Source organism: Corylus avellana, chromosome 2 (assembly GCF_965113065.1).
Source record: "Corylus avellana chromosome 2, dhCorAvel1.hap1.2, whole genome shotgun sequence".
Taxonomy (NCBI): Eukaryota; Viridiplantae; Streptophyta; class Magnoliopsida; order Fagales; family Betulaceae; genus Corylus; species Corylus avellana.
Window position 1 is genome coordinate 750,753 of NC_142491.1, and position 60,948 is coordinate 811,700.

At 34.2% G+C, this 60,948-nt stretch overlaps 2 protein-coding genes, 1 long non-coding RNA gene and 1 pseudogene across 3 annotated transcripts in view; 2 read left to right on the forward strand and 2 right to left on the reverse strand.

Annotated features, from left to right (window-relative positions):
* The window catches only part of LOC132167669 (UDP-glycosyltransferase 74F2-like), a 2,109-nt gene extending 615 nt beyond the window's left edge, over positions 1 to 1,494 (forward strand). Inside the window, exons 1-3 of the mRNA XM_059578680.2 lie at positions 1 to 60; positions 693 to 1,055; positions 1,138 to 1,494. The exon at positions 1 to 60 is cut by the window's left edge and continues 615 nt beyond it. Coding sequence (XP_059434663.1) covers positions 1 to 60; positions 693 to 1,055; positions 1,138 to 1,494 — 780 coding nt within the window. The remainder of the gene's footprint in view (positions 61 to 692; positions 1,056 to 1,137) is intronic.
* An 8,061-nt stretch (positions 1,495 to 9,555) lies between these two features.
* On the reverse strand, positions 9,556 to 15,043 carry LOC148587155 (uncharacterized). Its single transcript, XR_015911549.1, has 3 exons — positions 14,878 to 15,043; positions 13,169 to 13,215; positions 9,556 to 9,831 (listed from the first exon to the last, which is right to left on the reverse strand). It is a non-coding gene; the product is annotated as an uncharacterized LOC148587155 (long non-coding RNA).
* A 25,768-nt stretch (positions 15,044 to 40,811) lies between these two features.
* On the forward strand, positions 40,812 to 42,910 carry LOC148587156 (uncharacterized; annotated as a pseudogene).
* Positions 42,911 to 46,975: 4,065 nt separating this feature from the next.
* BIR1 (BAK1-interacting receptor-like kinase 1) lies at positions 46,976 to 49,958 on the reverse strand. Its single transcript, XM_059571853.2, has 3 exons — positions 49,623 to 49,958; positions 48,380 to 49,348; positions 46,976 to 48,197 (listed from the first exon to the last, which is right to left on the reverse strand). The coding sequence occupies exons 2-3, from the start codon at positions 49,220 to 49,222 to the stop codon at positions 47,181 to 47,183; spliced, it is 1,860 nt and encodes a 619-aa protein (XP_059427836.2). The 5' UTR covers positions 49,223 to 49,348; positions 49,623 to 49,958; the 3' UTR covers positions 46,976 to 47,180.
* Between the last annotated feature and the right edge of the window lie 10,990 nt (positions 49,959 to 60,948).

A 60,948-nucleotide genomic window follows, 5' to 3' on the forward strand; every position in this document is an offset into this window, starting at 1 on the left:
TCCAACATTGACAAAGCTGATTGGGTCCTTTGCAACACGTTTTATGAGCTAGAGCAAGAGGTAAGCAAGCAACCTGCGGCTTGTAAGCTATTGATTTCAACTTTTGTTTTATTAACTTGACTTATTACTCTTGATGTTTTCGTATTTTTTTAATCGTATCCCTCAACTTTAAAAAATTGTAACATCATATTGTCATATTTTAAAAGTTTGTAATATTACTCATATCATTAAAATTTAGGGTTAAGTCAAACGAGTAGTAGGTGAAATGTCATCTCTGACAGTCAAAACTTATAAAACTACAAAATTATCCTAATTAAAAAAAAAAAAAAAAACCAGATCCACGATTGGTTGTGGTCAACCGTAGAGCAAGGATGTGCATGGTGAAGATTTTATTTATTTTTTTTTTTTTTTTGAAAAAAAGAAAAGAGTGTTTGGAGGTTTTCGGGTAGGATTTAACAAAAAAAAAATCCTAGTGAATAGATGACATTGCAAAATTTTAAAACATGACAACAAGACATTGTAACTTTTTAAACTTTATGGTTACGATTACAAAACTGCCAAACATAAGGGGTAAATAAGTTTTTTTTAAGGGGAAGGGAGGGGGAGGGGAGTGGATTAATTAGCTCTGAGTGATCTTGTCTGATTTGGAATTTACATGATTTTTACGATTGGTTTGATAAATTTCTTTGTAGGTGGTGGATTGGATGGCAAAGATATGGCCGTTGAGGACAATAGGACCAACTATACCATCTATGTTCTTAGATGGGCGAATTAAAGATGACAAAGTCTATGGCTTCAGCATCTTCAACCCAAGCACCGATGCTTGCATGAAATGGCTAGATGATCGTCCAAAAGGGTCGGTTGTTTATGTTTCCTTTGGGAGTATGGCAGTTCTTGAAGTTGAGCAAATGGAAGAACTAGCTTGGGGATTGAGAATGAGCAACAACTACTTCTTGTGGGTGGTCAGGGCATCAGAAGAGGTGAAGCTCCCCAAAAACTTCATGGAGGAGACGGCTGAGAAGGGATTGGTAGTTCATTGGTGTCCTCAGCTGGAGGTCTTGTTAAATCACTATTTATCTCAAAAGTTTAAATTAATATAAATAAATGAATTTAATAATTTAATTTATATTTTAACAGGTCTTAACTCACAAGACAGTGGGATGCTTTGTAACACATTGTGGGTGGAACTCTACTTTAGAGGCCCTCAGCTTCGGTGTTCCAATGGTTGCAGTGCCACAATGGACAGACCAAAGTACGAATGCGAAGTATATTATGGATGTTTGGAAGATGGGACTAAAAGCTCCAGCGGATGAGAAAGGGTTCGTCCGGCGAGAAGCAGTAGAATATTGTCTCAAGGAAATAATGGAGGGAGAGAGAGGGAAAGAGATAAAGAAAAATGCTTTGAAATGGAAGAAATTGGCCGTAGAGGCTGTTGAAGAGGGTGGAAGTTCTGATATAAACATTGAAGAATTTGTAGCAAAGTTGGTTAGCTAGCCGGACCTTCACGTTCATTTCCTAAGTTGAATGGTTAATATTGGTTATGTAATAATTTCGGATTGTAAGAGATGCCGTTATGTAATGACTTTGAAATGATTCCAAACCTATCTTTACAGCATGTTTTAAAGCTCATAATTTCCAACATAATTATGTTTTATTGCCTGATTTCATGTTTGGGTCGGAAAATGCAAAATTCAAAAGTGACTATACAGTTTCTTTAAGAAAAATATTTATTTTACATCTTTTGTTGGTTTTCGTATAAGAGATGAACAAATTCATCACTGTATAGTTAGTATCAAACAAATCCATCATTAAATATGTACTATCACGTGTGAATTTCATAAATTCAATAATAAATTTTCTTTTTAAAAAAAAAATTGAATAAGAGATAAACAAAAAATTGAAGTGTGACGCTTCTCTGTTTTTTTTTTTTGTTTTTTTCAATCCATATCAATTTGTGCACAAAAACTTAGGAGAGACTCGTTTTCAAGGGATCGGGATCCCCAGCAATAGCTAGGAAATTTCCCATGAATTTTTGTTAGTCTCAACCGTCTAATGTTATCCAACGGCTACCAACATGCTACGTGTCTCACTGAAAAGAAAATAATAAAATATTATTTAAATTTAAAAAATAAATATAAACTAAAATAATAAACAAATAAAAATAATAAGTTATTAAAAGAGTTGGGGTGGTTCAACCACCTCATTAGGGGTGGCCTCCTAGGGCCAAACCCAAATTTTCTTTTTTGGGTTTGGCCCTAGGGGGTGGCCGAGCCACTTCCAGGACCAAACCCAAATTGTTTTTTTATAGGTATGGCCCTAGGAGGTGGCCAAAGCTACCCCCTAGGCTGAGATGGGGTGGCCGGCCACCCCTAATGGGTTGGTCAAAGCACTCCATCTTTTTTAATAATTTATTTATTATTTTAGTTTATATTTATTTTTTAAATTTAAATAATATTTTATTATTTTCTTTTTAGTGAGACACTTAACATATTAATAGCCGTTGGATAACATTGGACGGTTGAGATTAACAAAAAAACTCCTTGGCAATATCCCAACTATTGCTGGGGATTTGGATCCGTTTTCAAGTTGCATTCACACGAAAAATAAAAAATAAAAAAAATAAAACAAAAAATAAAAAATGTTGAGACAAATAAAACAGTCGTAATATTGCTGAGAGCAAATGACATGTAACAGCTCTATAGTCTTAATCCACATGGCAAAAATAAAAATAAAAATAAATAAAGGTAATTAAAAAAAAAAGAATAATAATAAAAAGTAATTAATAAAATATAAATAATAAGAATGTAAAAAATTAAAATTTTTTATAAATAATATTCAATAATTACCAAACTTGTCTACAGGCCAAGTCAGCGAGCAACAACAGCTTAACCTATCAAAAAGACAGCACAACCTTCCCAATAAATTCATATCGCATCAAGGCATCATGACCCCAAAAAAAAAAAAACATACTTTAAGCATTATTAATTACAAAACCAGTGGCCACATCACTCACATCAAAATCAACACTCACCATGTCATTAAGCAATAAAAGATCTCCAATACAACTTTTAAACTAACTTTTTAAGTTAAATTTAATAATTTTAGTCCTATAAGAGACTTTTTAGAATAATAATTTTTTAAAAATTTATTACAGTGAGTTTTTATATTTAAAAGTTCACTGTAGTAGCTTTTAAACATTTTTTAATCTTTTTTCCTTCTCTCTTTTCTCTCTCTCTCTTTCTCTTCTTTATCTATAATAAAAAATAAATTAAATAATAATATTTAAATAAAGTAAATTGTAAAATAGAGTCTGTTGAAGTTTATTGTGAAAAGTAATAGCTAAATTAAAAAAAAAAAAAAGTTAATTTTGAGTGATTAAAATAACTATTAACGGCTAGAGATGCTATGTAGATACCTATTATAAAGAATCCAATAATAGGATCATATCACATTTTATCATCAACAAAATTTAAAATATAAATAAATACAAAGATAAATTGAATATTTCAGTTAATAGAATATATTAAAATTACAATTTTTTTTTTTTTTTTGGGGTAAGTTGTTAAAATTACATTGAAAGAATGTAAAATAATATTTCTAAAATTATTGAGATACTTGAATATGATAGCAACCAATTAAACTACTATATAGTAACACGAGTTGACGGGTTGAAGAGAGTAATGTTAAAAAATTTAATTATGTGATTTTTAAAATTATTATTATATTAAAATTTAATAATAAATTATTATAAAATCAATAATAATATATTTTTTAAAAATATATATATATATATATTAGAAGATACTCATCAGCATACACTTTTGGTAGATTGCAACTTTTCAAGTACGAGTGTAAAAAGTTTGTGGTTTGTTTTATCATGATGATGACGTATTCAAATTGGTCCACACAATAATAATCACGTTTTATACTTGGTGGTCCAACTGGATGGAATAAGATTCCATTACTTGTGTGTATCAAAAACTCACATATATGTCTTTAATGGGTACTTTAATTGGCTGTAAATTTCACTTCATGAAATGGAGGTCACTAGTTCAAATTTTTTCTTCCTCTTTCTTTGTGTGGACATGTAAAAAAAAAAAAAAAAACTCATATATATATTGAAACGAAAATAACTATTTTTAAACAAAAACTTAAAATGTATTACATTTGAAAGTATATTTTAAAATGAAAAAATGATCAAACTTTAGAAAAAGAAATGTATTTTGAAAAATGCATAAGTTTAATTAAATGTTAAACTGCAATTTTATCAAACGCTAAGAATATGTTTGTAATTGTATTTGAAAAATATAGTTTTTAAGTTAAAAAATGTTTTTGAGCAAAAACTTTAAGCTTTTCTTAAAAGGGTTAAATACTCCAAACCCCCTTAGGGTTTTTTAACTTTATTTTTTTTCTCCTGGGGTTTTATTTTTATCACAGGAGGTCCCTGTGGTTTTGATAAGTGACCAAATTAGTCAATCCGTTAGTTAACCGTTAGGACTGACACGTGGACCAATCAGACGTCGACACGTGGCACATATATTAATTTTTTTTAATTTTTTTTTAAAATAAAAAAAAAATATATTTTTTTTAAATTAAAAAAAAATGTATTTAAAAAAAAAAAAAAAGAAACTGAAAACGTTGGGGGTGGCCGAGCCACCCCCGCCGAGGTTTTTCCTTTTTTTTTTTTTTTTTTTTAAAAAAAAAATACATTTTTTTTGTTAATTTTAAAAAAAAATTAAAAAAATTAAATAGGTGCCACGTGTCAACATCTGATTGGTCCACGTGTCAGTCTTAACGGTCAACTAACGGATGGACTAAATTGGTCTTTATCAAAACCGCAGGGAGGTCCTTTGATAAAAGTGAAATCCCAGAGGAAAAAAAATAAAATTGCTAAACCCTAAAGGGTTTTGAGGTATTTAACCATTCTTAAAAATATATTTTAGTTATTTTTCGACTTTTTTAAAGTCTTAAGAACGCTTTTTATACACCCATGCACAACACTCAAAGTGCCTCTTGACACCAACATTGTTGTAGATTTTCCTGGCAAGAGTTGTGTTTACGAGGAAATTAACAACATGGTCGGCCATATTTCCTTATAATATTCCCTCCCTTAAATCTGATAGAAATGTCGGAAAGCTGCTAATAAACTGTTTCTCTCTCTCTCTCTCTCTCACTGTATTTGGTCTTTACTTTTTTAATGCTTTTAATTTGATTTTTTTTTTTAATTAATCAATTATATGGACACGTATTAAACTGTGATTGGTACTAACTTGGCATTCCATCAAATTTAGGAAGAAATTTTGACGAAGGGACCATCTTTGTCTTCAAGCAAACAAGAGAGACCGCATGTAATAAAAAGTAAATCCTAAGAGTAAAAAATAAAAAAGTTTAACCATTGAGGTCAATCAGATATTTAACCTTTTTAATTTTGGTATGCAATCACATTGATAGATCTAATGGGCTTTCCAAGGATGGGTCTTGTCGATGGGCTAACCCAAGCTTGACCCACACACCCAAATTTGGATGTTGACCTCATTAATATAATGTAATTGTTGCTCCAAAACAATCCTGGATTTATTTTTCAAACCATCTTATGTCATTATGTCTTACTAATATTGCTTGACAACTTTATCCTCTCCGAGTTAAAAATTTCTTTTAGTTCTTACATGTCATTTTTATGATTGTGTACCTTGGGTTCCTATTAATTAGTATTTTAGTGTGTCATATTGTTAGCCTAAGAAGGTGGGTTGTTTTATGAGTTAAGTGACAGCATTGCATGGCTCATGGCCGAACAAAGTATATTTTGAGGGTTGTCCTTATAGGGGACGGATGATGGTTCTAGGAGTTGTTTATGTCTAGGCGTTGCGATTGTGTTAGGGTTTAGGATCCTTGATGGGGTTGTACTTGTACATGGTATTATTCTAACTAGGGTATTATGTGACGCTAAAGTAGGGTTTTTATATAAAGACTCCAAGAGGGTTTTCAAGGGATCGACCGCATTAATAGAACGCTACACATCGGTTTGTGTCGAAGGAGGATTTGAGGATCAAGGAAAGTGGGTTATCTTGTGTTAGTATTTTCATGAATAATGACCCGGTGCATTTTATACTTAATGCTTTCAAAGACAAACTTGGGTTATCTCTAGAACTAAATAAAAGATCATTTTATGCATGAAAAGTGTGACATGAGCTATTTTTATAACTATTGTCTCGAAAATATACATGAACTGTTTATTGAGCTACTTGATAATATTATATGTGATATGAAGCTATTTATGATGTGACAAATGTGGTGACATCGGTACCGTGTGTGTGTTATGTGTTTATGATTGCAGGCAGTGTAACACACCATTTGTTGGGTGTGGCCTCGTAAGCCGTTAACCCTAAGTAAAGGGAGTTAGGGTAATAGGGTTCTGTTGAAAGGGGATGAGCGGACCAGTCCTTGCCGAAAGGGGGTATGAAGGACAAGCACAACCTTACTCTGGGGGTTAATCAGAGCAAGCTATGTTATGGAAATCTGGTGTAACGACCTAGAGAAAAGCGCTAGCCACATCTGTGCTATCACCCCAAAAGGACTAGTCAATTTGGAGCTTCTCTATAATTCATTATAAAGCCCAGTTTCACCTAGTAACTAGGCAATGTGGGACTTATCACTCATGACTATCACCTAGTAATTAGGCAATGTGGGACTTAGCACTCATGACTATCTTTTATAAACCACACACTCTATGTAGGCTTCTTCTCATCTTCTCAATATGGGACCGGGGTGTTACAAACTCCCCCTCTTAAATTCTTAACGTTCTTGTCAGGGTCACGTCATGCAGTGCTTCAGTATCACATGACCTAACGTTACTAGTGGCTTTGATATCATTTGTAACGAAATAGAAAAAGTGCTAGCCACAATTGCGCTATCACCCCAAAAGGACTAGTCAATTTGGAGCTTCTTTAGAATTCATTATAAAGCCCAGTTTTACCTAGTAACTAAGCAATGTGGAACTTAGCACTTATGACTATATTTTATAAACCACCTACTCTATGTAGGCTTCTTCTCATCTTCCCAATATGGGACCGGGGTGTTACATCTCGTCTTACTCTGTAGATGGCACTAGTAGTTGCAAACAAAGTAAGGGCTTGGTTAATGTTGTTTAAAGTTATAATATTGTGAAAGCATCCCAATGAATATTTTGTGAATAATGATATCCATGCTAAACACATTTTATCTGGATATAAATTGTTCACTGTCACACACTAGCACGAGATTACCTGCTTACTAAGTCGTCAGACTTACCCTGTACTTTTCCACACCGAGGGAGCATGACGGCTTTTTATAGAGGGGATAGCTAGGGTTGAGTAGACTGGACCTGAAGATAGATGCAGCCAATCGATGTGAAGGTATTGATCGGGCTATGACTTGAAGATCCACTGTAGAATTACGAAGGTTATTTGTGGTAACTAGCATTTTGAGGTATATTTGTATAATTTAGGAAGGTGCAACTGTTCTTGTAGTATCATGTATAATTGATAACTCAACTTATACTAAGGTTTTAGTAATATACCTCAAAATGTACTCTATGTAGGCTTTTTCTCATCTTCACAATATGGGACCTGGGTGTTACATCTCGTCTTACTCTGTAGATGACACTAGTAGTTGCAAACAAAGTAAGGGCTTGGTTAATGTTGTTTAAAGTTATAATATTGTGAAGGCATCCCAATGAATATTTTGTGAATAATGATATCCATGCTAAACACATTTTATCTGGATATAAATTGTTCACTGTCACACACTAGCACGAGATTACCTGCTTACTAAGTCGTCAGACTTACCCTATACTTTTCCACACCGAGGGAGCATGACGGCTTTTTATAGAGGGGATAGCTAGGGTTGAGTAGACTGGACCTGAAGATAGATGCAGCCAATCGATGTGAAGGTATTGATCGGGCTATGACTTGAAGATCCACTGTAGAATTACGAAGGTTATTTGTGGTAACTAGCATTTTGAGGTATATTTGTATAATTTAGGAAGGTGCAGCTATTCTTGTAGTATCATGTATAATTGATGACACAACTTATACTAAGGTTTTAGTAATGCTCTGATTGTAACGATAAATGCTTACATATTGAAATAAATTTATGGATTTTCCCTGCTTAATTACTCTGATTGAGGAAAATATATCCCTGTGGAGTTACCAGTTTTGTGGTTAAGTATGGGAGGCACTTGATAATTTAATTACAAGTTAATTACATTCTTGGGGCATTACATTATAACCTGAAGATGAAGTTCCCGACAGACGAAGGAGTCGGGGAAGTCAAAGGAGACTAGGTTGCAGTAAGGAAGTGTTACAACACTTCGTTGAAAAAACCATTGGGATTAGCACCCCTACCAATCAGTAATGTGGGTAGCAAAAAAGAGGGTGAGCTGAAGGGTGAGCCAGCTGAGGAGCTGGTAGATGTCGCTATGGGGGAAGACAAAGTTGTGAAGATCGGCTCACAACTAACCCCATAAGTCCGAGAAGGCCTTGTTAGCTTTCTTCGGGAGAATGTAGAAGTGTTCGCTTCGACACTGTTGTGCCAAATACTACCTAAATTAATAGATAATATTTAGTATGTTTTACTCGCAAGTGTACAAGATCAAATGATAGTATAGTGTAGCAAGTAAGAGATCGATCTTACGGAGATTGTTGATTTTGTTTTAGAAGTAATTAAAATACCAAAATTGTCACGAGATTGATATTGATACTAAGGAAAAGAAATAAAGATAAAGATAAGGTAAAGGTAGAGCTTTGATATCCACCAATAATCATACTTAGATAACATAACAATATGCCAATGATCTAATCATATTATGAATACTTAATGTTTGCCAACCTAAGGGTATGGGTGTCTACTCCTTAAGTTATTGATTTTCCTAAGCAACGAATTAAGCATGGGTGTCTACACTAATTCTTTTCTTTCTTAAAGGATTTAACATGAGTATCTACTAAGTTGTTCCTTGAAAAAGCATAAATCTGTGGAAATCGACAAACACATGAAGCCTAGGGCATCGGTGTCTAGTCCCGGTTCCCTATGTTGATTAACCAAAGAACCCGGTGTGAATTTCTTTTCTTACTCTTATTAAACCCATGACTCGATCATCCAAATTGATTTAATTAACTAATCCATACTGCATGCATATAATGGCCAATCACATACATATGAGGAATTCAAGAAAACATGAATTAATCAAGTTAAGCAACACAATATGATTATCACAAATGCGCCAATATTGAAATATTAAATAAACATAATTAGGGCTTCAATCTTGCCCTCCTTAAGAGTTAGTACACATAATTAAAGTAAAACTAAAAAAGAAAAGGGAAAGAAAGAACCGAAAACCTCTCCTAGAAGTAGCCTCCAATTCCTCTCCCTAAAGTTGTGTCTATTCCAGGATGATTATTCTAAAGGTTTAGAGGTCTTATTTATAGGCTTAGGAATACTCTAGAAAACCTAGAAACCCTAGTAAAATCGTAGGGTTTAGTCCTAGTGCAACTAGGACTAGAAAAACCCTAATATGGAAAGCAAAAGGAGTCTGGCCGCAGCTTGTGGAATTCTCCAGTGCATGGATGCGCTCGATCACATCTCTGCGATGTATGTCTTCTATGCTCGATTGCAATGCGATCGAGTCTTCTCTTGTGCGTACGAGCGCACACCTCGCTCTTCATGTCTGGACCTCTCTAGAAGTGCACTCAATCACACTACCAGAATGCTTTTGCTTGCTTCAAGTCTTCTAGCTTTTCCCCAATTTTATCCTTTAAGTCCGATACTTCCAGGAATGCTTTATTTTCTTCCAAAAACCTATAAAACAAGAAAATATAAAAAGGAAGTAAAATAAAACAAACTAACAACACCAAGGAATTAACACATATAAGTTTAAGGGCTAAAATATGAATATTTTGGCACTTAATAGACACACGAGAACATGCCAGGGATCAGCCGCGAGGAGCTGAGTTCCATTTCCTAACCCTGGCCTTTCTCGCAATAGGGGGTAGATATAGTAGGACCGAGGAAAGAGGGGTGTTCGGTTCGCAGTGGTAGTTATCGATTACTTCGCAAAAGTGGAGACCCTAGTGAACATCACAGCCAAAAACATGGAGCGGTTCCTCCAGAAGAATGTCATATGTCGGTATGGCATTCCACAAGCATTCGTCACAAACTATGGAAAGCAATTTGATTGCGATTCATTCCAAGAATGGTGTGCCAAGCTCCACATAAAAAACTACTCCTCATCCCCGGGACATCCCCAAGCGAATAGGCAAGTAGAAGCCACCAACAAGACCATCTTCAAAAACTTGAAGAAGAAGCTGGGTGAGCGCAAGGGAGATTGGGCCAAGGATCTTCCAGAAGTTCTTTGGGTGTACCGAACTACGAAGAGGACGCCAACTGAGGAGACCACCTACGCTCTAGCCTTTGGGACCGAAGCAGTCATCCCAGCCGAGGTTGGATCGAGAAGCTTCCACGAGGAGAACTTTCGGCTAGAGACCAACGATGAAGGCCTCAAGCTACACCTCGACTTGCTGTAGGAGAAACGAGACTAGGCCCAAGTAACCATGGCCGCATACCAAGAGAAGGTAGCTTGGTACTTCAACCAAAAGGTCAAGCACTGAAGCTTCAAGATCGGAGACTTAGTTCTGCGAAAAGTCACTATCGCCACCAAGGACCAAGCCGAGGGAAAGTTAACTCCAAATTAGGAAGGACCACACAAGGTAATCGGATGCCGAAGAGCGGGAGCATATCACCTCGAGGATTCCGAGGCCAAACCATTCCCATGGCCATAGAATGCCGAACACCTTAAGAAGTATTTTGTTTAGTCATTGTAATTCCGTTAAGAAGATTCACCTTTATAATTTTCCATTGTAAAAGTACTTTGTCAATAAGAGTCTTCCGAAATTACACTATCAAACAATGCTTCAGTAAATACCGCCGACAAGGCACTTTACCTAAAAACAGTTATCAGGAAATATAGTCGTAAAGGCGCTTTCCCAAGCATAAAGGTTTGACAAATATAGCCGAGCAGATGCTTTCGAAACTTAGCCCAATTTAAGTATTTAAAACCTCCATGAAGGTTAATTTTAAGGATAAAAACATTGGTGAAATATAGCTGTAAAGGCGCTTTCCCGAGGGCGACGTTCATGAAATATAGTCGTAAATGCGCTTTCCGAACTTAACCCATTAAGAACATAAAGCCCCTGAAGTAGGATTGTTCAAAGGTTAAACTACCTCGAGAAATATAGTAGAGAACATAAAGTCTCTGAAGAAGGATTGTTCAAAGGCGCTTTCCCAGGGCAAACGTTCAGGAAATATAGTCATAAAGGCACTTTCAGAACTTAGCCCATTTTAAGAATGAAAAGCCTCAAAAAGAGGCTCATTCAAAGGCTAAACTGCCTCGGTGAAATACAACCGTAAATGTGCTTTCCCAAGGCCAAGCATTCGGCCAAGCAAGTCATAAAAATTAAACTTTTACAGTTTGTTTTTATTGATTGCCAAAAGAGAAGAGAAAACAAGCAAGACCAAATGTTAAGCAAAAACTCTCTTCTCATTAAATTTTTCAAAAGTTACATTCATAATTACAAATTACAGATCATTTGCCTCAGGGGTATTGGCATCCTTAGCCTCGGGAGTGCAGGCACTATCCGAAAAATCCTGTGACTTCGGAGTGTCAACACTACCCAAGTGTACGTCCTCCTTGGAGTCACTAAAAGGATTAAAGTCGAACTCCCTTATCCCCGGGGCGTCCGGCATTTGCTCCTGGTCGAGGCTAACAATCTCTGCAATGGCTTCTTCGGTGGTAGGACAGTCTTTAGGATCAACAGTGTTGAGGTCAATATAGCGGAAAGGGTCAGAAACCCAGCCTCGGGCCCAACCTAGGTCTCGGGTCCAGGATGCATAAGATAACTACTTGAGATAATTTCGAGCCCTGTCCTTAGCCTCGCATAGCTAATTCCACACACAACCAAGCTTGCCCTTGAAGAACTCAAACCTTGTCTCGGCTGAAACGCCCCAAGTTCTAGAGGTAGAGCGACTGAGAGCAATTGTAACATATTCTTAATAATAATAAAAATTCTCCTACCATATGATTACCACAAAAACATAACATCACTAGAATACTATAAACTCTCATTATGAAACCACAAACACATAATGTGCTAGTATTCAATAATCTCAAAAGCAATAAAGTTACACAAACTATGCTTGTCTCAAATGGTCTAGTCTATAGAATGGAGTCCCAAACACTTCTTCTGCTACTGCTCCTGCTAGTCCACAAAGCAATAAGCCCAAGTGCCCCAATCATTGGGCTAGATAATCGGGTCTTTAACAACTAAGAGGCCCACCAGTACCCCCTGTCCTCAGTACTACGATATATATAGTGCAATCCGAAAAAGATGTATAAGGAGAAGGGGTGAGTTCGACAACTCAGTAAGTAGCCACAACTCCAAGATGCTATAAAACATGCTATGCAGATTTTTATGCCATAATCTCAGTCATGCATAACAATAATTAGTAAAACAATTAACAATTTACGCAAGAATGGCAAGTAAGTTATAAAATGAGTAAGCACTTCCTTTTCCTTTTCTTTCAAATAATTGTTTTACCCTTTGACCCATAACCACAATTTTACCATGAGCGGCGCACGTTTAGCTTGTCCCGAAGTACCCATCAGCTCATCCTGTTGTCACAGGGGAGAGCTACTAGGTTGGGAACTTCCTTAGGTGAAGGCCACCTAGCCGATAGCACACACCTTCTCGTAACCGTTCTTCGGTGTGCTTGCCATGCTAGCCATGCGATCCGGTACCGATCGTTCCTTCAATGCCTCGGGGTTAAACATTTATTATCATGAATGCATATGTAACATTTCATATAACGTTACAAGCTCATTTGTAATTGTGTAATATACCATGAAACCTTTGTGAGCTCTTTCATTCATAATCGCATTCATGCATAACTTATAAAAATAAGGTAATTGTAATATATAAAATTCTTAAACATTGACATATGATTGAATAAAACTTAGCATTAAAATATGAAAGGAAGTGCAATTTCAAATCATGTAAATGGATGATTTATAAAATCCCCAACATTTTTTCAAAGGTTTATAATAAAATCTGTTGGGGCTTTTGGTGTTATGCCCCCTTACCTGGCATCGTATTTCCTTAATTTGATTCTGCATTCAACTCACAATTCCTACAACGAAGGTAAAAAGTACCTTAGTCATCAATTCGTTTATCCTTAGCCCAAAACATTACAGTGACATCAAACCCCACCATGCTTGATTTATATGCCTCCCATAAAATTCTAATAATCAACTCAATTAAGGGCTTATTTCAAGCAATTGCTTTACACTAAAACAGCCAAGGTTATAATATTCTTACTACTTTAAAATCATCCGACTACAATTAACAGCTTAAGAAGTCTATCTAGCCATAATATCTCTCTCTTCCTAAGCCATTTAATTTAGCAACTTACTCCCAATATCAAAAGCTTAGAAACATTTACAACAATCACTCTAATTATATGACATATTAGTAATAGAGATTCAGACCCATATAGCAATAATTCCCACACACCAGCTGCATGTCAAGCAACAGCTACACCACACAAAGGAAACCTACATGACAGCCACAAGTCAAGCAACGGCTACAACACACAAGGAAACCAAAATCAACCCATGCGCTCCCAAAATCAAATCAAGTCAAGCAACGGATAGATTATTCTAGAAAGGAAAACTTTCATTCACTATGTATTCTTTTACCTATTATGTAACCTCAAACACTTTGTATATATACCCAATCAATAACAATGGAACTGTAAGGTGAAATATTCACAAAACATATAGCCTTCTAACATGGTATCAGAGCCAAAGGTCATCGGATCGAACCTTGACTCTGTCAAATCAGCCCCACTTAAATTAAATATTCCACGTGTTGGATATCACCTATTAAAAGAGAGTTTGAGCCCACACGTGAGGAGGAGTGTTAAAGTGTTGATTAAGTGATTAAATTTACCTCTTCCTGTCAGCTTAAGCTTTAGAATGAATGATAGCCCGTACCAAGCATATTGAAATCAACTTTCATTTTGTTCGTGATAAAGTTGCAGCTAAAACACTGGCAATCTGCTTCATCTCAAGCAGGGATAACTTAGCTAACATCTTTACTAAACCCACTGCATCCTCTCATTTTTCCCTCATGTGCACCAAGCTCAACATAGTCTGCCACTTGTCTCGCTTGAGGGGGCATACTAGAGAATCAAACCCATATGGCAATAATTCCCACACACTAGCCGCATGTCAAGCAACGGCTATAGCACACAAAGGAAACCCACATGACAGCGACAAGTCAAGCAACGGCTACAACACACAAGGAAACCAAAATCAACCCATGCGCTCCCAAAATCAAATCAAGTCAAGCAACGGATAGATTATTCTAGAAAGGAAAAGTTTCATTCACTGTGTATTCTCTTACCTATTATGTAGCCTCAAACACTTTGTATATATACCCAATCAATAACAATGGAACTATAAGGTGAAATATTCACAAAACATATAGCCTTCTATAATTAGCACCGAAACCCAATAAGCACCAACTTCTATGGATCCCATAATAATTTATGGTTAGTTAACACTCTAAGTATAATTAACTCCTCCAAATAGCAATCCTAGTGTTCATACACTAAAAGCCCCAAATTATGCCCATATTTCCACAATTAGTAAAATTTGAGTTTTAATCCATTAATCTAACAACCTAGAGCTGAATAATGCATAACAATCCACTATACACGAAAGCCCCATGTTAATTTTAGGGATTTAGCTTCATACTAAAAATACCATAAAAGATATAAAAATATTACCTTGGAGAGTTCTCATTTTATTTTATTTATTTATTTCTTCTTCCTCCTCTTTCTTTCTCTCCTTTCTTTTCTTTCTTCTCTCTTTCCTTTCTTTTCTTTTCTCTTCTTTTCTTTCCTGGCAGCAAGCTGCTCTTTCCTCACGCAAACTCTCTCTCTCTCTCTCTCTCTCTCTCTCTCACGCATGAGAGTTTGTTCTCACACTTGTGAGAATTGAGGGGAATTGCTCCCCTTGAGAGCTTGCCACATGTGGGACATTTGTCCCACATGCACTCAACTTCTGCAACACACAAGTGTCCACCAAGAAAGCAAGGAAAACATGTAGAGTAACAGCTGTAACTTCAGGTGTCAATCAAATGGGTTTTTAGGCATGCAATGCTTACATCTTAGCACTTAGGTGTCTTGGCATGAACCTATCAAGATATAGTCATAAAAATTTATAATTAATCCTCAATAAATATAAATCTTTTGACTACGACATACCTAAAAATCGTGGCCTACTAAGATCATTAACCCATCCAATTAATTTCCCAAATCACAGGTACCTTAACTACTTGACAGTTTGACCTATTAAACTTGGAAAACTCGTAACTTTTTCAATTTAACTCTAAATGACAAGAAATTTGGCTTGAAATTTTCCTCATTCAAAGACTCACAACATATCCAAAAATCATAGCAACCCATAACTTTTTGGTACCTCAAAAGTCCCTCGAAATTCAGTTCCTCTGTTTGAGTGAAATTCCTGCTTTGACACTTGCATCTTCTAAAAATCATAACTCCTTCTACAAGCATCCAAAAATCATGAAACCACTTTTAAAATCTTTCTTTCTCATCATTATATAAGGTCATAAAACATATTTTTTTAAGCTCACTTATTGAATTTTAGGCATCGAAAACAATGTGACTTTTCTTTCAATAACCCACTAAATTTCTAACTAGCAATTTTCCATCATCTTTCACATTAAGTCTATTTACCTAACTCCATATAAATCTTAATAAAATTGCAAATCCTCCTTATCCTTGATATTAAGATCACCTTTATTCTAGGTATAAATTTCGGGATATTACATCCTTCCACCCTTATAAAAATTCCGTCCTCGGAATTTGCTACTAGCAAAACTTACTTGAAATTTCCCTCCTTGAAGTACAATGTTATCAGCATTGAGCTTTCATGATATAGTCCTAGTATTTGTTTGGCACATTCTACCATCTACATCCACCATTTAACTAAGGTCAAGTGTTGTGGGTAAAGCATAGCTCCTATGCAAAAAGAATGTTCAAACTTGATACCCATTCCAAAATCAAATAACACCATACGTAAAAAGACATGCACAAATCGCCTTAATTCTATATCATCAATTCCACTAATTTTACATTCACAACAACATGCCTTAACAACTTTTCAACATGTACTTTGACCCAACTAATTGTTTTCCTCAAGATCTTTCCATTGTAGGGTAGAGTTATCCCTTAAAATCCAACCAGCCATGGGTCATTCAAAAATTGTTACCCTTGTTTGAATTACCTCATAATTATCTTCATAACAAAAGGTTTGTAATAGCCAAGAAAGAAACTCACTCACCTTCAAGAGTATTAGCTACCTTAATTATGACAAACAGAAAATTCTTATGGACAACTTAGATGTGGTAAACTGTAAATAACCATATAATAAAACCAAAATCAATGCTCTAAATGAAGCAATCTTTCCACAAAAATTCAAGGTGGCTAAATACCATGTGACCATCTTTCCTTCCAAAATTCACGGTTGATTTTGCAAGTAAGCATAGTCTCTCTTAACTTAAAATCAAATAACAATTCTAATTACAATGGTTAGTCTAGAACACAAGTACACACACTAAAATCCACAAGGCTTTCAACATGCAGTCCATAAATCATAGACATACCTTATTTTCTTAATCATGCATAGGATGATTTGCACAAAATCCAATCATTCCATAGACTATCCCAAAAATACAAAAGTAGAACGCATCAACAATCTCGTCAATATCTCAAGACTAAATCCATCACTATTCCAAACCTTAACTTAGCGTAAGAGTGTTTCTTTAAGTGTCCTTAATCTTTTGGTGCTGCCAATGTATAAATTGTCTCATAACACTTATACCCCAACAATGGTATTTTAATCTTGTATTCAACCGAAACTCTTCCTCTCATTAATATACTTATTCAACAACAATGAGCTAGATCCCAACATTTCAGTATCCTGGAACTTTTCATTCTCAGAAAGCCATCGACTATGTTGCTATAACTCAATTAAACACATTAGTCCAAAACTTCAACACTTTTTATGTCAATAATCATAATCCCAAAATTATCTTGATCTAGAAACTCTAGATGTTTTAATGTTTATTTCTCATCACGAGAATTTAGAAAGCTTTTTGACACCAATGATAAACTCCGGCTATACTTCCAAGGTACTATAATCATACTTCAAAACCTCCAATGCGCATATACTATTATCAGTCTTTCAATCACAATCTTTTGACCAAGCATAAGTATTCTCTAATGACTATCTAAACTTGAACTGATCTTAAAAGAGTTGGTGGAATCTATTGTGCCAAATACCCACCTAAATTAATAGGCAAATACTTGGTACGTTTTACTCGTAAGTGCACAATATCAAACAATAGTATAGCAGGCAAATACGAGATCATTCTCACGAGGATTGGTAAATTATGTTTAAAAGTAATTTCCTATTTAATTAACAGATAAAACTCAATTGTCACGATTGAATTAAAATAAAAAAATAAAATAAAAGATAAACTAAAACTAAAAAGGATTAGGGTTTTGATATCGACCACTAACCAAACTATTTAAAATAACAATATGCCAATGCGCCAATCGTACCGGTATATTTAATCTTTGCTAACCTAAGGGTATGGGTGTATACTCCTTAAGCTATAGATTTCTCTAAGCAACAAATTAGGCATGGGTGTATACTCTAATTCTTTTCTTTCTTAAAGGATTTAGCATGGGTGTATACTAAGTTGTTCTTTAAGAAAGCATAAATCTGTGGAAATTGACAATTACATGATGCCTAGGGCATGAGTGTATACTCCCAGTTCCCCATGTTGATTAACCCAAGAACCCGGTATGGAATTCTTTTGTTACTTTATTAAACACAAGACTCGGTCTTAAGATATAAGATATAAGCAGCTATCCTTGATTTTGATTATGGAGTAAAGGTACTAAAGTTAATTGATGGTTCATATTTAATGGCGTTTTGAGGAATATATTACTTTGGGAAAATTTGGATTCATAAGGACTATAGGATTATTGTTATGCTGTGAATTAATGGATTTTAAGGATAATTTTTTGGGGAGGAAATTACATCAGAATTTTATTGCAATCCTTTGTTTGGAAGCTGTTTTCGCATAGGTATGATTCATGTTATGGTTTGAAGTAAATAGTAAGAAAAATTACTATTAGCTAGCAATGAAAATTTCAGTTTAAGTGTTTAATGGAACTAGCTGTGACCAGCTAGTATAGGTTTGATCAATCATTTATCAAAGGTCAAATTAGGTTTTAGAGAAGAGGATGGCCAAAGATTAAATTCATAAATTATTATATGGAAGCTGTCTTTCTTAAAGTTGCATGGAAGATTTGGCAAATGTGGATGAAGGTATGATTATAACGTAGTGGTTTGATTAACACCATGGCGATATGGTAGGATGCTCATTATCGTATCTGGGAATCAAACTTCTCGAGTAGTTCTGTGATAATTGAAATTGAAAAAGATAATTTAGTTGTTGACTGACTTGTGACCTTTTTATTTGTGGATGATTCTTTTGAATTGTGGTTGAGAAATTTATGGGGGCCGGATGGCTAAAGGTTGGGTTTATAATCCTTGTAATTTGTATAGGGATATTGATATTTAGCATCACAATTTGCAAAGTAAAAATGTTAGAGACCATTTTATGGAGCTTAATTCAGAGGACTAGAAATCATAAACGATTGTACTTGGGGTATAAGAGTTGTAAAGGTTAGATGGATTATTGATTTATGTTGGGCTTTGACAAAATTAAGCATAGATACATGATGACACCTTAAACTTTAGGTAATATATGTGGCAAAATTTTGAGGTTGAAGTTATATATGTATGACAATCCTACTATTTGCGATAGTTAATAAAAGAGATTATTGATCAGCATATACAATGGAATTTTAGCTTAAGTGTTTAATGAAATTGAGTATGACTAAATACTTGAGATTCTGTTATGAGTCAAAATATTCATATTTTAGCCCTTAACTTACATTTGTTAAATCCTTAGTTTTGTTAGTTTGTGCTATTTCATTTCTTTTTTGTATTTTCTTTGTTTTATAGGTTTTTGGAAGAAAAGAAAGCATTCCTAGAAGTATCAGACCATTGTTGGCACAAATCATACTTCTTGGTGTCAAAGTTATATTCACATGGACCATCAGTTTTAATCAGCCAAACACAAGCCCTGCAAATTTTACAATCCCTGTCTTGGTCGTAGATCTCAAACAAGTAAGTGTTAAGATCCCACTAAAAATTACACACGAATGATGTCGTCCCCAAAAAAGCTGGTCTAAATATGAAGCTGTAGTTGGCACCCGTGCTAATCTAGTGTTGATCAAGATTGTCATACGCTGACATACAATGAGTCTGAAGTTGTGTGGTGTTTCCTAGTGCATTATTTATTGTCACCCTTGCTCGCTTGCGTTGGAAAATTGAATCTGTCAATATTGTTGCAACATTATCAAACGTCCAACACATGGACAAATATATCATCAATACCATCATCATCATCGCTACCAACATCACATTTGTGCTGGAATATGATGTCACCATGTTGCTTGTTTCTTGTCTAATATATCAGGAATCTCAATGACATATATGACTTTCAAATCCTTCACACAACATATAAATAGTGGTTAAAACTATAGGGTAAAGATAGATAAGGTTAAAAATAAAAATAAAAAACACAAAAACAAACAAACAATTTGAAGTCGGTAATGTATATATTCTATTTGTTGTGCCAAACACTACCTAAATTAATAAATAATATTTAGTACGTTTTACTCGCAAGTGCACAAAATCAAACGATAGTATAGTGCAGGCAAATACGAGATCATTCCCACGATGATTGGTAAATTATGCTTAGAAGTAATTTCCTATCTAATTAAACAAATAAAGCAAAAGATAAACTAAAACAAAAAAGGATTAGGGTTTTGATACCCACCACTAATCAGATTAATTAAGATAACAATATAGCAATGCGCCAATCATACCGGTATATTTAATATGTGCCAACTTAAGGGTATGAGTGTCTACTCCTTAAGCTATTGATCTCCCTAAGCAACGAATTAGGCATGAGTGTCTACTCTATTCTTTTCTTTCTTAAAGGATTTAGCATGGTGTATACTAAGTTGTTTTTTTAAAAAAGCATAAATCTGTAGAAATCAACAAAAACATGAGGCCTAGGGCATGGGTGTCTACTCCCGTTTTCCCATGTTGATTAACCCAAGAACCCGGCGTGAATTTCTTTTTTTACTCTTATTAAACTCAGGACTCGATCATCTAAATTGATTTAATTAACTAGTTCATTACACATGCATATGTTGATCCGGCAAATACATATGAGGAATAAAAGATAACAGGAATTAATCAAGTTAAATACACCAAAATACAATTGTAGCAAAAGCGCCAATATTGCAATCCTAAAAAGACATGATTAGAGCTTCAATTTAGCCCTAATTAAAATATAAACTACATAACAAAATAAAAGGTTGAAGAGAAGAAAAACCTAAACTCCTATTGATCTAGCCTTCAGTTCCTTTCCAAAGCTTATGCCTCTTTCTCCACACTTATTCCTAGAAGCTAAGAGGTTTATTTATAGGCTTTAGAAGTCCTTGTTACACTAGTAAACCTAGAAAATTCGTAGCGTTTTAGCCCTATTACAAGTGGGACTTGGAAAACTCTAATATGGAAGGAAAAGGGAGTCTGGCCGCTTCTGATGTGTCACCAGCACACGGGTGCGCTCGATCGCAAGTCTGCGATCGAACTCTTTTGGTGTGAGCACGATCGCACCTGGCTGCTTCGCTGCTTGTCCTCTCTGGTAGGAACCTGCGATCGATCGCATTGTCAAGAACTCCAATTTTTCTCAAATTCTCTCTTTGAGCCCAATTCTTCCAGATTTACTTTCTTCTTTTTCCAAAAGCCTACAAAAGCATGGAAAATACATAAAAGAACTAAAATAGCATAAATTAACAACACTTAAGGAATTAACACATATAAGTTTAAGGGCTAAAATATGAATATTTCGGCACTTAACACACCCCAAACTTACATATTGCTAGTCCCTTAGCAATACAAAACTAAAAATAAAACAAAAAAGATAACTTCATCTTTCGTGGGATGTACGACTGCATTTAGCATGTGCAACAAGCCTTTTAAACTCCTAGGAATTCCCTAGAGGACGAGTGAAGTCTCGTGAAGGTTTTCCAAAAAATCATGTAAGAGTTCATGTTACCCAAAAATTAAGGTATCACTCAAAACCATGATTTTTATTCATTAGCATACTTAAAAAGATAAACTCCATCTTCACAATGAATTGAAATTTAAAAGTTTAATTACTTACAAAAGACATGCTAAGGCATCACAAGTTTGAAAACAGTGTAAAGTGAACTAGCACATAAATATGAATCTTCCAATTATTTCCAATGTGTAACATCTCAATATCTCAAAGTTCACTGAAATTCATATTAAAATGAACAACAATGGCATATTTTTCTTTGTTTTTTTTTTTTCTTTTTCTTTTTCTTTTTCTTTTTCTTTTTCTTCGTCAGGTTGTGCAATGCTTGGTTCCCTTAAGCTTTCTAATTGACCCATGTAACAAGTGTTAAGTCAATGACTCTCAAACCAGATGATTTTAGGGCATTAGGTGTAGAGACACCCCTAGGATTTACTAACTCGAGTCAAAAAGGCAATGAAACCAAACTAACCATGACATTCACCAAATCAAAATTTTTTACCTTTTGATGTGAACACTCAATGCTTTTAAGACAAGAGGTCCAGTTACTTAGTGAAAAACTTATCAATGATCAATTTTTATTTTTTTTATCACATATATATATGCCAAAGTATCCATTTAATAAATCATCTAGTTTCACCCAAGACAAAGAAACACACACATCAGACTTTGATGTCATACCCCACAAATTATGTGCTAATGTGCTTGTGTAAGATCAGATCAAACATGTGAATTCTCAACTGTCCTAAGCAAGTAACCAAACTGAAAAACTCAATTATCAAATCATGTGTTCAAAATTTTAAGCTCACCAATGAAATCAAATCACAATTTGGAAGATCATCCAAAATTTTAAGACAAACATGATTATGCATATTTTTTTAGTATTAAATTCAATCGTGACAATTGAATTATATATGTTTAATTAAATAGGAAATTACTTCTAAGCATAATCTACCAATCCTCGCAGGAATGATCTCATATTTGCCTGCATTATACTATCATTTGATCTTGTGCACTTGCGAGTAAAACGTACTAAATATTATTTATTAATTTAGGTAGTATTTGGCACAACAAGTTTTTGTTGATCAGGCAAACACATATGAGGAATACAAGATAACAGGAATTAATCAAGTTAAATACACCAAAATATAATTGTAGGAAAGGCGCCAATATTGCAATCCTAAAAAGACATTGATTAAGGCTTCAATCTAGCTCTAATTCAAATATAAAGTACATAACAAAATAAAAGGTGGAAGAGAAGAAAAACCCAAACTCCTTTTGATCTAGCCTTCAGTTCCTTTCTAGAGCTTGTGCATCTTTCTCTACACCTATTCCTAGAAGCTAAGAGGTCTATTTATAGGCTTTAGAAGTCCTTGTTACACTAGTAAACCTAAAAAATTCATAGGGTTTTAGCCTTATTACAAGTGGGACTTGGGAAACTCTAATATGGAAGGAAAAGGGAGTCTGGCCGCTTCTGATGTGTCACCACCACACGGGTGCGCTAGATCGCAACCCGTGTGCGCTCGATCGAACGTCTGCGATCGAGACTCTTTTGGTGAGTGCACAATCGCACCTGGCTACTTCGCTGCTTGTCCTATCTAGTAGTGCGCTCGATCGCAGGGAACCTGCGATCGATCGCACTGTCAAGAACTCCAATTTTTTCCAAATTCTCTCTTTGAGCCCAATTCTTCCAGATTTACTTTATTCTTTTCCAAAAGCCTACAAAAGCATGGAAAATACATAAAAGAACTAAAATAGCACAAATTAACAACACTTAAGGAATTAATACATATAAGTTTTAAGGCTAAAATATGAATATCTTGGCACTTAACATACCCTCAAACTTACATATTGCTAGTCCCTTAACAATACAAAACTAAAAATAAAACAAAAAAGATAAATTCATCTTTCGTGGAATGTACGATTGCATTTAGCATATGTAACAAGCCTTTTAAACCACTAGGAATTCTCTAAAGGACCAGTGAAGTCTCGTGAGGGTTTTCTAGGAATGTTACCCACAAACATCATGCAAGAGTTTATGTTGCCCAAAAATTAAGGTATCACTCAAAACTATGATTTTCATTCATTAGCAGGCTTAAAAAGATAAACTACGTCTTCACAATGAATTGGAATTTTAAAGTTTAATTACTTACAAAAGACATGCTAAGGCATCACAAGTTTGAAAACAGTGTAAAGCGAACTGGCACATAAATATGAAGCTTCTAATTATTTTCAATGTGCAATGTCTCAATATCTCAAAATTCACTAAAATCCTTATTAGAATGAACAACAATAACATATTTTTCTTCTTCTTTTTTTCTTTTTTTCACGAACAACAAAAGTAAACATAAAATAAAACTGGGACAATTTTTTTTTTTTTTCATAAACAACAAAAATAAAAATAAAATAAAATAAAACTGGCCAAAGTGTGTGTAAAGTGTCTCCCATACCCCCAAACTTAAATTACACATTGTCCCCAATGTATCTATAACATGGAAAGAATTTACCCGGGATATGGACGAAATTGTCTGGAATAGCATGGTTTATAGCACACCCCCAAACTTGAATTGAAGCACACTTGTCCCTGGAAAATAAAATACTAAAACAAACAAAAAGGAAACAAAAACAAAACTAGAAGACACATAAAAATAAATTGAAAAACAAATAGAAAAATAATAGGATAAACTATGGGGTGCCTCCCATTAGCGCTAAGTTTAACGTCTTCATCCAGACTGTACAGCACCTTCAGTACTGCTGGATGGAGGTGTGCTCAATCGCACTACTGCATAGTAGCTCAAAGTTGTGGACAAAAAACAAAGAAAAATTAAAATCACAAAAATAAAAATAATAATAATAATAATAAAAACTATCAAACTTTAAAAGCAAAAACATAAAACAAAAGGCAAAATAAAAGAAAACAGAAACCAAAAACAAATAATAAAAATAATAAAAATAAAAATGAAAAATGAAAAATAAAAGCAAAATTGAAATTACCAGCTTCAGTATTGTTGTCTGGCTGTGTGCTCGATCGCACAGCTACGCTCGGTCTCCCTGGAATGGACGCTCGAGCATACTGTCTTAAAACATAAGCATATAAGGCTCACAGGTAGCAGTGCGTTCGATCGCAGTGAGACTACGCTCGATCGCACTGCCACAAATTAAATCAGATTTGTGTACAGAAACAAAAACAAAAAACTAAACATAAAAATTAAACAAAAATAAACAAAAACATAAAACAAACAAAATTAAAAACTAGACAAAACAGAGAGTAAATAAATAAAAGAAACTAAATTAAACTAAAGGAAAAAATTTCTAGACATAATTTAACACAATCCTTGGCAACGGCGCCAAAAACTTGTTGTGCTAAATACTACTTAAATTAATGGATAATATTTAGTACCTTTTACTCGCAAGTACACAAGATCAAACGATAGTATAGTGCAAGCAAATACAAGATCATTCCTACGAGGATTGGTAAACTCTGCTTAGAAGTAATTTCCTATTTAATTAAACATGTAAAATTCAATTGTCACAATTGAATTTAATATAGAGAAATAAAGATAAAGATAAACTAAAACTAAAAAGAATTAGGGTTTTGATATCTACTACTAATCAGACTAATTAAGATAACAATATGTCAATGCGCCAATCATACTGGTATATTTAATTTGTACCAATCTAAGGGTATGGGCATCTACTAGAATTCTCCCTAAGCAACGAATTAGGCATGGGTGTCTACTATAATTCTTTTCTTTCTTAAATGATTTAGCATTGTGTATACTAAGTTTTTCTTTAAGAAAGCATAACTCTGTGGAAATCGACAAACATATAAGGCCTAGGGCATGGGTGTCTACTCCTAGTTCCCCATGTTGATTAACTCAAAAACCCAGTGTGGATTTCTTTTGTTACTCTTATTAAACCCAGGACTCGATCATCCAAATTGATTTAATTAACTAGTTCATACCACTTACATATGTTGACCAAGCAAACACATATAAGGAATACAAGATAACAGGAATTAATTAAGTTAAATACACCAAAATATAATTGTAGCAAAGGCGCCAATATTGCAATCCTAAAAAGACATGATTAGGGCTTCAATCTATCCCTAATTAAATTATAAACTACATAACAAAATAAAAGGTGGAAGAGAAGAAAAACCCAAACTCCTCTTGATCTAGCTTTCAGTTCGTTTCCAGAGCTTGTGCCTCTTTCTCCACACCTATTCCTAGAAGGTTAGAGGTCCATTTATAGGCCTTAGAAGTCCATGTTACACTATTAAACCTAGAAAATTCGTAGGGTTTTTGCCTTATTACAAGTTGGACTTGAAAAACTCTAATATGGAAGGAAAAGGGAGTCTAGCCGCCTCTAATGTGTCACCAGCGCACGGGTGCGATCGATCGCAACCCATGTGCGCTTGATCGCACATCTGTGATCGAGACTCTTTTGGTATGCGCATGATCACACCTGGCTGCTTCACTGCTTGTCCTCTCTAGTAGTGCTTCCCTGCGATCGATCGCACTGTCAAGAACTCTAATTTTTCCCAAATTCTCTCTTTGAGCCCAATTCTTCCAGATTTACTTCCTTCTTTTCCAAAAGCCTACAAAAGCATGGAAAATACATAAAAGAACTAAAATAGCACAAATTAACAACACTTAAGAAATTAACACATACAAGTTTAAAGCCTAAAGTTTGAATATTTTGGCACTTAACACTATTCCATGGAAAGGTGAACAAGTCCACCTAGTGAATATCTAATTTACTTATCAAAAAAGGGAGTTCAGTTAGTTTAGATTTATGTTTTCCGATTTAATACATATTTGGCTTTCTTTTCTTTTCTTTTCTTTTTTGACAAAATTGCGTGGAAAGAAAAGGATAACCTCTCAGTCTTAATAGCTGGAGGCGCAAAAAAATCTCCAATGCATAATTGACTGGGATCTTCTCTATTTCAAGTCCAACGTAGATGAGTAATTTCGTAGTTCATATTAGATTTCACATATCTCATCGACGCCATTTCATGAAATATGACACCAATTGAATGACACCGTTTTTTTACGTCACATTGGTTTTGGCATCAAACCCACGGTTACGATTTTATTTTTTTTGTAACATTTTTGGCTTAAAAGGCGCCCATTTACGTCCTTTTAGAATGAAACGATGTAAGTTGATCATTAATGTCATTTACACAATAAAGGACATAAGGTGCCACTTAAAGTCCTTTTTATGCCGTTTTCCGTGTAAACGATGTAAAGAAGCTAAAAACAACAAAGCATTCTTGTGAATTTTTTCAATTAAAAAAAGAAAAGAAAAAAAATTAATGCCAGTTAGTTCTCCATGTAAGAACTTATAATTTAGGGAAGATAAATGAGAATATGGAAGAGAGACTCAAGGAATTTAGGTGGTTCAACCTAGGGCTGGCAAAACGGGTAATCGGGTAGACCCGATTACGACCCGTTAAGACCCGCGACCCGATTACCCTAGACACGAACACGACCCGTTTAGCTAAACGGGTTAGCGGGTTTGACACGATTATAACACGAAAAATATCCGGGTAACCCGACACGACCCGCTTAACCCGTTTAAAATTACCGGATCATATCGGGTAGACACGATCCAACTTGACCCGACACGACCCGTGTCTAAATAGGTCACACGACCCGACCCGTTAAAAAAACCCTTGATGAAAAATGGAAAAAATAATGTAATATTAATAATAAATTAATAATATACCAAATTACCAATGCCATTGGCCTCTGATGAGAGAGAGAGAGAGAGAGAGAGAGAGAGAGCTGAGAGGGCGAGAGAGTGGCGCTGGGGGGCTGCTGCCTACCGCCTGGTGGTGCCTGTGAAGCTGCGATAGAGGGAGAGAGAGAGCCGAGAGGGGGATTGGAAGAGAGAGGCGCTGGGAGAGAGAGCCGAGAGGGAGAGAGAGAGAGGCGCTGGGGGGGGGCTACTTCCTACGATAGAGGGAGAGAGAGAGCCGCGAGGGAGAGGGAGGCGCTGGGGGGGCTCCTGCCTAGCCTGCCTGGTCACTGGTGCCTGCGAATCTGCAATAGAGGGAGAGAGAGAGTTGAGAGGGAGAGAGCCAGAGAGGTGTTCTGCAATAGAGGGAGAGAGAGAGCTGAGAGGGAGAGAGGCGCTTGGGGGGGGGTCAGGGGTGCGGCAGTGCCAGTGGGGTGTGAGTGAGTCGTGAGATGAGAGTAGTTTAGGAATTAGGAATTTTAGGGTTATAGTGTTATACCATTACCGCCAGGTTAGTTTTTAGTTTTTTTTTTTTTTTTAATGGGTAACGGGTCTAGTGGGTCACCCGAGACCCGGCTGACCCGCTAGACCCAGCTGACCCGTTAATTTAACCGTGTTTGGCGGGTCGACCCGTGGACCCGCCGGGTTGACCCGCCAGACACGAATTTAATCGGGTCTTAATCGGGTAGACCCAATTAAGACCCGAACCCGATAAGCTCAAACCCAATACCTGCTAACTTCGTGTCGTGTTCGTGTCGGATTCGCGGGTCGTGTCAAAATTGCCGGCCCTAGTTCAACCTATGGCCTACATCTAACATCAAAGCCTTTTTATGTCTATAATTTTCCTTGATTATTTGATTGTATACAAGAATTTATTTATAGAGAAAAAGTTTGAATGTTACATGCAAGGACGGAGGCAAAGTTTAGTATGGGTAGGGGCCAAGGGCCAATAAATTGTGTTACTAGGGGCGATATGCAAGAAATAAAAAATTTACTTTATAATGGTGAGGCCGACCCGTTAGCTAAACGGGTCGTGTTTGGGTTTACCCTAAACGGGTCGCTGTTCAAAACGGGTCATAAATGGGTCGACCCGTCGACCCGTTTTGCCAGCCTTAGGTATTGACCATTAGCCTCGTCACCAAATATGAATTCAGGCTTAAAGTAATTTATAAGTGACCGTCTCACATTAATATAATAAAATGTGTTAATTAATTGGGTTTGGTCTATTGGGGTTTAATAGAATAAGTGTTTAAAAAGGAATTCATATAGTGACCATCGATTGATATCAAGGCTATATTGCAGTAATTACTGGTGAAGTTCCATACCTGCAATCTACTGTAAGTATTCTCACTTACTGAGGGTGATATTGATATTGAATAGTACAGATTCTTGTAGTTTTGTTTATAGTTTGTTTTCAATTACTCACATAACGGCACTGTGTCTAATAAAAATGGCTTGATAAGATAGCCACCTTAAAGGACAAGCTGAGGCGTTAGCTGCGAGGAAATGTAAGCAACTTAGTGGATGGGGGTATATAACCCTCCAACAAGCCTAATACATGACTAAGCTAGGGCGGTGTAGTTGCCAGCACCACAGGTAAACCTCTAAAGTGTGAGGGGCGTAACGGACATAAACGGGCTGAGAGCCTAAGAACAAGAAGTCTGAAGAAAAATGATCATAAAACTCTTTGCACTACACTTTTATAAAATGTCTGGTCTTTTTATATAAATGATTCAACAATGATTTATATTATCGGAAATCCATTGACTCACTACTTCACAATTTTTGCTGGGCTTGCAAGAATGGACAATCAATGCAATTCTGCAGTTGAGCTTAGTAGTTTATTCTTGAGATGTGCGAGATCTCAAGCTAGTGCAATTTTGGCTAGAGTTCAGATAGTCGTGTAGAATTGTAGTAATGCCTTGTTTGGCATGCTTTTGGGTATTTTGTGTACAAAGAGTATTTTAGTTGTAAAGTTTTAAATGTTTATGAATTAGAAGCTATAGTGTATTCTTTGGATGTCATGTTGTCTATGTAGAGGTACAATTTTAGCTTTATTTACATTTTCTGCTGTGAGATATTATAGATACCTCTAGTATTGTAGCGTCACGCTTACGAAATTTTGCTAGTACAAATATATGAGCGTCACAAGTACACCACCAAAAATCGACACAAATGGTGTGCTCGCAGTAATTATAAAAGAATAAGTAAATCTAAAAACCAAATACTAGCTGGTCAGTTGTGCAGGCTCAGCCGCCATGCATGAATATCAAAATTACAAGATACATATCATCATTTTCTAGTGGATGCATGCATTCCATTCACAAATCCAAATCCAAACAATAAAAAAAATATATATGTATATAATAATAATAATAATAATAATAATCATTTATAAGAGAAATCTAAATGACTTCCTATATTTTCTTAAAATATGGCAAACTACAACATTAGTTATTTAGAATATTGATAGATTGTTGTAGTTTGATTTACGCCGGTGCCGGCCGGAGCTCTTGTAATCAACCAGTCCATTTATGGCACAAATCATAAGCCTTGGTTTTATAGTTATATTCACATGGACCATCGGTCTTAATCTGCCAAACACAAGCCCTGCAAATTTTACGATCCCTGTGTTGGTTGTAGATCTCAAAAGAGTAAGCGCTACGATCCCACGAAAAATCACATGTGAATGATGTCGAAATAATCAAATTTGGTCTAAATGTGAAGCTGTAGTTGGAACCTGTGCTGATCTGGTGTTGACCAAGATGGTTATCGGCTGACTTACAATCAGCCTGAAGTTGTGTGGTGTTTCCTAGTGCATTATTTATTGTCACTGTTGCTTGCTTGCGGTCCCAAATTGAATCTGTCGATATTGCGGCAACATTACCAAACGTCCAACCCAGGGACAAATATATCATCAACACCATCGTCATCGTCGCTACCAACGTTACATTTGTGCTAGAATATGATGTCACCATGTTGCTTGTTTCTTGTCTAATATGCCTGGAATCTCAATGACATATATAACTTTCAAATCCTTCACGCACCTAAGGTAAAGATAGATAAGTTTAAAAATAAAAATAAAAAATAAACAAACAATTTGAAGTCATTAACGTATATATTCTATTCCAAGGAAATGTGAACAAGTCTACCTAGTGAATACCTAATTTACTTATCCAAAAATGGGGAGTTCAGTTAGTTTAGATTTATGTTTCCTAATTTAATGCCTATTTCTTGCAGTTTTTTTTTAAAAAAACTCAATTGCGTGGAAAGAATAGGATAACCTCTCAGTCTTAATAGCTGGAGGCGCAAAAAAATCTCCAATGCATAATTGACTGGGATCTTCTCTATTTCAAGTCCAACGTAGATGAGTAATTTCATAGTTCATATTAGATTTTACATATCTAATCTGTTGGAAATAATTTTGGATGGTGCACAAATTCTCATGGATATAAAATAATTACAATATGAATAAATAAATAAAATGCAAGAGATGAAATAAGAGTATGGAAAGATCTCACAATACTATGGAATCACGCAAGAGCGTTGTCTTAAAAGTTGATTCGTGATGGTTGCACAAATATTGTGATTAGTGTCATAAAAGTAGTATTTAAACTTATGAGAAGTCAAATACTATAAGAGTTTGCGGTATGCAATTCACATATGAGAAAGATGAAATCAAATATTGAGTGGAAAGATTTTGTATTCATTGGTCAAAAAAAGAATTTAATTTCATATGTAGTTATTGAAAATGAGAATATTTTGATTGAAAGAGTTTTCAATTATTTGAACTCAATTTATTGATTGTCAAATAATCTTTTATTGTTGGGTTACTATTCTTACAATAAAAAGAGTTAAGCCTTTTTATCGATTTGTAGAACTTAGCATTTTCTTTGTTATGCTGTGCTAAGCTTGGCTGGAAAACATCCATGTAGATTAATAATAATAACAATGAGTACTTACTTATGGTGTGATGGAGAAAAATATATAGACATTGCTAATTGTGTACAGAGAATACCACTTTGTTAAAGATTTTTGCAGGTAAGCACATAGTAAGAGGAAGAGATGTGGTGCGCGTATTGAGTCAATCGATTCTCACGACACCTAGTTGGTATGTGGTGACGACAATCTATTTTGGAAGATCTTTGAGTAAAGATGTTGGCTCTGCTGTGAGTTCTTAAATTATGATTCATAGGTCTTGTTTTTTCTTTTTTTTTTCAAGACATGATATACAATTTCATTTATTAAAAGGAAAAAAAAAATCAAGTGATGAAGGTACTACTTGATTGAATTGAAATTTATAATTACATGAATATTGCATTTTAAAAGTGACGATCCTATGTTGATTACTCTATTTCAAAATTGAAATAACATCTAGCATTTATGTTAGTAATGACATGCTAGATTAGCATAAATACTTTAAAAGTATTTGGTAATTCTTCATATATATAATTCAGCTTTCAAATTTCTCTGACATAACGGTTCAAAATAAAATATATGTGATTATTGATGTTCTTATATATTGAGACTCATTTGATATCTGATAAATTTATCATATCATTAGATTGATGCCAATGTCATATCTTTGACAATTAGCCAATAATAGTTGATTATTTTATGGTTGAGCTTGATACTTTGCATATTTATTGGGGCTTTAGTTAAAAAGATTTTATTTTAATATCTTGATAGAACTTGTGATATGCAACTCCTATATATAAGAACCATGTATGTTGAAAAATCACAAGTAGTGATTAGTATTTGTTTTTAACAAATCAATGCTTCAGAAGACTGTCAATTGAGAGAAAAGAAAGAAGAGGAAATGACATATCATACTTAGAGAAAGATGAGCTCATAGAAGTCATTTCATAAAGCATTTGTGTGCTATTAATGAAAATCTATTTTATTGTGACTATTTGGTTTATTCCATTAACATTTAGCATGATAGATTTATACATGTAAATCTTGGCTACATTAAGGGAATGAAAAGAAATTAGAATATTGGAATAAATGATGAATGCTATGATTGTCAGTTTTGGGCTATTCACCAAAGTGTGGGGGGGGAGCCATTATTTTGTTTGTCACATTCATAAGCATTGTTTAGAATACCTCGAAGTGTGGGGGTATTTGGCAAATGGTATGTTACTCAAACTTAACATGAGGAAACTTGGTTTTAAAACCTATGATTGTGATTTTATTGGTTTTGCATGCAATAGTTCATGCTATAGATTCCTTATTATCAAAAGTGATGTTTTAGATTACAATACTATTATTGAATTTAAAAATGCTATTTTCCTTGAGCATGTGTTTCCTTTGAAAAATAAGGAAAAATTATTTCATGAATTTTCTGTTCCTTCTAATTAAATTGTTGATGATATGTAAGAATTGTGAAGAAGCAAGCAAGCTAGAACGGAAGTAATCTCGGTAATGATTTTATTGCTTATATTGTTGATGATGATTCAATATGTTATGGTGAAGCAATTAAATCTATTTGATGCATTTTATTTTGGTTAGAAGCTATAAATAATGAATTGGAATAAATTTTGTCTAACCTTGCTTGGAAACTCATTGAGTTATTTCCTAAGACCAAATCAATTGGTTATATATAGATGTTTAAGAAGAAGCTTAAACTGGATGATATAAAAGATAAGTACATGGTAGACTTGGTAGCTAAATGCTACAAGTAAAGGAAAAATATTGATTATTTGATACTTATTTTTCGGTTACTAAAATTGCATCTATTAGAATGTTATTTGTCATTGCTTATATTTATAAATTTGTTGCACATCAAATGGATGTCATATTGCTTTTCTAAGTTGCGAAGAAATTTATATGGAGCAGCCCGAGGGACTAGTAATTCCCGGTTAAGAACATAAAGTGCGCAAACTAGTGAAATCCTTGTATGGATTAAAACAAGCTCCTAAACAATAGCATGACAAGTTTGACAAGGTGATGCTGTCTAATTTTATGCTTGATTAATGGTGTAAGTAAATGCATAGCAAGTTTTATAATAATGAATGTCTCATTATTTGTTTATATATATTCATGACTCGCTTTTTTTTTTTGAACTAACATTGATGTTGTGCATGAAGTTAAAAGATTTCTTGCATCTAATTTTGATATGTAAGACATAGGTAAAGCAAATGTCATGTTGGACATTAAGGTTATTAAAGATAATTATTACATTATTTTATCTCATATATATATTATGCTCGAAAGATGCTTAAAAGATATGAGCACTTTGATTATCCGCCTATGTTTACACCATATGATTCAAAATATATATATATATTTGGTTAAGAATCACAATGATTGTGTTTTGCAAGAAAAATATGCACAAATCATTAATAGCTTGATATTTTCTCAAACTGCATATGCCTTGATATATTACATATATTGTTAGTAGATTGAGTAGATATACTCATAATCATGGTATTGAGCATTGAGATGTTATCTCTAAATTGTTGAGATACTTTAAAGGCACAATTAATTTTAGTTTGTCATCTTGTGATTATCCTTATATATTAAAAGGACTTGTGTTTACTCTAGATAGAAGAGCTATCTCTTGGAAGACTTAAGAAAAAAACTTGCATAGCAAGGTTTACTAGGGAGTCAGAGTTAGTTGCCTTGTAGAAGGCATCAACTAAAGTAAATGGCCGATGAGCCTATTGATAAATTACTTTGCTTTTATATGCTAATTCAATCCCACCTGTGTTTTCATTGTGATTGATAGGCTGCCATAGCTCTAACAAAGAGCAAAGAATTTATAATGAGAAAGTGCACAATATTGTGAGGCAATTTACCTAGACCGGTAACGTCCATGGACTTTGTGAGGTCATAAAAGAATTCTGTAGATTCTTTGACCATGCCACTAGCAAGAAGGCTGGTGAGAGAAGCATAGAGGGGGATAGGACTAATACCCAAATTATGACACTGTGATTGATACCCAACCTCTGATTGGAGATCCCATGAATGAGGTTTAATGGGAAACGAAGTCACATGTGATCACAGAATGGTACTGTCAATTTATGTTTATTAACTATCTTGCTGATAAGATTAGTGATGAGTCCATCCCTATGGTGTAAGACAGTACAAGGTGCAGAGTGATTAAGGGTAAGCTTAAAGCTCTTAATGAGTCCATAGTCTCTACCTGTTGGGATAGGGTGTTCCCTACACACACTCCTAATGGATACCACCTATATGAGTGTGGAGGTGCTATCTCCTATGAGACTTAGGTAGGTCTCTAGAGCGCTCATGAAAGCCATTTTATGGTGTAATAACAAAAGATACAAAGTGAGTAAGGATGAGTTTAAAACTCTTAATGGGTCTATAGTTCCTACTTGTTGGGATGAGATGTTCTCTGCACACATTCTTGATGGACACCACCTATGTGAGTGTGGAGGTGGTGCCACTTCCTATGAGACTTTGGTAAGTCTTTAGAGCACTCATGAAACCTAAAGGCGCATGGCCTGTATAAGGCGCCAACCTGCTATAGAACAACTCAATTTTCTTTATTTGATTTGATTTGACTTTTTGTTTATTTGATTTGATTTAATTTTTTGTTTTTGGAGAAAGTTATGTAGATGATAAATTTGTTTAACTTGTGGATTTGGTTAAAAGGTTTAACTCTACCACGATTCATTAAGTTCCTACTTATTTATCCTAGGTGTGGTTAAAACTTTTGGGTACCACATCAATGCATGCTTTCAATCTCCTTTTATTCTAATGTTTGTAACATGTGGGGGATTGTTGTAATATTTGTTACAAACATTCATTTTTCAGTCATTTGAAAATGTTTTATCATTTGATATTATCTTCATGAGTTTTTATGAAAAATAAAAATCATCTTTAACAATTTTGGTTTATAACCGTTTGTATTTATTACTTGGTTATGAGATATAACTTTTATGGCCGTTTGTATTTATTACTTGGTTATGAGTTATTAAATAAAAATTAATTTTAATTGATTTTTACAGTTTTGACCGTTAGTCTTTAACAAGTTTTATTGTAGTTTGACCATTTGATTAGTAACAAACGTTTTACCGTTTTTTGGTGTTATGACCATTTGGTCATTAACCCATTGATTTCCTTACCATTTTATAACCGTTTGGAGCTAATATGTTTTATTGCATTTTATAACAAGTTTTATGCTTGGGAGTTTTTTAACGTTTTGACCGTTTGCTCATTAGACTTCTTTTATGACATACTTTCTAGCACTTGTATATGTATATATATACTAATACATTAAGGTAAAAAAATATATATATGAGAGATAGAAGAAAAAATTACTTATTTTCTATCTAAGGCTAAGGTTGTATAGTGTGTTGCAGAACACTTATTTCATGGCATATGCTATATTATTGTTTTTTCTACAAATAAAATTCTGAAGTCCCTTATCAACTTTGACAATTGGGTTGTTCTATTACTCTTCGTTATTTGGAAGTGCGTCCTTAACAAAGATAGACGCTATAGTCTAATCTTGGGAGGTTGCGTGTCAAAGGATTCGATCGCACCGAGTTATACACTCCGGGAGGCACAAATCAACCTTTAAAGACAACGCTCTTGCATGATTCTATAGTATTGTGAGATCTTTCCATACTTTTATTTCATCTCTTGTATTTTATTTATTTTATTGTTAATATTCATATTGTAATTATTTTATATCAATGAGAATTTGTGCACCATCCAAAATTATTTCCAACATAATCGACGCCATTTTATGAAAAATGACACCAATTGAGTGACGCCATTTTTCCACGTCACATTGGTTTGGGCATTACGATTTTTTTTTTGGTAACGTTTTTGGCTTAAAAGGCGGCCATTTACGTCATTTTAGAATAAAACGACGTAAGTTGATCATTAATGTCATTTACACAATAAACGACATAAGGTGCCAATTTAAGTCCTTTTTTATGCCATTTACCGTGTAAACAATGCAAACAAGGTAAAAACAACAAAACATTCACGTGAATTTTGTCAATAAAAAAAATAATAAAATAATGCCAGTTTGTTCTCCATGTAAGAATTATAATTTAAGGAAAATAAATGAGAACAAGGAGGAAAGACTCACAGAATTTAGGTAGTTCAGCCTATGGCCTACCTCCAACATCAAAGCCTTTTTATGGCTATATTTTTCCTTGATTATTTGATTATATACAATACTTTATTTATAAAGAAAAAGTTTGAATGTTACATGCAAGGACGGATGCAGAGTTTAGTATGGGTCGGGGTCAAGGGCCAATAAATTGTGTTGCTAGGGTCCGATATGCAAGAAATAAAAAATTTACCTTATAATTTTTTTTTTATTATTATTATTATTATTTTTACCATCAATTATTTTTTTCCTTAAGAGTTGGGGAGTGACCATGGCCTATACCGGCCACCCCATTCCTCTGTCACTAGTTACATGTCTTTTTTACTTCTACATTAATAACAACCATAATTGTAACTCTTGTCACTTAAGTTCTTGTAATTCTTGTCACTTCAATTATTGTAACTTTTGCCTCTTAAACTCTTATAACTATTATCTCTTGAACTCTTGTCTTAAAACGCCACCGCAAACCCAACAATAGATCATATATGTTGAGGTTTGACCTTAACATCAAAGGGCTGAGAAATGGTTTTCTATGGCCTAAATTGGAGCATCGGCTGCTATGACTGAAACTTGCACTTTGACAACTTTGTCTGTTATCATCTACTTTTGGCTATGACTTTAACATTGGCCTCCTTGTATCTTCCTTGGGTTGGTGACACGTCATTTTCTCACTCCTGGCCGTTGGGATAACTAGGGTCGCATGAGGGGAGTCTTCATGATGTGAGCCCTAAGGGTGAATCTTCAACTTGTGAGAGAGGACTTTGAGTGGTGCTCCCAGGTTAGGACAAGTGATGACATTGTATGAAACTGGGCATAGCTTTGACTCAGGCCATTCGACTGATCCTGGGGATACAGAACACTTAGGCCTAGGGCTTCTCAAGTGTGCTAGTGCCTCCGAATTCAATGGGTCTAAGGCTCCCCTGATGTATGGGCTTCAAGTAGTTCTAAGGCCTTACAAGAGTCAAGCAATTCCATTGGAAGATTTGAGAATATGTACACGAGAATTTTGTCTTGTGATCCTGAGCTTTTAAAGGGTCTCGGGCGATTCCTAGGGCCTACACAATCTGTAAAATGATCAGATTTAATTTGCTCCTCTTCTCCAACTCGTTTGGGTTTTCATATCTGTTGTAGGTATTTATTTAGTGGATTGCATGGCAAGAATTGTAATTCCCAGAGAATTATTTACTGAAGTTAACGATTTTTTATTTTTTGAGAATTATCGGTTTTTGCAGCCAATAAGTAGGAAAAAAAAAAAGGCTTTAGCCACCAAAGTTTTAGGATTAAAAGAGGAAGCTCGGTAGAAGAGTTGTCCAAACGTTTTGGAGCTACGATCGTAGAAGCAAGTATGTCGAATGCTTGGTACAATAAAGTTCTCTATTACAAAGGTTTTGTGTGTCCTTCTAAACTAAGTCTTCTATTAGTGGATGAGCTTTGTGGGTTTGGCTGCCTAGATTTCTGCAAAAGGTTTTCACTTTGTTACCAAATTATTTATGTTGATTGATTTACTAATTTCATAATATTTGATAATTATTTGTGTTGTAATTAATTTTTAAATTTCACATTATATTTGTGAACACTTATTCAACCCTAGGTATTAGTTTGAGTCATTACACAATTTCGTAGGATTCACCTTATACATATATCACTTGAACATGAACTTGTAACCTCTAACAAGCATGCATGCATGTGTCAAGCTCTCACCAGCAATTGACAGTGGACAACTCACCCTTGTACCTATCTACACCTTTCAATTTTTCCATATACTTCTATTGGGGATATTAAACTTTATGGGTCCATCCAAAGAGATTTTTATTCGATTATGATGGGCTAATGTATTTGGCAGAGATCATCAACGATTTAAAGAACTTAGGAAACCTCAATGATATAATAGAAAATGTCAACGCTCTCAATTTCAAATGATTTGGAGGGGATCCAGTTAGTTCTATTTGGAGGATAAAATTACCCAAAAAAATATGAAAAATATAATTTTATCCTTATAAATATAATGAACTAGATCCCTTTTAGTTCATTTGAACTGGAGAGAGGATCCTTGTCCGAAAATGATGATCCCTGATATTAATTTAGAGCCACAAAAAGCATAAAACTTAACATTTACCAACAAACACACCAAACAATGCCCAATAGTCATTGAATTTGCACCAACAACTCCATTAATGGCATCAATATCATTTGTGGGAATCTATTTGATAAAATTAAAACTCGGTGAATTTTTTGATAATGAGTGAAAGCATAATATGTAATTATTATTTTTTTTCTATTAAAAAAATAATATGTAATTATTTCTTCTTCTTTTTTTTTTTCTTTCAATTGTGGGCAGGTGGCAAGTCCAATTGGGTCGTATTTGCTTAATAAAGAGGTCACCAGAAGGCTCTACGATATGCAGACAATGAAGTTGCATGGAAGTAAGGCTTTGGGGAAGCCACTTGTTTGCAAGGGGAAACAATGTTTCGGCCTATCTTTCAAAATTATGGTCGTTGCAACATTCACTAGGCTCCTATTTTATTGATTTTGGTGGTGAGAAAACGTGAATATTACAAAACTGATATACAAGGAGGTATAGAGGTGAAACGTACCAAGTTCATTTAAGAGGAGAAGGAGATTGAGAGGGCTTCATCTTCTGATAATGAAGCCAAGTGAGACTTTCATGGATATACAAAGGTGGTGGTGGTGGAATGAGACAAACAAAAAAAGAAGACAATCACTTTTTGAGATGTTTGATTACAGCTAGAAGAAGCTACAATATTGCAGGACTTTCAAATCTTAAGTTACATGGCACGTCTTTCTTTTTGAAAACCTTAGTTTTAGCTTTGATGTCAAGAGGGGAAAAAAAATGTTTTAGAGGGTGTTTGTTGAATATTGTTGAACAATTGTTTCTAAAGTTGAAAGTAGTTTCGAGTGTTTTCTTGCATGTAATCCATGTGTGTAGAGTTGTTTATTAAAAAAAAAAAAAAAAAACATAAATCATCATTTACATAGAATAACCAAATAATCTGAGTAACAATGGTAAAGAGACATAGACGTATCCAAGAAATCTTGTATGATTATAATATGACTTATAACATATTATGTTGAGATTGATTGTCACGTTATCCTTCATTATCTTCTTTATGGATCTCTACAACTTCATTCAATTATGTCTCATGATCAATTCACTGACCTCCTTACAAAGTCACATCCTCAAGGGTATTTTTACGATCTTGCATCTAAACTTAAACCTTGAGCTTAAGTGGGTTTTTTGTTAAGGAACATGAAGTAGTTTAGTTTATCTTTGTTTGTATTAAAGAAAGTAGTTTAGTTAATCGTTGTTTGTATTAAAGCTCTCTAGTTGTATTAGTTCTCTCAGTTCTAGTTGTATTAGCTCTCCTAGTACTAGTTGTATTAGTTCTCCTCCTAGTTGATTTCAATTGTAACTCTTTGCCTATGTTAGTATTTTTGTTGGCATAATTCGGTTCCAAAATGCAGAGGTTACTATCCACGAGCTCAAACACAGATATATAACTCTCAGAATCAAATCTCTACCGTTCACAGTGAGGATTCACGTGTCATGAACATGCCTGCAAAGTTTCAGCTCAATCGGACCACAAACGCTCATTGATCGGAGCTGTTGATCAAGGCCCAACAGAAGTTTCAAAATGCGATTTTCACTCTCTGCAGGCCTTGTCCAGACATGCCTTCCCCTTGTCCAGACAGTAGTTCCAGAAACTCAATTTCTGCTCTGTAAGGTCCTGTCCGAACACCCCATAAGTTTTACGCCAAAAAACGTGATTTTAAGTGTGTTAGATCTAGGGTTTTGTCGGGGGTATATATACATCTTTATAGAGAGAGATGTACGAAATATATCTTTTTGTTGAGCTTTATTGAGAAGTCTATTTGTTATTTTTTACTTCTTTTATTAATATATCTTTTTGTTGAGTTGTTAGATTAATTGATGCCAAAATATGTTAATAATTTTGATTAGATTATGTGTCATACATCAGCTATGAGTTGTTTGTAAAGTATTTTTCTATAGTGAAATGCATTTCTCCAATGTGACCATTTAATTTATTTGTAAATGATGGGAAAGCCAAATACAATACTTGACTTTTTTAAAAGAAAAAATGCACAAGGTTCAGAAGCTAATGTTGGTGATACATCATCGCTAACCTTTGATATCCTGGTTTTTTAAAATTCTCCTAAAAAACCTGGGAGTTGACGTCAATGAATTTGATATTAGTTCATTGGAGCATGATCCTGGATTACGTCCTAATATATGAGATTATGATATTAATCGACGGGATGAAATTCGACGAGCTTATATTAAAGCTCATCCGCACCAACCTATTCTCTCAAAGTACCTGAAATCTAGACCAAAAAATCATCCTCGTAGCTTTCAACCTTCATGGTCCAATCTATTTCTTTCCTGGCTTGAATATTCACATAGTAAAAATGCAGCTTTTTGTCTGCAATGCTTTCTCTTTAATAAGCCATCTAAACATCCTACGCAACATGTATTCACTATAGATGGTTTCAATCATATAAGAAAAGATCTTAATTCACATCACAGAATTGCTGAGAGGTCATATGAAGACTTGATGAATCAATCTCAACACATAGAAAATGTGATTGACAATTTCACTTATGAACAAATTGCAAATAATCGGCTGTAGTTGAAAGCCTCAATTGATGTTATTTGAGTGCTTGCATTTCAAGGTGTTGCTTTTAGAAGTCGGGATGAAAGTGTGGGTTCAACCAATCGTGAAAATTTTCTTGAAATATTGAATATGGTGGTTTCATACAATGAAAAGATTGCTAACATGATAACTACAGCTCCAAAAAAATGCTTCTTACACATCACCAATGATACAAAAAGAAATTTTATATGTTATTTCAACCAAAGTGAATAAGGCAATTCGCGAAGAAATTGGTGATACAAAATTTTGCATAATTGTTGATGAAGCTCGTGATAAGTCAATGAAGGAGCAAATGGCTATTGTTTTAAGATTTGTCGACAAGGATGGCTTTGTGCGAGAACCTTTTTTTGGGCTTGTTCATGTTCCTAATACTGCAGCATTAACCTTAAAAAATGGAATTCATTTTATATTGTCTAATCATAAGCTAGACATTTAAGGCATTCGAGGGCAGGGATATGATGGTGCAAGTAACATGCGAGGTGTATGGAATGGGTTGCAAGCTTTGGTTTCAAATGATTGTCCATATGCCTACTATGTTCATTGTTTCACACATCGTTTGCAATTGGCATTAGTCGCTGCATCAAAAGAAGTTATTCTTGTTCATTAGTTTTTTGCTAAATTGAGTTATATTGTCAATATTGTTGTTGTTTCATGCAATGGCAATGAACAATTGAGGGTTTCTCAAGCTGCTGAAATTGCTCATATGATTGAAATTGAGGAGATTGAAACCGGAATGAGACTTAATCGAATTTGTACTTTACAATAGGCTGGAGATACTCGTTGGAGTTCTCACTCGAGATCAATTTCTAGCTTGATCAAACTTTTCAATCTGACATGTGATGTTATTCTTAAAATTATTGATGAGGGAACTACTTCTTCCAAACGAGCAGAAGCAGACTCAATTCATCAGGCAATGACTTCATTTGAATTTATCTTTATTTTGCATCTCTTGAAAGAAACTATGCAGATCATTGATTATTTATGTCAAGAATTGCAATCCAAATCTCAAGACATTTTAAATGTCATGCATCTTGTTTCATCCACTAAAGCATATATTCAACAATATAAAGATGATAAATTAGATGCCTTACTTGGCAATGTGAAGTCATTTTGTGAGAAACACAAAATAGATATCCCAGATATGAGTGTTCGTTATGTTGATAGACGAGGTCAAGCTCCCCATCAAGAAGCAGACTTTACAATTAATCATCATTATCGAGTGGATTTTTTTATGTTCAATAGATTCTCAATTGCAAGAATTAAATCGCCGGTTTATTGAGCATGCGGTGAAGTTGATTACTCTCAACTCGGCTCTTGACCCTCAAGTTACACATGAATCTTTTAGAATCGATGATATTTGTAAGTTGGTAAATAATTTTTATCCGCGAGACTTCACCAATCTTGAAAAAAGAACAGTTGGAAATTGAACTTCACAATTATAAGCATAATGTAATTTGTGGCGTCTCACATCGCCTGGGTATGGAGATGATAATGTACTACTTATACCCTTAATGACAACAACACGTTTTAAAGCCGTGATGGTCATGATCCTATCAGAACTTCGCAGTTAAGCGTGCTTCTATAAGAGTAGTACCAGGATGGGTGACCTCTTGGGAAGTCTAGCTTGAAGGAGCCAAAAGCGGACAATATTGTATGTCATTGGTGTGGAGTGTTACATAGTTCAACATTCAGACTTTCAAGGATTATCAAATATTTCTGAATTGTGCCAATGGTTGGTTAGCACTAGAAAATCAACTGTCTATCAACTTGTTTTTCGAGTTGTTGTAGTTGTGCTTACTCTTCCTGTTTCTACCGCAACTACAAAACGAGTATTTTCAGCCATGAATATTGTCAAAACTAGGTTTCGCAACAAAATTGATGATAAGTTTCTGACTGGTTCTTTAATGTTGTACATTGAAAGAGAAATTGCTGTAAAATTTAGTATATATTCAATCATAGATGATTTTCGAGATCTAAAAACACAACGGGTTCCATTGTGATCGGTGTTTGAGCTGAATTTTGAAAAATATTATGAAACAATTACTTTGTGTATTTTCTTTTGTTTATTTTATTTTATTTTTTGTTAACACTGAATTGATACTAATTTTGTTTTTATGTATTAATTTAGTATTCAATATTAAAATAATTTTATTTGTGCTTTGACATAGCATCTTATCATATTTGTTTCTTTATACTTTGGCCCCTAGCCATAAAACTTTCTGGCTCCGTCCTTGATGATGGGCAACCTAAAAAAGCGTTGGAATTGTTTGAAAGAATGAGAGATTCTGGGTTTGAGCCTAGCTAACTCGGTGACACTCACGATTGTCATATCATCTATGCAGGGTACAGTTTAAAAGGCGACAGCAGTTCATGGATTGAACTTTTTGAAGGGATGAATGAGGACAGAATTAAACCCACTATGACTACTTTAACAGCATATTAATATCTTACATGAAAGAAGCTGGAGTTAAACCAGATACCATTACATACTAGTGTTTTACCAGCTTGTTCACATCTAGCAGCCTTGAAACGGGGTAAGGATATTCACAACTGTGTAATTGAGAGTAAGTAGGAATCCAATGAAGTAGTTATGGGGGCTCTCCTTGATATGTATGCTAGATGTGGTGCTGTGGATGAAGCACTTAATGTTTTTCATCAATTGTCAGAGAGAGGCTGTGTCGTGGACGTCAATGATCACAGCTTATGGGCCTCATGGTCAAGCTTTAGAAGCTTTGAAGCTCTTTGGTGAAATGCAGCAGTCCGTTGGGTCACTTGGTGAAAAGGTCTTTTTACTTATTCTACCATTTGATTTATTTAGAGGGTATTTAGAACAAAACGAAAGTTTAATACACCAAAGTAAAAGCTTTTAAACATTAGGAAAGTGTTTACAAATGGCGCGCCATTTCAGGGGGTAAAGTGAAATTACCCCTTTTATTTTTCTTTCTAAATATTGTTGGTAATTTCTTGATTGGTGTTAGAGCAGGTGTTGCCTCAAAGATAACAATTGAGATAGTAATTGTACCGCTCTGTCAATGCCACTAACACATGATGGTAAAAGTATTTTACGAGAAATGTTAGAGGAACTACAAATTTTACAAAATTCTTCACAAATTGACATGACAATCTATAATTAGTAAAATAATCAGTTTAGGGAGGAAATTACCTTTTTCTGCAAAAAAAGGTGTAATACTAGGAAAAGTTGCAGACTACTAAATGCTGGAAAAATCATATAATTCAGTAAATCAACATTAACAAACAAAAAGGACTAACATATGATAATGAAAGAGAACAGTGAAGATCCTCTCTCTCTCTCTTTTTCTCTCTAAAGTGCAGTGTATGCTTCCCAAAGGCACAGTTTCCTTTTTATGCCGAGATTAATAGAACTAAATGAAAAAGAAATATATATATATATATATATATATATATATATTGAGGTTAAAGATGCGTTTGGAATTACGATTTCGCAAGAATAATATACACTTTTTAAAAAATATCGCAAAACATAAGACGTATGGCATTGCAATTTAAAAAGTAATTAATTTAAAATAGAAAAGAAAAAAAAAATGTAATTTCTATAAGCAGGCTAAGGGTGCTTATTTGATTCATTTGAAAATGCACGAATTTAGACCAAAATTACGATTTTTCATAACAAATATTTAATAAAAATGTATTTTTTAATATATTTTATCAAACACCTTTGCGATTTTAAAAAGTAGCAATTTCAAAAACGCAATTTTTAAAATTGCACTTATTGAAATCACAATTCCAAACGAACCTTAAAGCTTTTATATATTGAAGTATCTGACATTTGCTACCGAAGAAATAATAAAATAACATCTCAGAGAAATGTTAAGAGCTGTAAAAGTTAAATAGATTCAAACAAAAAAGTGAAACAAGAACTCTCTTAAAAGGAGAGATAATTAGATGAAAGCAATTCAACATGTGAAAAACATAAAGATTCACGTAGATGTTCAAAACTGGGCACCAACTTTCAATTGACTCAAAGGAATCAAGAGGAGAGCATTTGTCCAGGAAGGATGTAAATTATCTTATTTTATGTTCAGCATCCAACTGAGCATGCAAAGAAGAGCAAACTTACATAGGATTACATGATTTCAGATAATATAATGGAATCATGCCAAGCTTTGATAGAATTCACATAATGAAATACAAAATAGTGCTTCCCACTCAATTCTACTCAGACCAAATGATGTCTGGTTCTGTAGTTCAATAAAAACTTACAAAGGACTTAATCATATGAAGTTTTTTTCTCTTGTTAAGTAACAATTTAATGAAGAAGAGCAAAGGGTGCAACCTTAATACACAGAAAATATACAAGAGTCACACGGATGAGCTAAGGAGTTGACAAGTGTAAGTTTACCTAACAAGAGTAAAGAAAGAGTAATGCTGGATGTCATCCCCATGTCCCCCTTGTGTCGCTTCAAAATTGATGTGGCTTTAAAATCACTATTAAATTTATGATAAATCACTATTAGATTTTGATTCAATAATGATTTTAAAAGTCACATCAGTTTTGAGAGGACATGAAAATGACATTTAGCATTATTCGTGAAGAAAACGTTTGGCAATTGTGATCACGGTTGGGGAAAAAATCAGGAATCTTGATTGACCCAAATGTATTAGTAGAAGTTCATGAAACAATACAAACAAAAGGGGAGAGAGAGAGAGAGCTAGAGAGAGAGAAGGTTTTCTTCTAAATATTGACTCCTAAAGAGCGAGCTATCCAGTAAATCAAGATTGATGTATCTTCTAACTATTCCTACAAAGATTTTCAAGAAAAGTTGTATGTTTTTACTTGATTGAAAAAGAAAGATACTAATAATCCAAAAATAATGCAATACCAGAAACCAACATTGTCCATATATTTTCATTCCTTATCAGGATTATCTATAATGATTTTTTATTGAAATGGGTTTCTTTGTTTGTTTTTAGCATGAGATGTGAGCTATAGTACCATTTCATCAAACCATCACTTTTTTTAATAACATGCCCTACATTTCCTCCCTCAAAAATGGCCAGAGTCAATGAAACTAATGTTGTAACCAATGCTCTCTCCCCTACTTTAAGATGTTAGAAGTAAAATAACACACTCTTTTCTCTTTTTCTTTTTTCTTTTTTTTCTTATTAATAGGTCCCACACGCATTCAGTGAGTCTGTAACCCACAACCAGTCCAATGGAAAAAGAAGAATGTAGAAAAACCATGCACAATTAGGGTGTCAAATAGATGATGGTGTGGCATCACTTCATTAGTTAACCAAAAGATATACCATTCGCTCAAAACCATAACATTTTGATGTAACTTTTGAAAAATCAGGAAGGTAAGCTGCAATTAGGCCTACAAAAAGAGAGGTAAATTATGATTTACCCTTTTCACTCTTATTGTTTTATTTTGGATTAAAGAAATAGAATGGGTATGCACATGCCATAGCATGAGTGTTGATACTTAACAGTATTCAACTGTACATGTTAGGTTGCTCCGGCTACCTACTGTTGATAAGACTAAATAATAACTCCAAGGAAAAGCTTTGATAAATAATAATTAACAAAACGTTAAGCAAAACCACATCCATCATAAACTTTTCTGTTGTACCACTAAGGGCCTTTCATGGGTTATTTACTTATCAAAAGTATTTAGATGTCTATCTAAACATACACATGTACATACATGCATACCTCCTACAGATACATGTATACAAGTTTATTTATTTCTTTGTGTCAGAAATTTTTTCATATAGCATTTATGTATCATGAACTTAATGTAGAATGTAGCCTTAAGATGTACGGTAAGTTGGGAGGAAAATCATCAATCACAAACAGTAATCTACCAATACAATACAAACCCCACGTCCCAAAGGAAGAAAACACACCCACGCACAAAGCTACTAGTTGCTACCATATACAATAAGAAGGCAACAATTCCAAGAAAACAAATGAATTTAATAAATCTCCAAAAAGCATGTCCAACTAATAGATATAATCTCTAATGAAAGAAACTGCATATCCAAAGAAAGTTATAATTAACAAATTATATATGATGCAGGACTATCATAAGTGGTTGAAATATACTACAAATGGGAAGATTACAAAATGATGACAATACTATAATTTCTGAATTCCGATGGGTAAAAAGAAGTAGGTAATAATACATTAAAATTCCACGTAATACTAGTTTTCGATTGAACACCAGACAACAGGCAATTAAATAAGGACTATGGAGACATTCATCCCCGTACCTCTTCCATACCTTATCAATTATTCTGATTTACTTCACGAGCAACAATAAGCTCATCTAAGTAATCGGCATCACCAGAATCAGAAGGCATCACCATCTCATCCTCAATTGTGAAATTGTATCGCTCGCCAATAGCTCTTAGAAGCTGGTACACTTCAAACATGGTAGGCCTTTCCTTGGGAGTTGATACTACACAATTACGCGCAATTTTAAGAAACTGAAAAAGCTCACCATCAACACCTTTTCCAACCAAGGATTGATCGATGGCATCCCGAAGTTCAGAGTTGCTCGACAGCTGTGTAATCCATTCTACCAAACTTCCCTTGAAGTTTTCAGGAGCTTTAGCAACATGTGTAGGTCTCTCACCAGTCACCAACTCAAGAAGCACAGTTCCAAAGCTGAAAACATCACCCTTTGGAGTGGCCACCAGAGTTCTTGCATACTCAGGAGCAACATAACCCAGATCCCCAAACTCCCCATTCACAAAAGTACTCAAATGTGTATCAATTGGATTCATGAGCCTAGCAAGGCCAAAATCAGATATCTTAGGCTCAAAATCTGCATCCAGTAAGATGCATTTGGAGCTTATGTTTCGGTGGAGAATTCGGGGATTACAGGTATGATGGAGCCAAGCTAATCCTCTGGCTGCCCCTATCCCAATCTTTAGCCTCAAAGGCCAATCCATAACCTTGTCACCATTATTCACAAGATGTAGCTGATCATGAAGGGTACCATTTGGCATGTTCCTATAAACCAAAAGCCTCTCCTTCTTAGCCACGCAAAAACCTAGGAGGGGAACCAAGTTACGGTATTTTACGCTGCCAAGAGTGGACATTTCAGACAGAAATTCTTTCTCAGAGTGTTGAGATTCCTGCAACCTCTTAACCATAAGTGAAGTGCCATCATCAAGGACTGCCTTGTACATGGTTCCTGTTCTTCCTGACCCAATGATATTTTCTTTGTTAAAGTTGTTAGTAGCCTTCATGAGATCATTGAATTTCATTTTCGTAACTGACTTTTCAAACATAGATACCTGAAGCAAAATAGCATCATTTCAATATAATACACAGCTCGAACGAGTAATAATAGAAACCCACTAAAAGATATGCATTTGTGTGTGTGTGTCAGTGTGTGTAGAGAAAGAGCAAAATAAAATAAATAACTACACTCTTCACCATCAAGTATTATTAGAAAAGGACCATTAAGTTAGCTTACCTTGATGCCTTTAACTCCCTTTAAACTCTTTGCCCATTTGTTTCCTTCAGGGTCCTCTTCCTTCTTCTTTACAACCACTCTACGCAAGAAGAACATCATAAAAATACCCACACCTATGGCTGCAAGGGTCACCCCACCAACTGCTGCTCCCACAATGACTGCAGTGTGAGAATTCTTTGCAGCCGCCTGGCAAGCATCCAAAGGAGCCCCACATAGTCCTATATTATTTGAATAACTATCAATTGAAATATTTTGAAATCCTGGGATTGGCCCTGTCAACAGATTGTTCGCCACACTAAATGTTTTAATCCGACCAAGCAGACCCAGTTGTGGAGGAATTTGACCTGTCAACCTGTTATGGTCGAGTTTAAGGGAATTCAAATAAGTACAATTCGATAGGCTCACTGGGATCTCCCCTGAGAAATTGTTAGATGAGAGATCAAGAGTTGTCACATACTGTAGAATTTTGGAGATATCTAGCGGAATAATTCCAAAAAGTTTGTTGCTTGAAAGATCTAAGCCTGTTAAACTCGAGCAATTCTCAATACCACGAGGAAACTCGCCCTTTAGCCCCATATCCGAAAGCCGAATATTTAAAACCCTGTTCTCATCCGGGTGCCAACAATCAATCCCAGTAAATTTGCAGATAAAGCCTTCAGTATTATTGTTGAAATCCCATGAAGAGTTCAAGTAACCGTAAGGATCTTGAAGTGAATCCTTTATTCTTTTCAGGCAATTAATATCAGCCTCGGTACCATAGTTCAAACTAGAACTAAGCAATATCCAAAGAGAAACACTGATCAAGACTACAGTAAGAGGTGGACAATCCATAGCCATTTTCATCTAAGTTTCGCAGCAAAACAACTTGGAGATACAGATAAAAGAAAATCGGTTAGAGATTACTACAAACACATAGAAAGTGCTCCAAATACAGAACCAGCAACACCATAGCCCTCATAAAATCATACCCTGAAACAAAATTCAACACAAACACAAGAAATGAAAACCCAATTCAGCTTTCTACAGAGATTCAAGCACACCCAGTTGAGAAAATGAACACTGGATGATAAACCCACATAGGTGCAACAAATATAAGAAGAAATCCAAAAACTTGAGCTATGCAATTGACTTGACTCTCATACAGACTGATCAAAAGAAGTCAATATTCGCAAAACCCACATTAAAAAAAGACTGAAAAAACAAGTAAACAAAAGCAAATTTTTGCGAGAATCAAAAAACCAACCTGAGAATTTTGATAATTCAGGAGGCGTAGCTCGGAAAGGTAGACGAAACCCATAAAAGGGTTCTTGAAACAACGACGAAGCATCGTTCTGTCCAAAAGGATATGGGTTGAATATTCAAAGCCAGTAGTAGAGCGTAAATTCAAAAGGTGAAAAAGAAGAAAGAAAGGGTCACACTTTGAACTCAATCAAGCGAGTGTGAACTGGGGATAGTTTTGGGAGAAAAGATTGGAATTTTAGCCTATGGTAAGCAAAAGTCGAGGAGGAGAGATGTTCAGCGGGTCAAAGAAGGAAGGCCACTTTCGTCAAAGCTCCATAGACGACAATGTGAGTGCTTGCTTGACTTGGCCTTGCTGAAATTAAGAAAAAACACTAACAAAAGAATGACAATGACAATAAATAATCCCAAAAATAAAAAAGTATCAAGTCTGTGAAAGGGCAATTTTTTTTACTATTCAAAATCAAACTTCAAACTTCATTGCCCAATAAATAATCCAAAAAATAAAAAATAAATAAAAAAGATTGAAATCTGTTAAAAGGGCAATTTTTTGAGTATCAAAATCAAACTTCATCGCCGTCCTTGCCTTGGGCTAAAAAACCAAAAATAAAAATTATTTCACTCAAACCCACCCATATTATAGGGGTGATAATTGTTTTTTTTTAAAAAAAAAAAAAGCATGAAAATAAATCATAAACGTGTCATTACAAATTACTCCCTCCATTTTTAAATCTTAAAATTGTCTTCTTTAAGTTTTTCGTTTTTTTTTTTTTTTAATTGATTTTTTTTTTTTTTTTGTGTGTTTTCCATATAAATTAGTAATGTCTCTCAATGCCACGTCGGATTAAATAATAATTTTTTATCTAAAATTTAAACAATTAAAATCTTGAAAAAAAAAAAAAAAAAAAAAAAAAAAAAAAAGGGACAAGAATGACTGAATGACTGAGCCACCTTACATTTCCAAAGGGAGGCAACCATCACCATTGAGGAGTGATCGGAAGATAAATGCTATAATACAATAAAAATATTATATTTTATCCATAAAAGTCTTAGGTGGCAAGAGGTTACAAGCTTCATTCGTAGTTGTTGTGACCCCACCCACTAATGGGCATGTGGCCTCTTGCATCCTTAAAACTTTTATGAGCAAAAAGTTATTTTTTTATTGCACTATAACATATCTCGTGGTCGAAGCGTCTACCTGAAAGGTGGCCCGAGCAACCACCTACGTTGCAGTTGACATGAACCGTATGAATATGGCCCGAGCAACCACCAAGCTAAAAGTCTCTTGTTTTCTTCTCACTTCTCTTCTTAGTCATCTACAATACAACTCAAATCTTCCCAAGTCTCAATATGGCATGGCCACCTCCATTGCCTCCATGCAAGGTTGTGCCCACCATAAGAATCTCACCAAAAGCAAACAACTCCACACTTACAGTTTGCCGTAGCTGAATCACCACATTGCCATTTGGTGTGGTTCGGCCACCTCTCATTTGACAAAAGGTCTTTCAATTTTTTTAAGTACTCAGTTTTTAATTTTTATACATTATATTTTTTTATTAAAAAATGTTATGAGTCAATAAGTTCCTCATATTTTGCTTATATTTTCTTACAATCAATCATTAGATTTGTAGACTTATATATATCTCACATAAGTCAATGATGGACCCCACAAGTCTAATAGTTGATTGTAAAAAAAATGATGGAAAACTTATTGACCTCTAGCATTTCTCTTTTTTATTATGGGTGACATAAGTCATAACTTGATTATTGTTGATGTGGCAATTGATGATTTCTAGACGGAAGTTGGATGCATAGACCTATTTGTTATTTTTTTTCAACAAATTTTTATACCATATGAAGTTTATTGCAAATCAATGTAACTATATGGACTGATTTTACATTTTTTCTAAAAAATAATAATAAATAATGGCCTCATTTGAAAACGTTTTCTATTTTTAGCAAAAAATAAAAGCATTAACAATAAACTCCAAACACAAAACACGTAAAATTATTTTCACTTTTCACTTTTTTATGTTGCATTAAAACACTTTAACAACAAAAATAAAAACAAAAAGTGCCCTCACATCAGCACACTTTCTCCTCCTCCAAGTATGGTTGCACCCTAATTTTGGAGAAAGCTTCATTTGATTCGATAACATCGCATTGGCATAAAAATAAAATATCCAAGAAGGTTAAGTTTGGTTTCGTGTGGATTTGTGTAAATTGGGTGGATTGCGAAAAATAGAGGTTCGATTTACTAATTAGAAGTTGTTTAAGATGGATTAAAATCCCCTAAGAAAATTGTAAATTTTCAAATTATAGAATTTAAACAATTTCTTTACATCAAAACGCTCAAAAAATGTCACCTATGAAAAGTGTGGCATGTTATTAAGGTAGCCAAAAAGAATTTTCCTTAGAAAAAGCTTTTTCACTTTTATAAAGACGCTTCTCTTTTAAAAAAACCAAAAAACATTTTTTGTGCACAAAGCTTTTTTACGAGGGAAGTGCTAGAGAGCCAAACAAATAAACTCAGAAAAATTTTCGAACTGACGTGGCAGATAAGGAAGAGAGAATTGCATTTTTTTTTTTTATTTAAAAACCCTAGCCACGTCAGTTTGAAAATTTTTCTGGGTTCATTTGTTTAGCTCCCTAGCACTTCTCTTTTTACAATATAGAAAGCAATAACCTCATAAACATATACTAAATTCTCAACTTTAACATGCAGCATTTTTGATATAATGCATTTTTCAAGTGTTTCATTGTAAACAAATGATCCAAATTTTAGAATTTAAAAATTTACAATTTCTTTAAAATTATAGAAGATCCTCGTCCATTTAAAATAGGATCAGTCTTTGATACTCAATATGAAATTCTATGGTTGTGATATAAACCATTAATTAATCTTTGACCTTTCCTTTTTTTTTTTTCAATGGGTTAGGTAGAGAAATCAATGACATTTTGGATGACCAATGACATTTTATCATTTTCGACTTACCAAACAACTCTTTTCACATCAATATTTAAAAGGAAAATGCTACATGCCACACAAAGACTATAAATATATAATAAAATTGACTTGACAAGGTTTTAATAGCCATTGGATTAGCCTTTATTAAAAAAATTAATATAACTACTCGACATTGTCATGTTAGCTTTGTGAAATACTTGTGGGATGTTTGCGTGGTATGTACTATCATCATGACTTTGAGTAATGCTATAATCTATATTTTTAATCTTATAATTATCTCACAATGCTTACCTACGATCTCAACCAACCTTTGATCAGTTCTTGTTAAAAAAAATATCTTGTGAAATAAAAATATAATGTATAGCATTACTCTATTACTATTGATCTCTCTCTATGTACATGTGTTATAATCTATAATAAGATTGTGAATGGTTCCATCCAAGATTAATATGATTTTAATCTCATCAAAATACTCTCTAATTTCAAATGTACTCTTTATGAGACAATGTTTTCCTCCAAACTGAATTGAAATCAATATACATAGTTGTGTTTAATTAGAGTTTGTATATATGTGCTCTATTAGTCTACAAAAAGATAAAATCTTTATGTAGATACTAAATATATCTACAAATTCTATACAAAGCATTACCTCAATACTAGCGCCTTTTTATTTCCTGGGCTCTTTTTGGCTCCAATACTAATTTAGGCTCTATTTGTTTTGGCGTAAAATAATTTATGAAAAATATTTTTCGTATTTTTTGTTATTTAGTGTGATGAAAAATTATAGTCAACAGAAAGTATTTTCGGTTTGACCAAAAAGTCTTATTTAATTTTCGTAAAATGCTTTCTATTTTTGAAAATCGTAAACCATTTTTCGAATTTGAGCTTCTCATTATCAAACTAACAAAAATCAGTCGATACGTACCCAGGACCTTGTTGGGACTTCACCAGGCCACCGTCTGGACCTGGTCAGGACTCCGCTTTAACCTAGTCTTGCCACCACCTTGGGACTCGTCGGGACCCAACTAGGCCACCGTCAAGACCGAGGTGGGACACCACCAAAAAAAAGTCAGGAGTCTTCGAGGCTCGGGCGAGCCATCGCCTGGACTTCATCGGGACCCAGTTAGAACCCTACCAAGACCCTATCTAGACCCCCTTATGCCCAAGCAAAGCCACCACCAAGACCCCTTCAAGACTTGCCAATACCCAATCAAAACACCGTTGAGACCAAGTTGGGATCCTGCTGGGACTCATCAAGACCTGACCGGGCCACCATTAGGACTTCTTTGGAACCCTATTGGGACTCGGACGGGACCCAACCGAGCAACCAGTGGGACTCATAAAGACCCGGTCGGGCCATCTCAGGGACTTCACTAGGACCTAGTTAGAACACAACTAGGACCTAGCTGGGACTCACCGGAACCTGGCTGGGCCATTAACATAACCCAATTGGGACATTATCTTAATTTAAAGTTTAATATCATTAAATGAAATATAATCGTGATTTTACGTACGCACCAAACATCAAAAAATATTTTCAAGAAAATATTTTATACTCAAAATAGAAAATATTTTACGTCGAAACAAACAGAACCTTAAACACTTCTATTTTTCCTTCTAAAGCATGCCATTGATTGGAAGCTAGTTAAAACTTAGGAAAAACTATACTTACTCAACAGATCTACTATTAAAGTTGTCATGTCTCCCTTCCTCAATCTTCAGGACAAAATTTTAGAAAAAAATTTCAATCCAGTTTATTAAATTGACATACATCTTTTGAGCAAGTTATTCTCATATATGCTTTGTTAATTTTATTAAAAATACATGTGAAAATTAAATACTCTAAAAACACGTGTTAGTTTAATAGACTTTTATGACCCAATTTTTTTTTTTTTTTTTAAAAAAAAATTGTCCTTGCTTCAATTCCCTAGTAATCTCAGCATAGGATTTGGAATTAAAATATTGGGACATAAATTGTGAAGAAAAAAAGCAAGTCTAGGTCAGATACATTATTAATGGCATGGGTGGTAGTTAGCTTTCTTAAAGTCATCTCTTTATACGCTCAATGGGAATGTGGTCCTGTGTGGGTTTGTGGATGTACATGAGTGCTTGTGGGTCTTGGCAAAAAGGACCCTTTAAAAATTTATATTATCAACATTTATCCCTTAAGGAAATATCATTTATCCATAATCATGCTGAATATTAGGTTTTAAAAATCTAATATTTTAATTCATAAAATTTTCTTTATAGACTAGAGAAAAGTTTGTAGCTCCGGAGAGAAATTTTTTTTAAAATTGGGTTGAATATATATATATATTATCTAAAAAGGTCAATGTGGCTCTTATTATGTGAGTAATACATATTTTTAATAGTATGTACTTCTCATATATATGTTTATTTAATAGCATTAATATAAAAAATAAAAAAATGTACTTCTAATATTTCTAAGAGACACATGTCACTTTTAGAGATTGATTAGGAGAAAATTTCTCAAACCCAATTTGGAGGAAATTTATATCGTTGCTTATTAATGTTTTTTAGAAGACACTTTTTGTTATCTATTCTTGTGTGATATAAAGGTGAAAGTAGTTTTGAATGTTCTCTGTTTTGAGTTGTTTGTTAATTATTATTATTATTTAAAAACAAAAAACAAAATGAAGAAAGAAAAAAAAAAAAAAGTGTTATCAAACAAAGCCATGAGGTTTATATATCATTAAAATGAATTGGGATCCCTAATCTTTTTTTTTTTTTTTTATGAAAGAGGAAGAACAAAAAAAATTTGTAGGAGTTATGAGAGCGGAGCTTTGCCTAAATATGGCTCTCCTTTCCAAATAGACCCTTGTTCGGTTGCGCCCCTTACTTGGATAGGAGAGCCTCTCTAACTTGAATTAGGATCTTCTCTAATTGAAAAAATATGGAAAGGAACGGGTTAGTTATAAGAGGAGGGTAAAATAGTCTAAATAAAAAGTGAAATTAGCATTTTACCCTCCTTTTATAATGAACTGATTTCTTTCCAATTTTTTTCAACTATCCCGGTCGGATTCACGTACTATTATCCAATGAAAAATGAACACGACATGAATAAATTCTCAATTATGAAGGGATCCGGACCCATTGATATTCTAAGGGTAGTAAGAAAATTGGAAAAGGTGTGGGGTTGGACGAAAGACACACTGCATTAGTGAAGGGTTTATTCATTGGATTAGTAGTCACAATCAAATGGTTGATTATATCTCTTCCTTTGACCTTTTCAACCACTGGCTTCCAATCACTTTAGATAAACAATGCATATGACCACCTTAAACCTGATTAGACTATTAATAATTTGTTTGTTACTGTGTTAAGAAGCTTAAAAATGTACTTTTAGTTTATAAAAAGTCAGTTTGTTTGAAAAAAAAAAAAAATTCAAAAAAAAAAAAAAACATTTTTTTTGCTCTTAAAAAAAAAGTCAAAACACACTTTTGAAATAAAGTTTTTTTTCTGAGTTTAAAATTTATGCAATCCTAAACAGGCGTTAAGGGTCGGGCATTATTTTGCTATAGCTAATCATTTTTTTAAGAAATTTGGTTGAGAGGCATGCTATACATTATCTTCCGATTCCTTTCCCAATCTCCTAATTTTTAAAATTATTATTGGACTTTTGAGCTTATGTAGTCCTATACATTGGCCCATAAATCCAATGTCGATTTTGAAAATGGGGAAGATGAGAGAAACCAGAGGAGGAAAATAATCATTTTCCATTAGTTGAGATTCCGTAAAAAAATTCAAAAAAATGTAGCTTTTTTAATTGTTCAAATTTAATTTAGGCTATTTAGCTATTACTTTCTCATATAAAAAATTGAATTTAAATTTAAAATGTTAGAAAAAAAAAAAAAAGAGAGAGGATATATTGATTAATCGAAGCTAAGGTTCACGTGTCATAGCACAATGTCGTGACTTTGTTGTACTTATGTTCCAAGCTTTTTCTCAATAAGGATATAACAAAAAGGATTAGTGGTTTTACATGCTAGACAAAAGTTCAATGTAAACACCTAAACCCATACTAATGTTTGGTTTGTTTAAAGATTAGAGTTTTCGAAAAAAAATTATTAAAAAGACATATGCTTCTTATATGTCAATTAAAAAATATGTACTTCTCATGTAGTAATAAACACGTGACAATCTTATAAATTGGGTTAGATAAAGTTTTTTCACTTAGTTTGAAGAAAAACTATGTTCGTATTTTTTGTCCTAATTAAATATAAAAAAAGGTTATAAGGGAGGTTATTTTTCACTCTTGGTTCAAAAGGAAGAGAGTATGGAAGACCTAACAAAAGGGGTGAGCAAACAATAAACCCAAAGTGAAAATCACGGTGTAGAAAAAATAACCATAAAGTTCGAAATTGATCAAAAAATATCCAGTCCTCTAAAAAAAAAAAAAACCATAAAGTGGCTGCTTAAAACGGTATTAACACCAAAATAGAGGACCCAAGCAGAAGCATGACCGTTGTGATACCCTGCAATTATAGTTGAACCCCTAATGCAAAGGACACGGATAAAAACATAACTGTCGAAATACCCTTTAATCCTATCCAAATTCCTCGTAGGTAACAATGACCATAAAGATAGACTAAGGGAACGTTTTGGATTGCGATTTCGCAAAAATAATTTACGTTTTTAAAAGATATCGCAAAACATAAGGCGTTTGATATTGCGATTTAAAAATCACTTAATTTAAAATAGGAAGAAAAAAAAATCTATGATTTTTATAAGTAAGCTAAGGGTGCTTATTTGAAAAAGCATGAATTTAAACTAAAATTAGGATTTCACATAACAAATATTTGATAAAAAAAAAAAAAAAAAAATTTAACATATTTTACCAAACACCTTTACGATTTTAAAAAATAGTAATCTCAAAAACACAATTTTTGAAAACAAAATTTTTAAAATCACATTTATTAAAATCCCAATCCTAAACCGACCTTAACCCATAAAAGGGTTCTTGAAACTAGGGCTGTTAAGTGAGCGAAGCGTCTCGCGAGCAAGCTCGGGCTCGGCTTGCATAAGCTCGGCTCGTACTCGACTCAAATATTAAATGAAGCGTTTCGTGAACACGAATCCTGGCTCGAATATTAAATGAAGCTAGCTTGGCTCGACTCGGCTAAGCTCGTGAGCAGCTCGTATAAGGCTCAAATTGGTAGTTATTCACATAATTCATCATATTAATATTAAAAATTGATGATTTTTTTTTTTTTTCTAATAGCATTATTTTATTATAAAATGATGCATATCATTTCTCTTCGAAACCAAGTGTCTTGTTGTATTGACTTGAGCTCCATACTTCGCTAGTCAAACTAAACAAATGCTCATATGCAAGCTGGCTTCTTGAGCTGTTTAAGAGTATTTGAAGTTTAAATTTATAATAAAAAAATAAATTAAATAAAATATAAGAGCCAGCTCGTGAACTGGTTCGACTCGGCTTGATTTATTATGAGCTCGACCTCGATTTTTTTTGGCTCGTCCTTAAGCTCGGCTCGAGTAAAATTTAAATAAGCCGAGCCCAAACAAAAAAATATCGTTCAAACTCGGCTCGTTTACATCCCTACTTAAAACAACGAGGAAACATCGTTCTTTCCTCAAGGATATGGTTTGAATATTCAAAAGGTAAAATAAAGTCAAATATATATTAAAAAGAAGGGGTCACACTTTGAACTCAATCAAGCAAGTGTGAACTGGGGGTAGTTTTGGCAGAAAAGATTGGAATTTTAGCTTTACGGGTTGAGAGATGTTCATCGGGTCAGTCAACGAAGGAAAGTGCTTGCTTGACTTGGATTTGCTGAAAATAAGAAAAAACACTAACAAAATATTAATTTATGTACATACTAAATATATCTACAAATTCTATCCAAAGCATCATCTCAATAATAACGCTTTTTTTTTTCCTAGCTCTTTCTCCCTCTAATATTATTTTAGACTCAGTTTGTTTCGACACAAAATGATTTTTAAAAAATATTTTTTGTATTTTGTGGTATTTAGTATGACGAAAAATAATAGTCATCTGAAAATATCTTTAGTTCGATTGAAAAAGCTTATTTAATTTTCGTAAAATTGTTTCTATTTTTGAAAACCATAAACAATTTTCCGAATTTGTGCTTTTTATTCTCAAATCAACAGAACTTAGTTAGGATGTCTTTGAGACCCTGTTGGGACTATACTGAGCCACCATCGGGACCCCGTCAAGACCCTGCTGGGACTCAATTAGGACCTTGCTGGGACTTCACTGAGCCTCACTCGGACCCAACCAAGCCACCACCAAGACTTTGCTCGGACCCTGTTAGGATCCCACCGGAACAAAGTCGGGAGTCTTTGAGACACAGCTGGACATATTTGGAAGAAACTTAAAAGGTATTTTTAGTATATTAAAAGTTGTGTCAAACAAAAAAGTTTGTTCGTTTGGCAAAAAAACTCAAAAAAATATTTTTTTTGTTGATGATTAATACTATATTTACTCTCACTTTCTTATACCAATTTTTCTACACCGGCCCATAGGTAGTTTTTAAAATCACTATTGGTATTGGATTAAAATTCAATAAATGTTCATCTCATATCTAATGGTAGTTTTAAAAACTGCTTATGTATATATTTTAGGAAAGTGAAAATAAGTGTAACATGAAAAAAAAAAAAAAAAAGAAAAAAAAAAAAAAGCTCATTCAAACCTTTTGGCATGAAACAAAACATTTTCACGGTAATTTTGGAAGATAGAAGTGGGAAAGACAATAAACCATATGCAACTTCCATATAGACAACCTCATCCCTCAGCTCCCACATTGATTGAAGCAGCTGGGACTCATCAGAATCACTTGCTCTGCTCTCTTGAGATGGTGACATCAGAATCACAGGACAAATTCTTAGTTACATTTGTGGCAAACTCTCAAACATAAAAGCAGCCTACCCAATAAATGGTAATTCTTGCCCCATACCTTTGATTCTTAGGCCCTGCCAATCTTTGATGATCATGGATACTCTCACAAGAAAGAACTATGGAGCATCTTACAATATTAATGTGGCAATCTTAACCAATTTTTAAATTTAATATTTTAAAACAATAATTGATTTGACAGTTGATTGAGATTGCCCCCAAGGGATTGCTTAATTGGCTAGAGACCACGTCTCATGAAGCGGAAGTCATTAGTTCGAATTCCCCCTCTTATGCGGACATGTCAAAAAAAAAAAAAAAAAGATTGTCATATTAACATTGTGAGATAGACATTAAGGCTCCGTTTCTTTCGGTATAAACTATTTTTGTTGGAAATAATTCCACTCTATTAGCCCAATAGATATATCATGGGTGTCAAGACCAATACCAACACACCAGAAGAATAATGGACTACAACTTTCACCACTTTTAAGGCAAGTTGAAGTAAAAGACCTAATCTTAGCCTATAAATATGCCCCTATATCAAGTATAAACCCTAGACACAATTATTTTGTATTGGACATACTCTTCTCTCAAAGATGGACTTAGGCATCAAAGTGAGACCCGCTGGTACCATGCCGGCGAGTTCTCTTAATTAGATATTGTCTTGTAGGAGCGCAAAGATTAAAGACCAAGGATGCCTCAAAGAACATGCAAATTACACCAATCACAAATTGTTAGACCGAAAAATGTCCTAACAATTTTCATTCAAAATGTTTTTCGTATTTTTCGGTCTTTGATATAATTGAAAGTAGTAGCCAAACTAAAAATATTTTCAGTTTGATAAAAAAGCTTCTTTAGTAACGGAAAATTGTTTCCATTTTTAAATTTATAATTAATTTAATAAGTTTGAATTTCTCATTTTCAAACTCCCATACCACAACCGAATTCTGATAGACCACCGCTAGAGTACGTTGGACCTTCGTCGAAGGTTGCCAAAAGTCATCTACTATTTTTCGCATGAGTGAAATGTCAAAAAAATATTTGATAAAAATTATTTTTTACATAAAAACAAATATAACCCACATAGGTGGTAGCATTACTCTTCAAAATTTGATGAATTGATTGACTAGTTTGAAAGGATGAGTAATAAACCTAATACACCTATTGTCATGAACCACTACAACTGGACCTGGTCCACTAGGCCACATCACATACGTACTTCAATCAGATTTTTAAGGACTTGCACGGCCAAAATTAAATATACTACTGTTATTTTGTTGACGCTCTCAGTCTCACACCCCTTCCTTGACCCACAACCATTGACTTCACCAAAAACAACACCGATTGAGTAAACTATTATTATTATTATTATTATTATTTCTTATTGAGTTCGATTAGAATATGAGCATATTTGAGATTGTGTTTGAAAAATATAGCTTTTAAGAGTTTATTTGAAATTGTGAT

Coding starts and splice junctions, on each gene's coding strand:
- BIR1 (XM_059571853.2), bottom strand. CDS start 49,222: ATGAAAATGGCTATGGATTGTCCACCTCTTACTGTAGTCTTGATCAGT. Junction 48,198..48,379: donor AGGGAGTTAAAGGCATCAAG/GTAAGCTAACTT, acceptor ATTTTGCTTCAG/GTATCTATGTTTGAAAAGTC.